The sequence below is a fragment of the Populus alba genome, chromosome 15 (assembly GCF_005239225.2).
Source record: "Populus alba chromosome 15, ASM523922v2, whole genome shotgun sequence".
NCBI classification, from domain to species: Eukaryota; Viridiplantae; Streptophyta; class Magnoliopsida; order Malpighiales; family Salicaceae; genus Populus; species Populus alba.
This window is the reverse complement of record NC_133298.1, coordinates 10,071,308-10,143,396: the sequence shown is the minus strand read 5'-3', so window position 1 is coordinate 10,143,396 and position 72,089 is coordinate 10,071,308. Positions and strand designations below refer to the sequence as shown.

General features: G+C 31.7%; 5 protein-coding genes across 17 annotated transcripts; 1 reads left to right on the top strand and 4 right to left on the bottom strand.

Annotated features, from left to right (window-relative positions):
* The first annotated feature begins 22,981 nt into the window (after positions 1-22,981).
* LOC118037320 (uncharacterized) lies at positions 22,982-27,799 on the top strand. 3 transcript variants are annotated; one of them, XR_004685587.1, is made up of 5 exons: positions 22,983-23,384; positions 23,656-25,421; positions 25,564-25,756; positions 27,183-27,553; positions 27,642-27,799. XR_004685587.1 is itself a non-coding variant. In XM_035043262.2 (4 exons), exons 2-4 carry the CDS (start codon positions 23,812-23,814, stop codon positions 27,158-27,160), a joined length of 1,827 nt encoding a protein of 608 aa, XP_034899153.1. In that variant the 5' UTR covers positions 22,982-23,384; positions 23,656-23,811; the 3' UTR covers positions 27,161-27,276. The 3 variants fall into 3 exon arrangements, 2 of the variants coding, with proteins under 2 accessions (XP_034899153.1, XP_034899152.1); XM_035043262.2 differs by lacking the exon at positions 27,642-27,799 and having other exon boundaries at positions 22,982-23,384; positions 27,137-27,276; XM_035043261.2 differs by having other exon boundaries at positions 27,183-27,799.
* Positions 27,800-33,149: 5,350 nt separating this feature from the next.
* LOC118037321 (small polypeptide DEVIL 3-like) lies at positions 33,150-34,031 on the bottom strand. Its single transcript, XM_035043265.2, has one exon. The coding sequence runs from the start codon at positions 33,377-33,379 to the stop codon at positions 33,236-33,238; it is 144 nt and encodes a 47-aa protein (XP_034899156.1). The 5' UTR covers positions 33,380-34,031; the 3' UTR covers positions 33,150-33,235.
* A 913-nt stretch (positions 34,032-34,944) lies between these two features.
* On the bottom strand, positions 34,945-42,043 carry LOC118037322 (uncharacterized). Of its 5 annotated transcripts, XM_035043267.2 has the most exons (7): positions 41,894-42,043; positions 41,611-41,773; positions 41,436-41,529; positions 39,685-39,881; positions 36,755-36,873; positions 35,575-35,693; positions 34,945-35,190 (listed from the first exon to the last, which is right to left on the bottom strand). In XM_035043267.2, exons 1-5 carry the CDS (start codon positions 41,951-41,953, stop codon positions 36,764-36,766), a joined length of 624 nt encoding a protein of 207 aa, XP_034899158.1. In that variant the 5' UTR covers positions 41,954-42,043; the 3' UTR covers positions 34,945-35,190; positions 35,575-35,693; positions 36,755-36,763. The 5 variants fall into 5 exon arrangements, with proteins under 5 accessions (XP_034899158.1, XP_034899157.1, XP_034899159.1 ...); XM_035043266.2 differs by having other exon boundaries at positions 41,436-41,773; XM_035043268.2 differs by lacking the exon at positions 36,755-36,873 and having other exon boundaries at positions 41,436-41,773.
* Positions 42,044-56,521: 14,478 nt separating this feature from the next.
* LOC118037323 (uncharacterized) lies at positions 56,522-58,656 on the bottom strand. 7 transcript variants are annotated; one of them, XM_035043273.2, is made up of 6 exons: positions 58,442-58,656; positions 58,277-58,345; positions 57,773-58,043; positions 57,518-57,698; positions 57,320-57,401; positions 56,522-57,231 (listed from the first exon to the last, which is right to left on the bottom strand). In XM_035043273.2, the coding sequence occupies exons 3-6, from the start codon at positions 57,990-57,992 to the stop codon at positions 57,040-57,042; spliced, it is 675 nt and encodes a 224-aa protein (XP_034899164.1). In that variant the 5' UTR covers positions 57,993-58,043; positions 58,277-58,345; positions 58,442-58,656; the 3' UTR covers positions 56,522-57,039. The 7 variants fall into 7 exon arrangements, with proteins under 7 accessions (XP_034899164.1, XP_034899163.1, XP_034899165.1 ...); XM_035043272.2 differs by having other exon boundaries at positions 57,773-58,054; positions 58,254-58,345; positions 58,442-58,655; XM_035043274.2 differs by having other exon boundaries at positions 57,773-58,054; positions 58,254-58,340; positions 58,442-58,655.
* Positions 58,657-67,415: 8,759 nt separating this feature from the next.
* LOC118037376 (uncharacterized) lies at positions 67,416-69,054 on the bottom strand. Its single transcript, XM_035043345.1, has one exon. It carries the CDS (start codon positions 69,052-69,054, stop codon positions 67,636-67,638), a length of 1,419 nt encoding a protein of 472 aa, XP_034899236.1. The 3' UTR covers positions 67,416-67,635.
* Positions 69,055-72,089: the final 3,035 nt, after the last annotated feature.

The window sequence follows — 72,089 nt, the reverse complement described above, 5'->3', positions numbered from 1 at the left end:
TAAATGGCTCGGCTGCTTTTCTTGCCTCTTACTTGACAATATCATACAATTTTGCACAATTGTTCTCCCTTCATTTAAATATGGTATACTCATAGAATTACATTAGCTAACTTTATTAGCTAAGTCCATAAAAAAACAAATTTATAAAACAAAATGTGTCATTTAGTGATTTCAAAATCCCGAAAGAAAAGATTTCAAATTTAAGAAGGGATTTCGTTTTCATTCTCAAACCTCATGTTATAAAAGATAAATGTGGAAAACATCTCCTATTGTGTATATATCCATCTTTATTCTATTACATGGTATTAGAGCCACAAAGCTCCAACAAGCAATCAAAATCCATGGCCTTATTTGTAAAACTGTATAGAAATAATATGTACAAAAAAGAAATATGAACCTGAGAGAAGAAAAAAAAAGTATTCTAATTGAAAAGAATTCTCTTTTCTTTATTATTTATTAGCCTTTTTCTACAAGATATTGTATATATATATACAGAATTTTTAATAAAAATTTACAACTGGTATAACCAACTTTAATCTTTTAGTAATGAACTCTAACTAACTCTAACTACTAACTACTCTCTAATTAGATACAAACTTTAACTCTAATTTATCGATCTCATTCTGCATATTTCAACATCCCCCCTCAAGATAAGAATGAATATTTATCATTCCCACCTTGCTACGATGATGATGAAAATTAAGACAACCGAGAGTTTTGGCGAGAATATCAACCAATTGAAACCTGGAAGGAAGATGGATGATTTTGATCAAACCCTTTTGCAATTTCTCCTTAACTAGATGACAATCTAGTTGTATATGTTTAGTTCTTTCATGGTGTATTGGATTGGAAGTAATTTCTGAAGCAGGTTTGATATTAGTATATAACAATGCAGCCTGAGAATCTGTTACTTTGAAATCAACCAACAAATAAACTAACAATTGAAGCTCACATGTGGTAGTTGATAAAGCTCTATATTCAGCTTCTATTGAGGGTCTACTGACAACAAGTTGCTTTTTTGATTTCCAAGATACTAGATAATTGACACGACCAAGATATTGATGTCTTCTTCTAAGTGCAGGAGTGTCGAAGTAATAAATAACCCAGCAAGACCGGAGTCGAACCGCAAGAAGGTGAACTATATAAATTATAAATAACAACAGCAACAACAACAACAACAATAATACTAGCAGTAGTAGTAGTAGTAGTAGTGGTAGTAGTAAAGAGGACTTTGAGATGTAAGATTAATGTGAGGATTAAACAATGATAAAAACAAATGTCAAGGTTAGAGGATCCACTGATGGTACTTCAAATAAGTGTAGTATAAACTCTTATTATTCAATTATAAACCACACACAAAGGAGGTTTCAATCAGATTATAAATTGTTAACATGATTACATTAATTATCTTATTCGAGTAATGCCAATACTTGTAAATATTATCAGGTATTCATGGTGTTAACTTATGTTAACAACAAATCAAGTTCTTTTTATAGCACAAGTGTCTGTCATACCACACAGTTGGGCTATGAAAGTGCCAAGTATTTATTATACTACGGGTTGTTCAACACAAATATAAATTAACCATTTAACAAGCAAGATATTAAGAGTAAGTAAAATAATAAATATAAAAAATGTTAGTATCAAACATTAAAGTCTATGTTGAGTTTATACTATACTTATTCTTACACCATTAGTGTAACCTTTTCATCTTGAGATAATAAATTTAGCTAAACATAATGAAAGAAAGAAACATAAATAAACAATATAAGAACATAATTATGGAAAGGAAATGAAAAACATAAACAAGAGATTAATATAACATAAAATAAAATTTAAACATTACAAAAATATAAAGAAAAAGAGTAAGAGCATGATCTTGATCTGAACACCAAGATGCCTAAATGCATGGTAAATGCCTCCTTTTATATGCTAAAATTTAGAATTATTGATTTGATGAATAATTGTTAAGTGAGTGACCACATCTTGACTTGGTGACAATCTTTATCTTCTTCTTTGAACAAAACGTCATTGTTAACATCAAAATTTGAACCACCTTTACTCATGAAAGTTCTAGAAAATTGTCTCAGCTTTCCAGGAAAAAACAAATTGAGGTCATTTGGACTTCTAGAACTTGAGATATGATCTGAACACTGAAAAATGTTTGGCTTGCAAGATAGATTCAGACTTCTTCATTATTGCTATAATTTGGACTTGAAAACAGCTTTTTTAAATCTTGGGCTCCACATAAAAGTTTTAGGCATATGTCTTATCTTTCCATCCATATAAAGTAAACCTAAATACGAGATCTACAACTCCAGATATGACCCAATTACCAAAAAGTGTTCCAGTTTGGACTACACCAACATCTATTTTCTAAGTTTAGCCCTCTCTTTATCCTTTCAATTTCAGTACTTAAACTCATCAATCAATCCTTTTATTTATGTGATAAGCATGCATTTAAGATGGACATTTACCATATATTAAGGTATTTTATACTATCAAACTTGTTATTATAAAACATGTTTTTTAGTTAAGGAGTTATTGATACTTTAAGTGCAAAATGATGATATAAAACCTTGATAAAAATGCACTTTTAAGTACTAATCAATAATCCCTAAGAAAAACTAAAAACCAGTGACACTCCTCCTAGTATCAATGCAACCACCCCAATCACTATCAGAATATACCTTTAAATGTAAATCAGAATCAACTTTGAGAAATAAGCCTCGACTAGGGGTTGCCTTAAGATATCAAAGGACTTTCTTTGCAGCTTGTAAATGCATTATATGAGGATTAAACATAAACTGGCTAAGACCTTAGACTGTATATGATAAATCCGGTCGTGTGATTGTGAGATAAAGAAGTATGTCAATAAATCTTCGATAGAATGCAGGATCAGATAATAAAGGACTAGGATCATTAGTAGTGAGTTTCAAATTTGATTTAATAGGAAAGCTAATGAGTTTAGAACTAGAAAAACCATTGTCTTCCAAGACATCCAAAGCATACTTTCTTTGGCAAAGAACAATACCTTTAGTAGATCTGGCTACTTTAATGCCTAAAAAGTATTTCAACTCACCCAAATCGTTTATAGTAAAAGATTCATGAAGAAACCTTTTCATAATAGTTATTTAAGTAAGATCATTTGAAGTTATGACAACATCATCAACATATATTAACAATGCTATAAAGCTGGTAGATGTTTGTCTGATGAAAAGACTGGAATCTGACTTTGCTTGACTGAAACCAAAATGTAGTAAATATAAAGACAACTTGGAGAACCATTGTCTAGAAGCCTGTTTCAGACCATATAAGCTCGTTTTGAGTTTACAAACTTAAGAGTCCTTTGAAATAGAAGAACTTAGTGGAGATTGCATATAAACCTCCTTATTTAAGTCTCTATGCAAGAATGCATTATGTTCAATGATGATGTTTGATTCAATTTTTCATGTGATATAGGAGATATAAAATCTTTATTTAATTATCAATTAATGCTTTTCTTAATTGATAATTAATAGGTCAGTATAATCTTAATATTGTAATAAAAATATTTCATACTAAATGAAGGTATATAGATATATAGTTAAACATAAAGTAGAGCATGCAATTAGCATATAATTAAATTGTTAACTAGGCTTAACAAGTTGCACATATCATATGTGTGTTTTTAAAGTCATCACAATACACTATAAACTAAAAGGAATAGATCTTTTCCTATTTATTTGAATAGTAAAATAAAAAATACCAAATTGAGGTTTTTTTGCATAAAAATTACATTTTAGTCCTTGGATTTTTAGAAATCTTCATGTTTAGTCCATATAGTTTGTAATCTTTATGTTTCGATCCTAAACTTCATTTTCCTTATGTTTGAATCCTTGATAGTTAGGAGAAAAGAGAGAAATTTTTCATAAAAGTTGAGGAGAGAGAATGTTTTGGTCAACCACTTTCTATTTGTAAAAACAAACATCTTGGTACTAATGAGTTCATCTTAAAGAAAGGAGTTTGATGGAGGTAGTTTGATCCTTTAATTATTTTGAGAAAAGCATATCAAAAACCGTAAAGTTTGTTTAAATTCGGTTTTATCTTGAGTTTTTAGAATGCTTATCGGGTGTTTTAGGGTTTCTAAATAAGGTTATTGAAGTTCATATGATGTATTCGAGGTGTTTATCTAAAAACAATGAGTTCAAGTTTGGATTTTAGAATCCAAAATACCCCTGTTTTGATTTTTCAACAAACAAAAATAGTTTTTAAAATCCAAAAATATTTTTAGCAATTGAGAGATTTTGTAAACACCCAAACAAAACCATAAGAACATGGGCTTGTAAACCCATTTATATCTTGTTCGACTTAATAATCCCAAATAAAACCCTAATATATTTTTTTTATCAAGATTTTCACTTTTAATTCCTAACACCTCTACAAATCTCTTTTTACTCAATTTTCTTCTTCTTCTTCTTCTTCTTCTTTGTTTTTGATCTTCCTTCATCTTTGAATATTTCAATCTACCTCTCTAATAAATCTTTGGTACTTGGCTTATCTTAGTTGAGTTGCTTAAAAAGCTTCCTTCTCTCTTGGCCAAGCCACTTCTTCGTATCTCCTTCATCTGTCTTATTCTTTCCTTTATCAACCTAAAAGTAAAAGGAAGATTAGCCCCTGACTCTTCTCTAAAAGTTTATTGAATTATATTGACAATAATGAAATTGTTACAGGTCAAAAACCTAGTTTTTTCTAAAGAAATCTATCAATAGTTTGGATCAAATTTGGACAAGGTTTCATAAGGTTGACCAGGTTGTGAGTCAACCTAGATTTTTGACCAGATCAAACCGAGTCTATTCCACCACCAATTTATTCTTTAACCTAGACTAGTCTAGGATCCAATTTAGCCAAGTCAATTCGGGTTTTGAAACTATACAACCAAGGTGACCCTAATTATTTATAGAGGACGACACAATGTTTGCTCTAACAAACGATATGTCATTTGCTTAGATTAAAAAAGAAGAAGAAAAAGAAGCCTGGATGTACAAGCCTAATCTTCTAGACCTAAACATACCTATACTTTTTTCAATAGGTTAGACACGTGGGCTTGATATTCTAAGCCCACAAGCACTTGGCTTTTTTTAATTGGCCAAGTATGCAGGTCTAGCTTCATTCTTTTGGTGCTTTTTTTTTTAATTTTTTTAATTATTTATTTATTATAGTAAAATACTCTTTAATTAAAATCATTAAGGTTATATTTGGGGAATTATCTGATTTTGCCATAAATTTGAATTAAGATAAGAGTTTTTATATTAATAATAACAATTAACTTTTTGTCATTTTCATTCAGTTTTCTCATATTAAATATTCTTTTAGTTATGCCATATGGTTGCAGTCAATTTATAAAAATATCTATTTTTATTCTTTTATTAAAAATTTATTTTCAAATCATAATGATTTTTTTTAAAAAAAAAACATGTTTCGAATAAAAAAATAAAATGTTTTTGTTGAAAAAAAGAAGAAGAAATGCAAGAATAAGGAATAAGAATTGAGATTAAAAAAAATGCATATTTTTTTTCTTAATTTAAAATTTCAAGATTCTTATGAATATTTATTTATTTTAATTGGCTTTATTTAGTTTTTCAGAAAAGAATCATGATGCTACTAATAAAGAAGATTTTTTTTCCAAAATGGAAAAGAAATGCATATATAAGAAATAATATATATTTTTTACTTCAAGGATACATTTTTTTTATATATATAGAATTATCATTTGTTTTATTACAAATATTTATTTTAGTTATGATAGAATTTTAAAAAATAAAAAATAAAAAAATTCCCATCCTTATTATATATGACTATTTAAAATTATTTTTAACTCACTTAAAAATTAAGCATCAATCGCATCACGCATAGTCACTTAGTGAATAAATTTAATGAATTTGTTTAAAATATACGTACATGAAGGAATTTCACACACACACAAACATATACTGAAGCCTTCTATTAACTCTATTTTACTTTCTAATATGAGCGCTTGTAATCTCTATTTTATTAATAATTATGTTTGTTATAATTGTCATTTGACAATAAATACAATTAAATATAGTCTTGTTGACGAGCCCTTCATTGTTGGCAAACCTTTCAAAATAGGTACAATGGGTTTTACCAATAATTTGTCCTTATATTCTTCATTTTTTTTTTTATTCTCTTTACCACTAATTGTAAAGGTGGTGAAGGTGGACTAATTGTGCTTGTGAATAAAGAAGGAAAAGGAGAGAAAAGAAATATGCTTAAAAGATGATAAAATATATTTATTTTATTCATATGAAAGAGGGCGCTGACGAGAACTTGATGAACAGGTGGAAACCATTGCTTCTAATTAGCTACAGAGATGAAATGAGAGACTTCCATTATGCTGCATGCATTTTGCTGTGATGGGGATGCATCCATTAAAGAGAAAAAGAAGAAAGAAGCTGACAAAATTGCATGTCACACGTACCATATATATAGTGTTCTCCACTTTTTTCATTTCCACGTGTTAGTGTGTTTGGTTGGTCTTAGCAATCAGTCCCCGTCCCGCCACCTAACCCCAATCACGTGATTCCAAATGTTAGTTCTGCCTAGTGTAGGCTTGCCAGTGAAGGGTCAAAACACTTGAATGCGAATACCAAGAACCAACAGCCATAAGGGATTCGAGGTGCTCCGCTGCTAAACTTCAAACCACAAAAGTAACGCGTGATGTTTTATTTTTTTAGATTTTTTTTAATATTCATATTAACTAATCAAAGAAATAGAAAGAGGAATAAGAAAGAAAAGGAAAGGAAGCGCAAATGAGAAGAGAAAGTAGAGAATAGGAGAAAGATAGAAAAGAAGATTAGTACAGTAACATCTCTAAGTCTCTCTATCTCTCCCAATCACAACGCCATCATCTACAGCCGCGTTCTGCCACTGCCACCACCAGTAGCACTGCCATGAGGCACCGCCCAGTCTGTTTTCCCCTGCCCCTCTCCTCTTCCCTTTTCTTCTTTTGCTCCTGTTTAGCAAAGTGAATAGTGAAAAGTAAATAAATTTACTCTCCACTGTATACTGGGCCAGGCAACATTGGCTTAGGCCGAAATGGATAAGCCGAGTCCGGCCCAAGGAAAAACAAAATCCAAAAAATTTTTTTTTGAAAAAATTTGTGATTTTTCCATGTGTTTTTTTATCAATTTTATTTAATATTAGTTTATATTTTTATATCATAAAGATATAATTTCAGCATTAAAATACTCGATTTTCGTCAAAACATTGCAAAACATTATAAACAAAAAAAATTTCTTGTTTTTATACATATAGCTAAGTCTCTCAAAGAAAAAAAAAATCGTATCGTATTTTCATACAACAAAAAATCAAAAAATATATGTTTTAGCATTCATTTTGGCTTTAATAACTAGTTTATTAAAACCATGAGAACTAAGCCAATATTTCAAAAAATACCAAAAAAATTTTTTGTTTTCTTTTCGTATCTAGGAATAGGAATTTATACATAAAACATATTCTCGATATTAAAAAGGTAGTTCTTTTTTTTTATTATTATTATTAACGTTGTTGTTACCCATTTTTGGGTTCCCACAAAAATAAATGAGAAAATACAAAAAAGATATATAAAAAAAGAAATCCAAAAAATAATAGGAGCGAGAAAAAGGATGCTGAAATGTAAAAAAAAAAAGCCAAAATTGGTTGAGGTTCAAAAAAATACAAAAGGTTGAAATTTAATAGTATATTTTTGACTGATGAGAGCCCTGTTGACAAAAAAAATTCAAGTTGAGGAAGAAAATTCCAAAATCAGATGTTTATAGACTCAATTAAATTTCATCTAAGGTTTAATTAAATTTATGGAGAGTTGGATTGCAAGAAAAATTGATTTTTAAGTCAATTTAGGTTTTTATTGGAAGAAATTAAAGTTATGAGGTCCAATTATAATTTTTAAGAGTTGATTTGTTCAAATCAAGGGCTTAATTGTATAATTATTGAAGTTTGATGGCCAATTAGGGATTTAATTGAAACAATCAGAAACCAAGGACCAAACCGTAAAAGGTGTTAAAATAAAGAGATCCAATTACAATATTTCTGGGGGGCTTGATTATAAAATTGCAAAAAATTCAATGACCAAATCAGAAGTATCTATTTGAATTTTGAAACGGCACCGTTTCGTGGACGCTATTCATTATCTCTTCCATGCAGCCATTTTTCAGCACTAAAGGCTGAGGCATTTTTTGCAGCATGGCGTTCGTTATGGAGCATGCTTTAAGGCTTGATCCCTCTACATGCAGATTACAAGTCGTCCATTACCAGTACAAGGTTGTCTCTGACCTATAAAAGCAGGAAAAGAAGACCGAAAAGGGGAGAGAAAAAACGAGGAGGAGGGAGTGAGAAAAAACACAGAGGAGAGGGAGGGCAGAAACACAACAAAAAAAAAGAACGAGACGGTGATGAGAACAAGAGAGGAGAAAGAAGAAGAGTAAGGGAGAGTAGGGGTAGAAAGAAAACAAGGAGAACAGAAAAGGGGAGAACGAGACAACAAAGAAAAAACAGAGAGGTGACATCGACGAGAGAGGAAAGAAAAAAAAGCATAAGGAAGAGAAAATAGAGGGAGGAAGAGCATAAGAAACTAAAAAAAAACAGAAGAGCAAAAGGAAGAGAGAAGGAGAGTCTGCACGGTGAAGCAGAGGACACAACACCACCGCCGTCTTCACCTCTCCATAACCAGGTATGTGCATTTCCCTTCTCAGTCCCTGCAACAAAAATGATGTGTGTTAGTAAGTAAGAAAAACATAAAGAAAATGTGAGGGAGCCAATACATGAAATCAACAGCTCCAGTTGCAACGCCCTGTTCTTGCCATCTACAAGGAGGATGAACAGTGAGAAGCTAATTTAATTACATTCGTAATATTTATGCATTTGTAAAATATTACGCGTGCATGGATGGATGTTAGGTCACTGGCTTGAGCGAGTGACCAAGCTGGGCTGGCCAGGTCCAGCCCAGCCACATGGGGTGGCTGTGTCCAGCCCAGCTATAAGAGCCGGGTTGGGCTCAGCCTAAAAAAAAGAAACAAAGAAAGAAAATTTTGTTCAAAAATTATTTCAAATAAATCCATAATTTTTCGTAAATTTGTTATTGCATTTTGATCAATATTGGTTTGTATTTTTATACTGTAAAGATACAAATACAGTATTAAAACACCCGATTTTTGTTAAAACATATAAAAATAAAAAAAATATTTTGTTTTCATGCACACAGCCAAGTCTCTCTAAAATAAAAAATGAAAAAAATAATCATATTGTATCTTCATAAAACGAAAAAGTTTTAGCATGTATTTTGGCTTTAATAACTAATTTATTAAAGTCACGAGAACTGGCCAATATTTCAAAAAAATTTTAAAAATTTATTTTGTTTTCTTTTAATATCTGGGGTTATAACCTTATATGTAAGACGTATTTCGGATATTAAATTCTTTTGTTGGCGTTAGAACGGTTATTTTTACTCGATAAGACAACAACCTCTTTACCGAGAAGAACATTTCTTAAACCATAGACGGACCGACAACTAGAAAACATGACAAGACCTTAGATTTTATCAAACAATAAAACAATGCAGCCTACCTTAGGTAGGGTGTATTTGAGGTGCTAATACCTTTACTTTACGCAACAAGTCCCCGTACCCGATTTGTGAGACCAGTTAGGGTTCCTAGTAACCAAAATACTAGGTGACGACTCCCATTCCAATTTTTTCACTAATAAAAGACAAGAATTCCTTGTCTCCCAACATTTGCCGCATTAGATACATTGATTTTGAGAGTGGATGTTTTCGTTGTGATGCCGCCCATGTGCGATAAACGTTAGAACGATTAGGTTTTACCCGATAAGATAAGGATCTCCTTACTAAGGAAGACTTTTCTTAAACCTTAAATAGATCAACAATTAGAAAACACGACCATACCTTAGCTTTTATCTAACAATCAAACAATGCATCTTACCTTATGTAGGGCGTATTTTGGGTGTTAATACCTTTTCTTTATACAACCAGTCTTCGTGCCCGATCTTTGAGACCAATTAGGCTTTCTAGTGACTAAAATACTAGGTGGTGACTTTTATTCTTACTTTTCACGGATAAAAGACAAGCATTTCTTGTCTTCCCTATTTTCCCGATTACCCACATGCGAGAGTGGACACAATCACCGCAACGCAACACACGTGAGACAGAATAACAACTTTACTGGGATCTTATGGACCAAACATTGTTTTTGTCTGATTTTTATGTTTTATTGTTTGGTTTTGTGTGTTTATTATTAACATCCATTTCCTTTTGTTATTTGCTTATACATTTTGAATTCTGTACATATTTGTTCATGCATTGTATAGACTTGTCTCACGTTGATTGGGGATTTGTATAGACTTGTTCATGCATTATTTTTCAAGCATACATAAGCTTCTAAGTTAGGTTGAAGATTAACGATTTACCTTATGACTATTGGTCAGGGTTCAGATACATGAAACACCCAATTCATAATTGAGTGTCTGCTTGGTAATGGTAGACATACATGCCTTAACCATTTCTCGCAATGCTCTTATATTGTCTTTACAAAGATTGTCACTAGGAAGATATGAGTCCCTTGAGACCAGGTAGAAAACCTACCTATGTTCACTTAATGAATAGAAGATGTCCTGAGGTTGTATGTGCTACCTTTATTTTGCATTAAGGCAAGCCTTTCTTGAAGCATCTTAAACTTAAAACTTGTGGGTGACACAATGGCCGTTATTCACGAAATTTTTGTTGTAGAGTTTGAACAAGAATTAAAATTATTATTTCATCATACAAGAGTTACGACCATAACCATATATCACCCTTTGAAGGGCAAGTTCATTGTATAGAAACATGCTGATACATTAAATATGTATTCTCGTAGTTTGAAATAAAGGTCCTCCAATTCTGTTTTCCTTTCCAAAGTAAAGAGTTACCGACATTTGACAATGTCAGGAAGGATTTGCTCAAGCCTCCAATCTAGAAACATAGCTTGTGGTAATAGGATTCTCCACTCTACCATGGACTTAGTTGTTGACCTATGCCAAGATGTCATCTATAAAGTTTTGACACGCTCATCAATGGAAACTATGAGGAAATGTAGGCTTCTTTTTAAGGAGTACAACAAATTAACTTATGAATGCCTTTTCACAAAGCTACATAGCCAGAGAACTAATATTGTCTCAAGTTTCCTTATCCAAAGCATGATCAAGAACGAATATTAGGTTTCCTTTGTTTTAATTGACGCTTTGAAGCTCCATACTAAAATACCCTTTTATTTTTTTCCCGGACACGTAGGGATTGTGTCATCAACAAATCAAGGAGTTCAACTTTGTCGTGCACATAATAAACCTTGTTATTATGTGTGTAACCCTTCTATCTAGCAATGACAAAAGATCTCGAATCCAAAAACACGATATAATACTATAGAATTTAGCTTAATGATTGAAAGGTCAAAGCCTTTACGATAAAAGATTGTCGCGAAGCCCAAGTTTCGCTCACATAAAGAATTCTATATGTACCACTGCATTAGAGTTGAGTTGTTTGAATTAGCAACTTGGAAATGGAAGTTTTTAGATGAAGTGAAGTTACCTCATAAAGAGTTCCTTCCTCTTATGACAAAAGTATCCGTGAATGGCTCACTTCATGGGCTCACTTGGAAAAAAGTTTATTTGCATTTAATGTGAAAAGGGAGAGTCAATGTTTGTTTCCACTTCCCCTATTAGCCTCTAAGGATAGTGATAACAAAGATATGAACCTTGTTAAATACAAAGGAAAGCTTGCCATGACCTACATAGACAGGGAGAGCAATTTCATAGAACTATGGATCATGAAGGATCATAATAGAAAACAATGGAGCAAGAGGCATTTCATAAACATAGGGGTTTTAACAAGGAAAGAACCCCACGTAAGTCATTTGGCATTTTACAATGCTGATGTTGTGCTGATAAAAGAATATTTTTCTGACATGACATTCTTCAACTTTAAGAATGGAAACATTGATATGTTATGATTAGTGAAGGGTTTGCTCTATGGATGCTTCCTATTCCAACTTACCTTTGGCACTAAGAAAAAAGTACAGTTGGACCTAACATTGGAATTTTCATCGCCCCAAAGCACCATTCTCTAGATGATATAATCCGAATGAGATGTAAAGAATTGCAAGAACTTCGAAGGTCAAGTTTAAAAGTCAGTGAGCAAGAGGCAGGTGGATTTTTATGAAGGATGATACCTATAATCATATTGTCAATAGGTCATCATCAACAAGGGATAACCAGATATGGATGATTGTTGAAGAGGTTGATTAGAAATGTTGTTTTGTCAATTTTATCGTTCACCATTTTTGTTTTGGGACCATATCTCACCTTTTAATGGATTATGCTTTTGTCCCTTGTCTTATTATTGTCTTGAAATAAATAGATGTTTCTTTCAAATTTTATTTTGACAAAATATTTTGATCGAACCCCAACATGTAAAATTAAGGCTTATCAATCCTAAAAGCTTTAAAAGTCTTTTGATTACAAAAATGATTTAATGTTCGTTAAAATGACATGAGGTGACCAAACAAATTTGGAGCTCACACATAAAATTAAACTACACACCATATAGCTAAGTTTTAGTAGTATGCATAATGACAGGTAGGGGATTCAGTAGTTATGGACTCACGAATCATGAATCTTTACCAATCCAAATCATTACACTAGACGATGTCAAAATTTACCAGTTCTGACTAACATTGCTTGAAATGACAAAAGGTCATTTTTGTTCACTCTTTTCACAATACTTAAAATATATCACTTGGAATTCCATTTTAAGCCTGATAGAATATTTCTTAAAAAAAAAGAACTCTGACATGGATCACACCCCAAACTAGGGGCAAATGAGGATTTTTGGTTGAAAATATAAATATAATTTTAGAATCAATGCAGAATGCTAAGAATGGAAGACCAATGATTGTGAAAGGGCCATAGACTAGGGGGCAAGTAAGAAAAATTTGAGAAAGGCTATGTGAAAGCCAAAAAAATGGAAATTGCCTACACTTAAAGGCAAGTCAAAGATAAAGGAAAAAGAATGCCTATTAAGTCTAGGAAAGGCAAAAGAAGTTTCAATCAAGGAAAGACACAACAAATGTCAAAAATCAACACCAAGAAAAAAAATACTAAGCTACAAACATGACTTTTGGTATCTATAATAAAGCCTCTAATATCATTAAATGATTTAGACTAATTATTCATCAAAGGAAAAGTTGGATTTGTATTATGACCCATGTTAAGAGAATTCTTCAAAGTTAATATGATTATATGTCATTTCCTCTACAAATACAACAAGAGAAAGAGAATTAATAAATAGTTGATGTTGATCATAGGTCTTTAAAACCCTTAAACATCTTTTTTAGCTTATGAATTTTCCTTTCTTTCATAGCCATAAACTGTAGCCTGCATTACATGTTTTAAAAAGCTCTTTTTGATCAAGTAAGCAATCTAAATTGATAAATAATACTCTCAAAACTTGAAGGGTTTTTCCATAAGGATCGTGATTTCATGAATTAAGTTATTGTTCATTATGTATGCTGATAAAATAGGTGCTCAAGAGAAACAACATTTCTTGATAAAGCCTCGAATTTTGACTTGAACATTTTGTTTCCCTTAAAATTCACAGAAAGTCACCTCATCATGTACCATCAAATATTATACCCAAGATTAGAGATTAAAATTTACACAAAGAACTATAGAAAAAGCTATTTTAATCTTACAAAGGGTCAATTTTTGTTTTTCAAAATACAAGACAATCAAAGGACTACATGTATTGAATGGTATGTTAGATCCTTAACTAAACAAGCTTGATTTTAAAAAATGCCTTTAAAAACTGACATCTCTCTTATTTTATTTCAACAATTAAACTTAAACAGACATGATCTTTGAAATGTGAGAGTTTATTCTAGAACAATAAACATTATCAAACAAGAAGAACATTGATTGAATTTGCAAAAATCCTTGACAGAAATGACATTGACACTTCTTGACACTCTATGAAAAGTTGAGCAGCTAGGGGTAATACAGTGGACCCTAAAGAGAAATAACATTCAAATCAGCTGGGGGGCAAAGAAAGAATCAAACAATAAGTTGACAAAGTCTATCAAAGTTATGTTTAACATCTAGTGATGATAAAAGCCTCTTGATTATAGATAAAAGAACGAGCCCGTTCAGATCATACTAGGGGTAATGTTGTTCAAAGACAGTTCATGATCTAAGTAAACTCCAGCAGCAAATGAGAGTGGCACTGCACTTTAAGGATATTTTCATTTGGGTTTTACCTTCAAAACATGATTATGAATCCTGATAGACCTTATCACACAATTGCATTTGAATGAATGTCGGAAAGATGCACACCACCAAGACTAACTATGGGACAATGCTGTACTTGAAGGATAGTTTCATGTCCTCACTTGGGTTACCCTATAAAACATGGTTATAACTCCCAATAGATGTTATTGTGTAGTTGTATTGAATGAATATCAAAATTATGCACACACCTAAGATTGACTACATAATAATATGTTTTGAAGCCTAAATACGCACTCCAGCACATGAATATATGTGATTGATTAAATATCATTGATGATGCCAATATATCTCTTTTCACAATCTGATTAAATGAGCGTTAAGCTTATAACAAAGAGCCTTTTACTGCAATCTATGAGATATATGTCTGGACAACTAGATAGTTTCCAATAAGGCTAATGACAACATATACTTGAAGAGTATTGTTTCAACTAGAGGCAAGTCTGTGGCTGATTAACAATCTAAGATGAGGACGACACTAAAAAAACCTCTTAATGGGTGTTGGTAAGATGCACACAACCAATCAGAGAATAATTCTCGAGAGAATCCATGATATGAATGATTGGTTAAACTCTTTCATGATGAATCAAACAACACCACACTTGGGGGCATGGTTATGCTTGATAAACAACGAAAGGAGAAATCATTATGGACAGCCTATGATGCATTTGAGTGGAATGCTAATACATGAATGAGCTGGTACACAAAAGAATAAGGAATACTTTGAATAGCAAACAAAGACACCTTATGATGATAGGACATCAAAAAGAGAGGAGTTACATTTCAAACAAGGTAAGGATGCATGCATGCTAATTAACCTCAAAGTATTGCAAATATTTTTGAATTGTTACAGGAAAAATTCTCAATGAAATCCAACAAGATTGTGGACAAAGAAAGAATTATTGAGTTAATGATAAATAAAGAATCACAGTTTAACCTTGAAACAAGAAAAAGATGAGAAGAACCCAACTATTAGAAAATTCTTAAAGAAAAAAAAAGTTCAAGCCCTATCATTAGGAAGAACAAGAAAGGCCTACCATAAAAAAAGATGAGATAAACCATACCATTATGAAAATCACAAATAAATGAGAAGATCAAGATCAACCTTCATAGTAAGAAGAGTCTTAAGATCAACCCTCATAGTAAGAAGAGTCTTAAGATCAACCCTACAATTAGAAAGCACTAAATTTTCAAAACCTTGCAATCGGGAATTATCAAGTCAACACTGCAATCATGAAGCACCAAGTTTTCCAACCCTGTCATCAGGAAAATCCAATTAATTTTAGTCATCAGGAAGGATAGATGTCAACCCTACAATAAGGAAGGATTGAGGTCAATCTTGCAAAATCATGAAAGTAAAAAAAAAAAAGAAAAAAAATCATCATCAAGTAAAAAACTTGCTCAAACCTTATCATCAAGAAGAAAAGAGAGAAGAATCCTACCAGTAGGAAATTCTCAAAAAAAAAATAAAAATTCAAACCCTACCATTAGGAAGAACACACAAAGAATTTAGCTTTTGTTAAAGGGAGTCACTAAATGGGATTTCAGGTTGATTGAGCTATACACAATGAATCTTGCTTCTAGTTAAAGGAGGTCGCTAGAAGGGATCTTAAGGTTAGCTCAACTACACATTTTACTATTAGTTTTGGTTAAAGGAGGTCGTCAAATGGGATCTTAAGTTAGCCCAACCATATATAGACTTTGGTTTTGGTTAAAAAAGGTCACTAGATGGGATCTCAGGTTAACCCAACCACACATAGAATTTAGCTTTAGTTAAAGGGAATCGCCAAATGGAATTTCAAGTTGATTAAGCTACACATAAATAGACTTTGGTTCTGGTTAATGGGGATCAACAAAAGGGATCTCAGGTAAGCCCAACAATACACAGGATTTTGGTTTTAGTTAAAGAAGGTTGCTAGAAGGGATCTCAAGTTAGCCCAACCACGCATTTACAATTGGTTCTAGTTAAAGGAGGTCGCCCGATGAGATCTCTGGTTAACTCAACCACATACAGATTTTGGTTCTGATTAAAGGGGTTCACCATATAGGATCTCAGGTTAACCCAACCATACATAGAATTCAGCTTAGGTTAAAGAGAGTCGCCTGATGATATTTCTGGTTAACCAAGCTATACATGAACAGACTTTGGTTTAGGTTAAAAGGGATTGTCAAAAGGGATTTTATGTTAGCCCAACCACACATAGAATTTAGTTTTGGTTTAAGAGAGTCGATATATGAGATTTCAAGTTGACCGAGCTACATAGATTTTTTTGTTATAGTTACAAAAGATTGGCAGATGGGATCTCAGGTTGACTGAGCCACCAACATTATCTTAGCATTGGAAGAAAAGTGAGAAGAACCCTACCATTAAAAAATTCTAAAAAGAAAAAAGAAAGTCCAGACCCTACCATCAGGAAGAACATTTTTTGGTTCTAGTTAAAGGGAATCACCAGATGGGATTTCAAGTTAACCTAACAAAAGATAGAATTTATAGGATCGTCAGATCGAGATCTCAGAATAAACAAGATACATACAGTTTTGATCGCTAGTTTCTGGTTAAAAATGATTGTTGTAAAAAAAGACAGAGTTTTAGATCAACCAAGCTTTGAGAAGATTAGTTTCAAAAGTTCAAGTTTTGTTTATCTTTACAAAACTTACTATGTAAATCACTCAACTAGTCTTTCCTCCATAATTATTGTAAAGAGGGGGCATGTGTTGTTACATATTTTTGGGTTTCCATGCAAAAAAAGAGAAAATGCAAAAAAATATATTCAAAAAAAAACCAAAAAATAATAGTAATGAAAAGAGGATGTTGTAGAGTTCAAAAAATGACAAAAACTTTGTTGAGGATGTTCAAAAATAGTATATTTTATTTATGAAAAGATTGAAATTTAACAGTATATTTTTTACTTAATGAGAGCCTGTTGATAAAGAAATTTTAATTTGAGAAAGAAAAGTCCAAAATCAGATGTTTATGAACTTGATTAAATTTTATTGAAGGTTTAATTGAATTTATAAAGGGTTTAATTGCAAGAAAAAATGATTTATAAGTCACTTTAATCTTTAATTGGAAGAAATTAAAGTTTAGGGGTCACTTTAAGCTTTAATTGGAAGAAATTAAAGTTTAGGGGTCAATTTATAATTTTTAAAAGTTGATTTGGTCAAATCAGGGGCTTAATTGCATAAATATTGAAGTTTGATGGTCAATTAGGGACTTGATTGAAGAAATATGAAACCATAAACTAAACTGGAAAAAAAACATGTAAATAGAGGAGCTAGAATTGTCCGAATTAGAGGTCAAATTAAAGAAATGGAAGGTTTTTTGATCAATTGAGAGTTAAATTACATAAATCCAAGACCAAGGATCGAAGTGAAATAGGCGGCCAACTTTAGGGTTGACATTCGATTTTGGAAAGAACGTAATTGAACTAATTCTCAAAATCAAAATTGCAATTGAGGATTTGATTGAACAAATAAAAAATTAAAGATTGATTTGGAAATTAACACATTTTGGTGCCATTTTATTTGAAATGAAACATGTTTTGTCCATAATAATGTCATTTCAAGCATTGTTCATTTTTTTTTTAAAAAAAAGCCCAAAACGGTGTTGTTTTAAACGACGCTCTGCGTCTACTTCTTCCTTGATGCGTAACACGACTAAAAAAATTGATGTCTTCTCCCAATTATAGGAGTGTCAAATTAATAAATAACCTGGCAAGACCGGCATTGAACCACAGAGAGGTGAACTATATAAATTATAAATAATAATAATAATAATAATAAGTTAAAGAGAATTTTGAGATGTGAGATTAATGTGAGCATTAAACAATGATAAAAATAAATGTCAAGGTTAGAGGGTCTACTAATGATATTTCAAATAAGTAATAAACTCTTTTTATTACTCAACTAGAAACCACACATAAAAAAGGTTCTAATTGGATGATTGTCATTAATAGCTCATTATAAATTATTAATATGATCATATTAATTATCTTATTTAAGTAACACCAAACTTTTAAATATTGTTAGGAATTCATGATGCTAACTTATGTTAACAACAAATCAAGTTTCTTTCATAGCACAAGTGTAGGTTATACCATACGGTTGTCTATGAAAGTGTCAAACATTTGTTTTACCAAGTTTTATACAACACAAATCTAGATTAACCATTTAAAAAGCAAGGTATTAAGAATTAATAAGATAAAAATGATAAAACATGTTAATAGCAAGTTGTTTAGAATATAAGCATTGAAGTTCATGTTTAGTTTATATTATACTTATCCTAACACCATTAGTGAAACATTTTCACCTTGACATGGTAAACTTAGCTAAACATAATGAAGAAGAGAAACGTAAATAAACAGCATAAGAACATAAGTATAGTAAAGGAAATGAAAAGCATAAACAAGAGATTAATGAAATAAAACTTAAAACATTAAAAAAATATAAAGAAAGAAATAAAGAGCATGATCTTGATCTGAAAACCAAGATGCCTAAATGCATGTCAAATGCCTCATTTTATAAGCCAAAATTTAAACTATTGATTTGATGACTAATTGTTGAGTGAGTGGCCACATCTTGACTTGGTGACAATCCTTATCTCCTTCTCTGAACAAAACGTCATTGCTAACATTAGAATTTAAACAGATTTTTATCATGAAAGTTCTAGAAAATTATCCCAGCTTTTCAAATAAAAAAAATCGGTGCGTTTGGACTTCTAGAACTCGAGATATGGGTTGAAAACTGAACAATGTATAGGTTGCAGGACATATTTGGACTTCTCCGTTGTTGCTACAATTTGAACTTGAAAACGAATCCTTTTTTAAATCTTCCAAGTTCTACAACTCTAGTTATGATCAATAACTGAATGGTGTTCCAGTTTGGACGAAACTAGCATCTTATATCTTACCTTTCCATCCAATTTATGTGATAGACATTTAAGATCTTTAAATCCAAGTTCTACAAGCTCTAGTTATGATCCAATAACCGAATGGTGTTCCAGTTTGGACGAACTAGCATCTCTCAGCTTTTAAGCTTAGCCCTCTCTTTTGTCTTCTCAATTTCAATAGTTAAACTCATCAATCCAATCCATTTGATTTATTGTGATAGACCTACATTTAAGATCAACATTTACCATAAATTAAATGTAATCTTATATTAACAGACTTGTTATTATAAAACATGCTTAAGTTAGGAGATTTAATGATACTTTAAGTGCAATATGATGATATAAAACCTTGATAAAAATGCACTTTTAAGTACTAATCAACACGCAAAGGTAGGGGAAGAAGGTTTTTCTTCCCCTCCTTTGCAGTGTCGATTTGTCTCGCTCCCTCTATGATGAAAAAAGCAGGATGTTGCCCCAGCTACCTTACCCCTTTGCCATGACTAGACAGGGCTAGTAGCTCTCTCTCCTCCTTTCCCCCTTAAAAATACAAGGGGGGAGAGAGAAGCGAGGGAGGAAGAAAAACATTAGAATCGGTGCATTTGGACTTCTAGAATTTGAACAGATTTTAGTCATGAAAGTTCTAGGAAATTATCTCAGTTTTCCAAATAAAAAGAATCAGGCATACAACCAAGTCTCTCAAAGATTAAAAAAAAAATGATATCATATTTTCATACAATAAAAATTCAAAAAATATATGTTTTAGCATGCGTTTTGACTTTAATAACCAGTTTATTAAAGCCATGAGAACTAGGCCAACATTTCAAAAAATACCTAAAAAATACTTTGTTTTCTTTTAGTATCTAGGATTACACATTTATACGTAAAACATATTCTAGATATTAAAAAGGTAATTGTTTTTTTATTATTATTATTATTATTGATGTTAGAACGGTTAGGTTTTACCCGATAAGATAAGGATCTCCTTACTGAGAAATTTTTTTTTTAAACCTTAGACAGACCAACAACTAGAGAACACCACCATACCTTAGCTTTTATCAGACAATCAAACAATGTAGCTTACCTTAGATAGAGTGTATTTTGGGTGCTAATACATTCTCTTTATGCAAACAATCCATGTGCTCGATCTCTAAGACCAGTTAGGGTTTATAATGACCAAAATACTAGGTAGCAACTCTTATTCCCACTTTTCATGGATAAAAGACAAGAATTCATTGTCTTCCTTATTTTCCTGATTACTCACATACGAGAGTGTAGGCAATTGTCGTGGCGTCGTACATGTGCGACAAGTATAATGGAATCAATCGTATTGGAAGAGTCTTAATCGACTAAGAGATTTGAAGAAGTAATCCATCAAGTGACCAGGAGTCATGATCAACTACAAGAGTTTGAATGCAAGTGAATAACCAAAAAGTTTAGTTATATTTAGAGCAGGAGTTCTCAACAAAATAACTAATTAGAAGTCATAAGATTAGCTGAGGATTCATGTGATATCTAAGAGAAGGAGTTTAATTTGTATTAGGATGCAATAAAGTGTTCTTACCTAATACCAACATCTATATAGTATTACATGTTTAGTTAAGATTAAAACTTTCTACCAATATATAAAGGGTTATATTGTCATTATGAATGATGACCAGCTCTATATATCCAATTTTAATTATTATTTTTTACCAATTTCAGTATTGTTTATCGTTTTGCATTTTATTTACTTATTTTCTTTATTTTTTCTACACTTTATAATCCCCACAATTCCTTTCTTTCTCCTTCTACCATAAACTTGTCATTTTCTTTGTATAGTGTTAAACTAAAATTTATCACTTTTTCTTGGGGTTTAAGGTCCTTGCTTGATTTTATGAGGTTACTACCTACTTTCTCTCTGGATTAAATTCTTATGGAGTAGCTTCTTCTTTTTGGAATGTATAATTGATTACCTATTTATTAAAAGATTATTAGAGTGAATGATAGATTGGCACGCCTCGTTGGACAATTTTAGTATCAATTCTAAAAGCCAATAAATTTATATCCAAAGGAAAAACACAAGCAAACCAATCACTGGATAATTGATGTGTGAGGGGTAAATTAAGCTTCTTGGAAATCACACCATCCATCCAACTTGTGTAGTCTTCAGAAACCAAATTTAAAAAGCTTTATAATTTGAATGCATCCACAACTTGGATCATATATGATCTTTTACCTCCCATCATCTAGCAAATAATACTTGCAATTGAAAATCCTCTAGAAAGAAAGACATATGATATAAGAATGAGTACAAATAAAATATCACTAATGATACTCACATGGAATGTCATTCATTGAGTAATGTTTAAATGCTCAAAGAGGTTTTTAGGAAATTATAAAATAATGTATACCTAATATCGCGAAGCGCGGGGCGTCAATTGACGACGGTCTGCCTACTGTAAGTGGTGATTTTATTATAAATTTACACCTTTTATTTCAATCAATTAACTTGTTAAAAATTAAATTTGGTCTTCTAAAATTTCAATCTTCTCAATTAAGCCCATATTAGGCCCCCAAACTTAATTTTTCACCAACTAAGCCCCTAAAAAAAATTAATTTGACCTATTTAAAGTATAACTAAGTCCTTGCACCTAATTAAATCCTTTAACTGGACCCAAATTAATTTTTAAACATAATTAAACCTTAAATTTGATCCATGATTATATTAAATTGGCCTATTAAGAATCTAATTATGTCCTTGAAATTAATTTTTATGCAAATTTATTCAATGATAATTTAATTTGACCTTGAACCTATATTATCTCTCTAGTTTTGAGTATAATAGAGTATAATTAGGCTTCTGATTCCATCGAAAATTACAGCTTGATTTTTCGACATATAAATCCTTCCTCAGCTATATTTTTTCAAAATACCAGTATTCTTGCTATTATTTTTTTTTCATGGGAAAGAAAAAAAAAGAAGAAAATAGCCCAAAAATAAAATAGGACACCAAACATCTCTACTCTAGTTTCTCAAAGTTTCAAAGTGTTATCCCTTAACCATATCATCATAGCATCTCTCTCTTTTCTAGTCTATATAATGTTAGAGGGAGTCGCTTATCCTAATAATTGATAGTGTTGGAACCAACATTTTCTAGTGTTGGTATCGAGAACTAAAACCAACCTTTTCTATATGAAAAGCTTATAGAGTGTCAACCATAGGAGTCTTAACCAACGAAGAGACTACCGCTTAGAACATGAAGCCTTAGGTGCCAGTCTCCTTTTACGTGTAGTTGGCCACCCTAACACTAAAAGCACCCATATTTCTTTCCACCAAGGACTCTTCAAGACACATGACTTCGCCACTCTCTATAAGGACCAGACTGTAAGATGGGATCGGTGTTTTTAACAACGATCCATTTTCCTCTTTTTTATATATATACATAAAATCTATTTTTTCCTTGCAAACCTCTCTCAAAAACTTTGATATCAATCTCATTTTTTCCAATTTATTTATTATTTTTCTTTTTTTATATTATTAATTTAACTAATAATCGAGTCTCAATTTTTTTCTATGTATTTTTATATATAAAACAAAAAATTTAGCTGGCCACGGAGAAGCTTCAGACACAAATCTAGTTTAGCACTGTTTCATTTACTTCCGTGGCTTTACATTTTTATTTTTTATTTTTTTTTTAACGGAATACACCCATGAAAGGGGTAAAAAATGAATAGAAAAATGCTAATCTGAACCATGCGATGTGAAAACTAGATGGACTGAACCGGAGAGGACAAAAGAAAATAATAATTACCAGATATTGGTGCTTTCCCAATTCAAGCAAACATATATGCTCCAAGTGCTTGAATTGAAGAGATCTTCTTAACAAATAATTGTTTTGCCATTTATATTTCTCTGACAAATCTACAGCCTTACCAACAACGTTTGATTGTAGTTACTTCCAAACTGCACTCACAAACTCTCTGCAACTCATACAGCTACACAGGCAAGTCCAAGAAGATCTCAAACTTTTCTGGTTCTTAAAAGAGACCCATTTGTTTTTGGCCAATTGGGTGTCCTTTTGGTTGTTCTGGATTGATTCTTGCAGGAACTGAATCTTGGTTTTCCAGTTCAGGTAAGCCAAGTGGCTCTTTTATACCCATTTTCTTGGATCTTCTTTTAAATTTAGATGTTTGAAATTGCGTTTTTTTTTATTGCTTGCCAGTCTTTGGTTGTTTGGATTCAGTTCATTGATTTCTGTTAAATTTCAAGCGTATACAATTTTAATTACTTATCTTTTTAATGGATTCTCTTGGTTGCCAAACAAATCGTTGCCATTAAAGTTTGTTTTAAAGTGACTTCTTTTGATCTGTAAATTAAAACATGCTTCTTGGTTTTCTTTGTAGGCTTTGATTTTGTTGCCACGATTGTTTAATAGCCGAAAATCCCCGAAGATTTTGGGCTGGAAAAGTAGCTCAAGTTTGATTCTCGTAGATGATTAGAATTGGCTTTTTTTATTAATTTTTTTTTATGGATGAAAAGGGCTGCTGATTATCTAGGAAATGAGTCGATCACCTTCATTTGCTGTTAAACAGGAGCTTAGTCTAAAGACTGATTTGGAATCTTTGCAGCAATGGGTTGTTGCCTTTTGCATTATTAGATTTGATCTTGAACAAGGCCAGCTTATTGAAGAGTGTTATCCACCTGGTTCTCTTTCAAATGAAGAGGAACTTGATGTTGCTTTTAGTTCATTTCCGGATTCTGTTTCCCAGAACCAGAACCGTTCAAGCATTCATGATTGCATATTCTTTTTCCGCATCCAAAGGCGGAAGAGTTCTGAACAAAGAAATGTGAATTCGTCGGAGATAGTAGAAATTGATGATAAAGAAGTATCTTCAAATTCCATGAAAGACAAGGTGATTAATAGAAGAAAAATTAGAAATGATACCAAACAATTGAAATACTTGTATGGCTATGTATTTAACAGGCAACGGCATGATGAGAGGCTAAGAAGAGGTGGAGAACAAAAATCTGTGGTGATATTATCACACAATCCTTACTCCAGTGTGTTTAGGCCTTTGTTACAAATCATGGGTCCTTTATATTTTGATTTAGGAAAGAAAGCTCTTGAGCATATTGCTGCTTATGTTTCAATGTGGCCTGCTCCTGTACCTGGTAAACACATGGAGCTTCCTATTGGGAATGCCTTGCTTAAAGTTAGCTTGCCACCTGCTCATAGTCTGTCATTTGAAATTGGGATGTTTGAAGAATCTGCTTCTGCCATGGCACCTTTTCTTCCAAATAATCAGTCAATTCCACAGGGTCTGTTTCATGATTCAGATATATTTGGTACATTCCGGAGCATTTTGTTGCAGCTCTGGTTGTTATGGGAACTGTTACTTATTGGTGAACCCATTCTAATCATAGGACCAACACCTCCCCAGTGTTGTGAGGCAGTTGCTAGTCTAGTCAGTTTGGTTGCTCCATTGCCATGCAGTATTGATTTTAGGCCGTACTTCACCATCCATGACCCTGATTTTAAGCATTTGAATTCACTTCGAGAAGGAGACACTTTCCCTCCTATGATATTGGGTGTGACGAATCTATTTTTCCTTAAAGCTCTTCGTAATATTCCCCACATTGTTTCGGTCGGCAGCCCTGCTCTTAATTCAAATCAGGTTCCCTTTGCAAGTAGGTCTGCTGGCAGAATTCATGGAAGACCAGAAGGATTCGGTCTTCAGCAGCTTTCCTTGAAGAAGTTTTCTCCTTCAAGTTTGTTGAGTGCTGTTAAGTTAAGGAGAGATGGTCCTCTTTGCCTCATGACAGAACATAAGGAAGCTGTTTGGAGCACCTATGTCGCAACGACTAAGCCTGACACATCTATCTTGAATAGGCTTATTGATGCTGGGATGTTACCAAGGGTTGAGGAGTCAATGTCAGTTGTTAACAATGAAATATTGCGCCGTCATTTCTTAGAGCTCACCACCAACTTTTTGGCTCCTTTTGGCCCATATTTTAGGGCCACCACTCCTTCTGAAGGATCACTTCCATTCATTGACCCTCCCCCTCTTCCTCCATTTGATGCTGATGAATTTCTGGCAAACTTATCAGCAAGAGGTGTGGGGAAGTTTTTGTCGAAGCGGATGAAGTCTAATTGGCTGGATTTATACAAGTAATAATTGTTAAACTGCTATTAATATTATTTATGACTTTCTTTTTTCAGTTTGTTTTGTTGCTGCTGAGTCCTTCATTCAAATTTGGTCATGTTTTCAATGCTTGTTGCTGACATAAGGATGGTTTACGTTGCTGTTCAGGAGGTTCCTGAAAGGGCCAAACTTCATGCCATGGTTTCAAAGAAGGCTCACAGTTGCTGAACAAGAACAACATAGACTCTGGAGGCAGGCAAGAATGAAAGCTGACATAAAGCTGCTCATATCCAAAATGCCAGAATTGGAAGTTGTTGATTATTTCAATGCTATTGAAAGACATCTCCTTGGAGAAATTCAGGTAAATTATTCTGTTTCTTCTGTTTTCTTTATTTCCTGGGGCAATATGTCCAGACTGTATGCCTTTGTCCTTTTGAATCTGTCACAATTTTGTAATAACACATTCTATGCCTGCAAATATCTAAGCTTTGGTTTTGTAGTTTATAAATAAGAACAACAATACAGAAATAGAAGCGAGTTACGTGGTTTATCCTTTTTTTTGGGAAAAAAGCATGAGATTTTTTTTTTTTTTTTTTGTAATTGGAGTTAAATCTGCACTCATCCATGGAAAAAAGTACAAGAACTGTAATACACACACATAGATGTACGAAAAGGACACAAGACTGCCTTGCAAGTGCCCTGGATCACTCAATTACTTAAATACATGCATGCAACTGCAGCTGCAGAAACAGCACACGCATGCATTCAAGCACACATGCTGCATATCCCATGCAGCTGCAGAACCAGCACACGCTTGCGTTTGAGCACACATGTTACATATATGCGTGCAGCTGCTGAACTTAGCATGACATTTTAGGGAAAAATGCTACAAATTTACACACAACCGGCAGAAATGTTGGTTTTGAAGTGATTCTCAGGAGACAGACATGTAATATAATTATATAGTGGTTTAACCCCTCCCCCCAGGCTTTGCTGGTTTTACATTGTAGAGGGGTATGGAATCCTTTGTGGAAGGATTTCATTGCCTAGGCCTCTTTATGCTCAACTATAATGTGGTGAGTTTCAGAATTGGTTTTGTTCTAAAAATATTCGAAGATCTACACATTATGTCACAAGTCTGTCCAGAAGATGAAATAACAGAAAGAAATGGGAATTAGGGCAAGATTGATTTGAAAGAAGTGACCATTTCAATTCTGTAGCTGCTGGATGAAACACAGTGTTTACTTAAATGTTTTTGTTCTTTTAACTATGTTACGAGGCATGCCAAAATGTTTGCCATCATGAGATAATTTTTTTCTTTCCTCGATCGAAAATTAGATACTAGCATTTGGAAGTAGTTACCACTTTGATGATACAACTTAACATGGCAGTTTGAAAACCTAGTTTCCATTTTACTGTAGTTAAATGTCTCTGTAACACGTGCATAAATAGTGAGTTCTAGATTGTCAGAGAAAGAAGAAATTATGTCTTGGTTTAAAGGCTGCTATGCGGTATAATTAGTTCGCACTGCTGCTTTTTCACAGCTTTTTTACAGCCTTTTGAGCAAAACAATTTGGAATTTCTATTTTCAGGACAAGCAAATATTTATTCGCACTGCTGCTCTTTATTGAACTCTGATCTCATATTTATATGTATATACACATTCCATGGTCTAATTTGCCATGTTTCTGTCACGTTCAAAATAAAAATAAAAAATCCTGTATCTTTGTTCATGTGTTAGGTTATAGCAGAGAAATATTTTTGATTTTTCATTATGCAATCATCAGATGGAGAAGTTAGGAAGGGCTGCTGTTGACTTTACAGAAACTTGCCAGAAACTGAAGAAAGATCTGCAGGCAGTGTTCAATGTCCTTCCCAAAGACATGCAGCAGCTTTTGCTTATGAACCCTGAAAGAGCAGCTCTTTTACAATTAAGTTCGGAGCCAACAAAACTTCCTGGCCGCCCATCCTTACAAATTGGAGTTGTATCTTCCACGTCATCCAGATAAATTGAAAAGCATGGATCAGGATTTGGGGCTTTGTTATATGTTGTCTTCTCACACTGCTGAAGACCAACACAGCATGTAAATATGCTGTAGTGTCCTCGAGTCACTGGAAGGGGTATTTTCACCCACTTAGGACATATTTCTTCTTCTTGGTGAGAATACTACATCCTCAACATATTTCTGTCTTATTACAGTAATCTGATTTACTTATCATTTCCCTTGTTTTGAATTTTGTTCCAGATGTGTGTCACAGCTGTCGTCCCCTCCCCATTTTAACTCGATTCTTTTGCAATCCTACATATTTGATTGTTATCAGTCTTTGAAGTGTATATATATTGAATCTAATAGGTGGCTAGACGTGATAATGATTTTGTTAATATAAATATATTTAATTTATTTATTTATTTATCTTTTATATTCATTAAATATTTTATTAATAAATCTTGATGTGGATTTCTTGATGACGTGGTCATATAATTTCCAATAAAGTAGATAATATCTTATAAAGCTGAAAATCAGGTTTGATTGATGTAGAGATAACCTTATATCTAAGAATTTTAAGTATACAAATAATGCTACGAAATCAATTAATTTTTGACAAGTCAGTGTATGATATTTGTCTATGTAAAGAAAGGTTATGTTGCTACAAACAAATAAAAAAAAAGGTCATGTTTATTCTTCAACTTGCTGCTTAAATTTACAGCTAAGAAAAAACATAATATAGTCTCATTTAATTAACCCTAATAGATTTTTTAATGAGTTTAAACTAATAATCAATTAACATAAATTTAATAATGAAATAAATTCTTAAACAATATTTAATGGTCTAGAACAAACTCAAATTCTTATTCAATATTAAATAAATAAAACAGGAAAATAAAAACAAAGATTTCATGATCGTCTGGTGGACCCGATAAAAATTGGGAGTACAGACTCTCCAACTCTACGACCAATAACTTGTGGACGGCCTGTAGTGTTTCAATCATTAGGAGCTCCCAATCAATATCAAGCACCTAGTTTGAGGAGATCGTGGCCTTGAAACAACATACGACTGATCTCACCTAGCAATATAAGCAATTTTCGACGGATTATGAACAACTCCGTCAGATCATCACGAACATAAGATCACATATAAATGATATGAGTGTGCCTCTTTTTTATTTGTATGGTCCCCGGAACGACCAGCCTCCTCCTTCTCCGTCATTGTTCTAGTTCTTTTTTTTTTTTTGGAAACACTCTAAAATTGTAATGAATATTTGAATGAATGTTATGTAATTTTATTTTTAATATTTATACAATTTTATTTGCTTAATTGGTTTTTTTACTGTTATTCTACACAATTTTATTTTTTAAAAAATATTTTTAAGATGTCACTGACGAAGATGGAATTATATCGTCGGTATTTTATAGAGAGTTGTAAAATATTTATTGTATATGCCACAATCACCAATGTTTATATAAAAGAAATAAGTCCATCAGTATTTCACAAAGAGTTATAAAATATTTACTGCATATGGCACAATCACCAACATCGTTACTCCATCAATGATTTTACTAATGGAACCATAGACAGAATAAATCTATTGGTATATTTCCAGTGGGAATGTTTTTTTTTTTTTCTTGCATGTATTTTTTGTCTATAAAACGATCTATTTTTATATTTTTGTTACCGACAGAATTAGAAACAGAACATGAAATCACCAACAAACGATATTTCATCGGTGATTTAGTTGGTAAAAATTTTTATCAATGGAATGACAAGCTTATACCAATAGATAATGTCCATGGTAAAACTATTAAATGTTATAGTGATAAATGTTAAAAAAATACTACAAATATTAAAATAAAAAAGTAAAATAAAAGATATATATATAGATGAAAACTCAAGCACAAGGAACAATGATGAAATTGGAGTGTTTTAATCAAAATTCTTTTTCTTATTGGTAGCTTGGTCCAGAATTTGTGTTTTGTTATAAAGAGTATTTTAGTTCAGCTTGCACACATCAAATTAAATTTTTATATACTTATGAAATATGATTTACACTTTTGGCCATCTGTATTATTAGTGTAGAGGAATTGATCCCATGTTTTGTTAATCCCTTGCTCATGAAATTTTATACGGGAAGCATTTAATGTGTCGTATTCACAACATCTAAAACAATTCAAGGTCTCCACAGTGATCATGTATTTGTAGATTTGCTTGTTGTCCTCATTTGCACGTTGTTTTATATACAAAAATTATATATAATTTAAAACGAGATACAAATAAATGCAAACAAAAGAACCCTAGTTTTGGTCCAACAGTTGATCCCAGAAGATCAGAATCAGTTCAGTGAAGTCACGATGGTTCTACGAGGAAAAAACAAAGGGAATAGAATTGTTGATTAATAGCAGGGAAACTAGGGCTCATCTTTGATGGATGAAAGAATCAGACAAACAATGTAGGGTTAGGGAATAGATTGCCACGTGAGGTGGTGATGATCAATCTCATTTGTCGGGTTCAATTTTGCTTTTATATATATATATATATATATATATATATATATATATATATATATATATATATGATTGGTTCAATGGAAGGACACTACTTTGGGGATTTTTTTCTCACTATTTTGGATAAAAAGGGTTACAGAAATTGGAGTCTGACAGTATAAATATCACGATTTTTTTTTTTTTAACAAAGAAGAATAATTATCACAAGATCTCAGCAGGAGGATTAAGATCTCTGGAATAATATCAACCTACCTGTTTTTTTTTTTTTTTAAATGTGAATGCAATATTTGAGCAAGTTTAGCATTTGAGAGTAAAAGCAAAGTGCGAAAAGGCACATTAGCCTGTAACCGGACAAATTTCTAACGATACATGTGGATCATGTATAAATGAAATGACCAATTGGGTGCCACTCATGACCGCAAGAAGTCACCAGCTAATCTGTGGCAGTGACATGGTGGATGTGCATAATGATCCAATATAAACAAAAGAATATCAAAACCTGAAAAAAAAATCACAACAAAAAACATGATGAAACAAAGATTTTTGTCAATTAAATGAAAAAAAAAAAAAAACTTAGCCAATTGAAATGAACATGTCAAATATACAAGTCAATTAATGATATTTAAATAAGCCAACAAAAAGCAAATAGAAAAAATCAAACTCTAATTCCAAACAAATCAAACTAAGATTGATGAAATTAAATAAATAAATAAATAACAACTAGCAAAATAAGCAAGTCAACCAAACACTATGACCTAGATCATGCGAATGAGATAACTTAATAAAAGACAAACTAGAAAAGATTATGAAACTAAATTCTAAAACAGCTCAATATTGAAGGAAAAAACATAAAAAATATTAAATTAACCAAACAAAAATAATAATAAAAAAAAAAAATGAATTAACTAAGGATAACCCTTCTAACAAGATTTGTTGAGAGCGGAATAAACAAATTGAATGTAAGGAAATAGAAGAAAATGACGAAACCCAATACAAAAAAACTCCAACTTGAAAGATGAAACTGAAAAAGAAAATTAATTTTTAACCAATCTAATGTTATAGGATTAAATAAAAAAAATTGCCAAAATAAATTCAACAAATAAAAAAAACCGAGATAATTCAAGTTATTTTTAGATTTTGTGAAAAAAAATCTATACAATGAAAATAAATAAAAAACATAGCCCAATCTCTAATTGAATAAATGTTGAATAATGAAACTAAGAAAACATGATTATTTAAAAAAAAAAAAAACAAGCAAACATGAACAAAGCTCTTGAACTTGGTTTAATTTCTAAAACTTGCAACATAAGAAATCTTATACCTAAGCTCAATAAAGAACCTCAATTCCTAACTAATTTATATTAAAGGATGAAATAAAAAAAATTAATTTAAAAAAATTATCAAAGTGAAAATAAATAGCAATAAGAAGAATGAAGATTAAATTTGATAGGAAAGAAAAAACTTAAGAAGGATGAGATTGTCAAAGAAATCAATTTTAAAAATTATCTCAAATAAAAACAAATAGCAATCAAAAGAATAGGGATCAAATTTAAAAAATAAAAAATATAAAGGGGGATGAAATTGAAAAGAACCAATTTTATAAATTATTTCAAAAAAAATAAATATTAATAAAAAAAATAGAAATCAAATATGAAGGAATAAAAAATTAAAAGGTTGATTTGAAGTTTTGAAGAGTTATGTATGGAAATCAAGAAGAGCGAGAAAAAGAAAAAGAAGAAAGATCATCGATGCCAAACTAGAGAGACGTTAGCCACACACATCGTTCCATCATGGAGGACAAGCACCGTCATGAAAGGAAAAGTTTGATCACTAAACAGGCCCACACACACCACTCATTTGTTGACGTATGTGCTACACTCGTTAACAAGTTTTGTTTTTTTATTAATATTTAATATTTCAAAAATACACTTGGGTGAACTTGATATTAACAAAAAAAAAAAAAAACATGATGAATAAAAGAAGCCCATAGAAGATAGTTTAGTGTTTTTTTTTCCTTTAAAGGTAATTAAGTAATTTTATTGTGCTAAAAAATTAAAAAGACTAAAAAGTCCTTGGATGACAATTTTATTTTTTTTTATTTTAGGGGTGGCTAAGTAATTTTATCTTGCAAAAAAAAGCTAAGAGACTATTCTGGCCCCATACAATTTGAAAATAACAATTGAATGATGGTGAAAATATCATATTGTCATGGATGGCTAATTCAAAGATTTTAGGGTTAAAGAACAAATTCTTCATTTCACTATTACAATGAATAGTGTTATGTAGGTAGTTCCACAATAATTTTCTTAAGAAATTCTTTTTTTTTAAATAAAAGCATTCATTCTCGTTAAACTAAGACAGATCAATGTTTTTAACATAAAAATAAATTGATATAAACTATAAAGCTTAATCTTAAGAAAATCTAATATTGAAAAAAAATTAAAAAAAAAAGTTAAATTAAAAGAAAACAAATTGTGAATAGATGAATAGATTCACCTTTTATTAATAATTCTTCTCAATTATATATATATATATGTGTGTGTGTATGGATCTTCTTTTTCCAATCTGTTCGATTTGATGGTTCTTTTATTTTAACTATACTGCATTAGCGCAGGCATATCACAGAAATAGAAAAAACTTTAGAAATATGCTTTTAGAAATAGTTAATTATTTTAAAGTTCAACCAATCGGATTATTTGATTTATAATTGACGAGGTATCATAGATGTTCAAATACTATCATGGGAAGAAAATGAAATAAAAATAAAACCATCGATAAAAGAAACTCACTTCCATCAACGGCACAAACATGAAGTCTGGTTAATCGAGAGTGTTTTGTTTTTTAAAAAAGGAAAATCGAACGAAAGTTATTAGACAAAACAGCGTTTAATTCAAAGAAAAAAGGGTTTTTGGAAGTCTTGTGGAGCCAATTTAGACCTTGTACCTTTGGTGTAAAACCTAGGTTTTGCTTAGGTAGAAAGAGAAATGATCCATTTGTAGTTGTTTTTAAGCACTGCTATCCTATAATAATAATAATACAAGGGTTAAGACCTCGAATGACCACATAATTACAGTACTGACTACCAGTACTAGTTTCGGAGAAAGCAAACCACGTAAATCTAGAGATCCCTGTTTCTGCTGATTCAACAAAAAAATCACCCATACAACTGTTTGCTGCATGCAATGGCCAAAAACAATGCTCTCTTAAACCCTAGAAATGGGAAAATTTGAAAAACGAAAAAGAGGGGAAAAAAAGAAAAGAAAGAGACAAAATTGAGATGAAGGAAAGAAGAAAACGTCTGATGATGAAGTTCTCTGTACACCATTGATCACGCAATCTTAGTCACTCCAGCAGACAAGCATAACAACACATCTTCTAATGATGTACAGCCTGCCTCTACCTTCTCTGAGGAACCCACCAAATCCTTTATCACATGACATCCTTTTCTTAGAATCTCTAATTGTAGCACTTACAATCTTCATCTTCCTTTCAAACACGGGCCTTTTAATTCTCTATTTAGAAAGACTTCCTGCTCTCTGCCTTTCAAGCTTTGAGGATCACAATTTCTAGCTCTGAAGTTAGAAAGGCAGACTTCTTTTATAGGAAACATGGGGTCGAGGTCTAAGCTCACCAGGGTCCACTCGAGAATCATATGTGGTAAATCAAGGTGGTATCTAATATTCCCTTATCATCAGCCACTGCACTTTAGGGCAGGAACTTCCAATAACAACCAATTCTCTTTCTCTCTCTAAATCTCATCCACTTCGTTATCCATTAAGAGTTCCACTGGAAAATCAGGATGATTTCAACATGGTAAAAAATGGCAGCTAATTATGCATAAATGGGAGCCAAACCTAATTGTCAAAGGCTATATAGGGAGAGGCTTTATTAGACTTCAAGCGTTCACGATTGTGGTCGAAAACAAAAATTTAGACTGCCTAACTAGTAGTGGTAAAGCTAATAAATAATTAACCTACCTTAAAATTATTCAAGTAGGACTTGTAAATGTTCACATGTCCCAAACGACGTAAAGTAGAAGTGCCAATCTATCTGTATACTATGGCTTTGTTAGGTGGATAACATAACTCGTGTTATGTAAAAAAGTTATCTCTCTCAAATTAGTTTCTTAACGAAACCAAAATCAGTAAAAGATAAAAGAATCAACATGTATGAGAATTAAATTGATGTGCAATATTGCATAATATCTACTTAGAAATCATGATAATCACAAGCCTGTATTTGAAAATGTAATGGCAATTGTTTTTCAAAACATTTTTCATTTTAAAACACAATAAAATAATATTTTTTTATTTTTTTAAAAATTATTTTTAACATCAATATATCAAAAAAATTGAAAACATTAAAAAAAATATTAATTTAAAGTAAAAAAATAAAATAAAATATAAATTTTTTTCAAAAACACTTTTAAAATGCAAAAATATTGCTGGCAGCTTTTTCCTCTTATTTTTAGTAAATTTTCTCATTGTTCATTACCAACTCTGAGTCAATTGTAGGGTTTTACATGAGAGAACATCAGAAAGCATGGGGGTCCAAAGTGAGTGGTTTTCATTTGGCCCACAAAGAGGTCCCGAAGTTGAGCAAAGATTCTGCATGGTACCGACAAGATCACGGGTGCACGTGAAGTTCACGAGACAGACATGGTCTCTGTCCGTGACATGGACAACCTAGTTTATGATATCTTTTGGAACCACATTCTTTTATTTCTTATACCGTAACCTCTGCTTATGTCTGGGTTTCTTTACGATCACTGGACCTTCCGATCGCTTTCCCTTTTTTGGTAGAACAGACCTCTTCAACTTTTTAAACTCTAATGAACAATGAAAGATATTGGTCTCTACGCTACAGAATCTAACAGTTTAATTGAGGTTAAAATGATCAAATTACCAATCTATTGCACTAAACGTCCACTGTTCCAAATAATCCCTTCTTAATTAATTGGTAGTTTGCATAGAAGAGTTTGAGAGGTCTTGCTACCAAATAAGCTTCATATTTGTTCCCGAGAGATCAGCATCTAAGGGAAAAAACAAGTCTAATTGTTTCCAACCTTTTTATATTATACCGATCAGCAGGTTCAGCATACTTATTTATGTCTTCTAGTTGGCTTAAGCAATGATGCCAGTTACAGTAGAAGAGGCCTAGGCTAAGTCCTTTTCTTGAATATCAACTTTATATTACAAATCCAGAACTGCGCAAATCAACTTCTGTGTGTACCTGAATTTGTTCTCCATCGGTGAAGTAAGCACCCAAACTTTAACCAAGTCAGAACCCCTACCTGAAAGTGACCAAACAAAGATACAGTTGGTGAGAATGTACGTAAACTTCCAGTGAGGACCGAGACGGACCCCTACCCAGAACTGACAATTAAAAAAGAAAGTTCATAGTACAAAAACTATATCTGCAACAACCCTTGTAAATCAAAAATTTGACTAGGCTTCTCTTCACATGTGACAAAATGCCAACTGTCTACAAATTCTGTATCACTGCAAAAGCTTGTTAATTTGATAGCTCCTCTCCCCTGAGGTTCTAACCAGCAAACAAAGTTCGAGCAGAAACAGTCCAACTTTAATGAAGCACATTACAGCATTGTCAAGCCTTTGGTCACAGTTTATAAGGCTACTTTTATCAATTAGCTCAGAAAATGTGTGCGTAGCATTACCTGATGTATCACAGTGCAGCCCTGGTACATCTTGCAAGACAGTCCATTCTGAGTAAAAAACACTGGATGATAACCATGCCTCTAGTTATCAGACAACCATTTTTGTGCTCACAAAAATTCTGAAAATCAGCATTCAAGGTGAGGATCACGGTGCATTATTTCAAAATCTCAACATAATTACAAAAATAGATGTAATTAAGGGATTGAATGATAAAAACTATCAATCTTTGTAGGATGCACCTGCCATGATTTATTAAAAACACAGAACAGCACACGTACTAGCTCTCAGGCCTCTGAACTTTTTTAAAAGCTAGAACTAATCTCATAAATTAGGTCATCATGCCTTTTGCTACCAGAGCTCTTCCTAATACTACTTTATATATTCACTTTTCTTTACTTTTCTTTCTTGCTTAGATATATATTATGGACTGTGCTTTCTGGTAGTATGCTGCTAAGATCTAAAGAAAATTACTTGATATTGTTTTTGGATAAAAATGGTAGAATAACAGCATCACACCACGATCTTTCTACCTGTAGTTTATTGGGACAACTAGACACAAGAACATTGCGAAAATCTTTTTAATTTTGTAAAAGCAGTAAGGATGTTACAAGCTTTCATATGGTTTTTGTGATAAAATACACATTGACAGAAAATCGATTGAAACCAAAAGAGGTTGATCTTGAACATTCTCTTATTTTTTTTCATTTTCAATTGTTATCTTATCCTAGATTGCAAAGCAGTGTAGATTAAATTGCTATAATCAGGTCTTCATGTTATTAATATGGCTAAAATGAATTTGAATGCTTTGTCAGAGAAAATTGCCTGAAATGAATCGCAATACAAGGTGCGACTGTAAAGTACAAAAGCTAGATGATCAATTCAGAGAATTTTGACAAAATTTTTATTACACAATACAAGTACAAGATGTCTTCTTGCAAATGCCCAAAATCATATGGATATGCAAATATGATTTCAGTTCATCAAAAAATATCATTGCAGTTTTACCTTGACATACCATGTTGCATTTCTCTAAACTTTTAAATTTACTTCTCCATCATTAGCAGAAAGGCAAATAAAAATTAGTAAAATTTTCAGATTATATTTTCCCTAAGATCAAACACAGCCATATAATAGAAAAGACAAAAACTACAAAGTAGTTAAAATTCAGAGTAAACTTACTGTTGATGACTAACAATTATAATGATTGATACTTGAATGCAACATGCTCTTCATAACATCAATATCCTTGAGCAGTTTCTCATTCTCATGATTCCTACTCTGTGTCTCAACATCTAAAGCTGCAATAACAACTCGCAGCAAATCACTAAAATAACTCAAGAATGATCCACTGGATTTGAAGTTAAAATAATTGTTTTCAATTCCTATAACTACCCCTCAATAAATGGCTTAAGAAATAAAAGAAGAAAAACAAAAGGAAAAAGAAATCCACCATCACAACTTCAGGAACACACATCAAGCAACAAAACCAAAAAATGAGGAACTGCTTAAAATTTTACTGCATGATTAAGAAAATGACAAAAAGATTAATCTAAAGACAATCTCACAGCGCACCCAAAGGGAGACATGACGTTTACAAACAGTAACATTGTTTGTATTCTGCATCTTTTTAAATGCAGAGCTGGAGGTTGGCATGTTACAAGGACATGATAAGTACACCATTACGCATGCATATGTTATGAAGCTAAGCCTCATTAAATGATGATGCTGTACAACATTGTGATATCTTCTCTCTCTCACTATTCAAGAACCATTTTTTGACAGATGTTGAATTACACTTGTCAATTTTCACTGAGAAAATGTTAATAGGTAATTCCAAGTCCATACAGACTTAATTCAAATATAAGACTAATGGAGCTCCCAAAATATCCTAAGCATATGATCTCCTTTTTCTAAAACCATTGGGAGATATTTGATCGAAATTCAAAAACACTAGGAAGGAAAGCCTATGCGAGAAGCACAAACTCCAAAAATAAAAAATAAAATAAAAAAGAAAGAAAGAATGGTCAATACTAGCACTCTAATGTTCCACTTCCTCTTCCCAGCATGGTGGCAGCAAGATGGATATAATCCAAACTCTTCCACAACAGTCAATGACAGAAGCTAAATATATTTAGCCATCATTATGGTGAGCTAAATACTGGTTGAGTCTTTTTTCCATTTATATGATTAAATATGCAAGAAGCAAAAAAGCAGCCACAAATACATATTTATTCCTCAAGTCTGTATTCAATGAAGGCAAGACTTATATTGTTTCAGGGCTTCAATCCTTAGGTTGGGGTAAACTCATTTTTGAAATTCAGATTTGGCATTTTTTTTTCTTTCTAAATTTTGAATCATAAGTAGATTTTGGCATTTAAAGGCAACTTTAGAACTGCAAGAAGTTTCTAAGAGAGGCATTATGATTTATGAGTTTTGATCCATTGTTCTACCATCAAACTACAAGATAATCAATCCAAAAAAGAGTTGTGAAATTCCTTAATCTTCAACCTGTTATAAGAAGATTACAATGATATGGGCCTACTATTGTCAAAGGTGAAAGGCGCTAAAAAGCACCAAGCCTGAAAAATGCCCTAGGCGCTTCGTCCAAATGAACTAAGGCGCTCAACCAGTATGATACAAAAAATTACATGTATAATATTATATTATGATATATCAATCTAAAATATATACCACTTATGATTAGATCATTAGAAAATCAAAAGAAAATATAAAATACCATAATATAGTCATATAAAGTTACATTTTTCACCTTTAAAACAAAATAAAAGAATTTAAAGAATTTTTATATGATATACTTAGTAGAGTTTTTATATGAGAAATTAAGAAACAAAAAGATGAGATGACATGAAAAAAAGTTGAAGAAATACCTTTGTTGTTCTTAGTCTTCATTCTTGACTCTTATGTTTTTTACAAAACTACCCTTAATTTCTTTCTTGTATAAGACTAGATAAAGAGACAAACAAGACAAAACATAAGTTTTTTTTTTTAAGAAAAAAAAAACAGAAATCAAAGAGATGCCTCTTCAAACTAATCCTCAGTGTCAGTGTCAGTTAATTTTCATCAAGCGATGCCTTTATCACCTACCTCCCATGCACAGGCGTTTGCCTAGGCAACGCCTCTTCAAACTCCATCGCCTTAGGCTAAGAAAGGCACCTCACCTCCGGCGCTTAAGTGAGCGCCTAGGCGCCTTGTGACAACATTGTATGGGCCTTTCTAAAGAGTTTCATAGCAGTACCGAAAAGGCATCATTTTGTTGGTAGTTGGCACAGGGCATGGGGTATATTTTCAGAAAGAGCCAAGTAACTTGGTCAAAAGGTTCACACTAAAGGCCTGTCAAAATGGAGAGGAGGCCGATCACACACAAAGATCAATTTATAGGTCCCTATCTAATCCAACCAAAGATTAGCAGACACTTATGAGAATGGAAAATGTATGTTTAGTCAACAAATAAATAGAAAATCAACAATAAAACTCAAGGCTAGAGGACGTTACAGATATTACAACAATGATGAAAAAAAAAAAAAGTCAAAATATCCAAAGTTGAACTCTCATCATGTTAAAGCCTTCAATAAATAAGGGAAGAAAATAACCAATGAGTTTCTCATGACAGGTTTTGGTCCAAGTGCAGTAATGGAAGTTGAAGAACTATTAGATCAACTCCTGTATTCATCTAAAAGATATTCTCACACTAGAGCTTGATACTAGAATTTAAGTTTGCTTTATTTATATTATATAACTATTTATCCAAAAACTACCCATACATGTACTCCAAGAATGATCTTGGCGTAAATCATCTATGCAATGAATCTCTTAATAAAGAACTCATTAAATAAAAAAACAAAAAATGGTCTAACAGATCAGCTTAAAAACGTGCAACTGCAAATTATGCAAGTGTATATGTTGGCATGCCATATCAAATAAGTAATCTATTGATAAAGTAGCATAAACTTAAAAATAGAAACGGATGTTGAGTAACCATTGATGCAAGGAAAGAAGATAAGCAACTTAAGCACAACAAAAACAAGATTTTAATGAAAAAATGACTTCAACTAGAAGAAGCAAAAGACACGGGCAAGTTGAAAATGTACCAGAGTTGCAATCAAGAAGATCTTGAACAATTTCATCCGTGAAAGCCAACATCAAATTCTTTAAAGCATTATTTTTCTCATCCAAGAGATGGATTTCATTTTCAAGAAACTCCTTTTCTGACAACAAATTCACCACTTCATTTTCACCTTTGTCGATGTCCCTTTGAAATTCTAGGCATTGCATGACAAACTGTTCTCTGTACAGAATCAATTAACATTTAGTAATGTTAAATATTAAATGAGGATAAATAATATCTACCAAAAGAGGAGCAATCATATCTTGCAAAAGTAGGCAAAAGTCATGAGAAACTTTATTCCAAGTTATGATTCTGCAAATTTGAAAAAAAAAAAAAAAAAGTGGCAATATCCAAATAACCAAAACATGAATTTTTTCATACTAATATGGTAATTCTTTTTGGAGAAAGTGAAACCACCTCAAACAAGATATAAACTCCATGACTTAAAAATATAGGATAAAATAAATGCTGAACTACTGCAAGTGAATTGTTATGGCCTAGAGAAATTCAATCTTTCCAGAGCAATCATTCCATCCTATTCTGATCCAATGCTGCAATCAGGAGTTTTCTCAGGTGTTTTGGGTGTATCAGATGGTGATGGGTCTTCAACGAAATTCTAGCTAGATAGCTAGTTAGATGATAAACCTTTGTGTTACTCATTCACATAATGTTTCAACAAATATGAGGATAGAAATGAAACTGTTTCAAACATGAGATATTGTTACAGAACAACTTGGCTCTGGATTATAAGATGGGACAGTTTGTGCATGGAATATAAGATGGGACAGTTTGTGCAAGGGATGTGGATCTTGGAAATCAGCTACGGTCCTCACTCTCTGATATTTCTTTATGTCATGAACCTGACAGAATAATATAAAGATACACGATACATGGAGGATGCAAGGTGAACTCATGCTGTAGAATAACAGATGATGTTCTATTTTCTAACAATGCTCCATCATTCACTAGTGTTTGGATGTCTATTGCCCCACCTAAATGGCTGGCATCTATAAACAAGCTAAGCACCATAGAGCAGTTGTTTCGCAGGAGCATCATAAGGAACTGCTTTCCCCTCTTTGCAACAGCTTTGAAGAAACAACAGTACATCTTCCTTTACACGGCAGCAAAGTTTGGGAAATTTGGAGCCCCTAGCTCAATATTTACTCTATATGAACATTGGCCTTTAAAGGATAAATGCAGCGAAAGGTTTTGTTTTCTATGATGTTTTCAGATACTTCAGTCCATCTGGTAAGCAGAAAACAATCTAGCTTCAATAACTCGGTTCTAGATTGGGATGATGTTTTTGGCTTGATTACACGGAGCCCTTGGTTGTGATTCATTTGCAAGAAAGTATAATCTATCAGGTTCTGTTGCCCATGCCTTGTTATTTTTTATATTTACTGCTACTTTTTTATCACTCATTCGGTTGGATTTGGTTAAGACCATCCCCTACATGTTGTTTCCGCTTAGCCACTGGTTAATAATAAACACTTTTCTCAATTCTCATTAAAAAAAAAAAACCCTAATGGAACTACATCAGAAAATACGTAACTTCAAGTTCATGAAGAAGATAAAACAAATTACCATTTCATAAATTCTCAAATAAAACAACAACAACAACAACAACAAGGCATAATTAATTGATGTGTACATTGAAAACCTGATGGTCTACCAAAAAAAAAATAGATTGAATCCAAATCTAATAAATAAATAAATAAAGATTTGAGTGAATACCGCTTGTCGTCCATGCTTTCAAGCATCTCCATCTTCCTTTTTCTTAGACCACAAATCTCCTCCTCTAAGAATTTAACAGACTTCTTCGACTCATCTGCGCATTTTTTAAAATCATAAACAAAGATAAAATAAAATTGAAGCAAAACAAATGAAAAATAATAATAAAATGAATTACAGGCAACAGAGAGTAATCCATTGATTTCAAATTGCGAGAAATAAAGCGTCTTGGTGAGGTCCGATTCTCTGGCAGCCAAATCGGCCTCGAACTCGGTGCATTTGACTATCTCTGACTCGATCTCTCGAGTTATCTGAATGTTAGCTTCGATTTCCTCATTTACCTAAGCATTGAATTTTTTATTAAGAAAAAATACCAAATTCTTGTTGTAGTCATTAGAATTAAGAACCCGTCGGCCTAGGGTAATAAAACAACTGCGTCAAAGAGAAAAGAACACAAATACTTGATCGAGCATGTCTTTTAGAGAAGTGATTTGACAGAGAATCGCTCCTGAATCGTCCATTGCGTTTCGGTTGAGGACTCAGAGTCTTGCTCTTCTAATTTCCCGCTTTTTCTACTGCATTGTTATATGCTGTTAAGTGACTGTCCGGGAATCAGGCGTCCTACGTTTTGTTGTTGAAGGTGATTTCAAAGTGTTTTTTATTTTAAAATATATTAAAATAATATTTTATTTTATTTTTTAAAATTTATTTTTAATATTAATATATTATAATAATTTTTTAAAAAATAATAATTTATAACATTAAAAATCAAAATTTCATAAAAAACCAATACAATTACAACTCTAAATAGATAGTCTCTGTTTATTTTTATATTTCAAGAGAGTTTTAAAAAAATAATTGTTTAAAAATTTAAAAAAATATATATATTATTTTTTTATATTTATAAGTGAAAAATACTTTAAAAAAAAAACCAAAATTATATTTCTAAATAAAATAAAATACCATTGAACAATTTTTCTTTGACACCTGAAAATATTGTTACAAAAAAATTAGAAGCAATTATTAGTTATTTTTAAGTTGCTTGTTAAAAAAAATATATATAAAAATAAAAGAAAAAAATATAAATGTAGATGTTTTATTATTTTAATGGATTATAAATTTTATTTTCTCTATTGTTTTTGTGTCGATCTCTTCTCTTATAGATGTACAACTAATAGAAAATAATTAATTATTCTCTTTATTACTATAAAATTTCCTGAAATTAATAAATTTTAGGTGTATTTTACATTTTAAAAACCAATGACAATAGTTATAATTTTGTTTTTTAAATTTTTGGTTTGAAATCAAAAGATATCTAAAATTAGTTAATTTGTGCCTCAAGACAAAATATCTAAAGTCACTGATAATTTATTCTTTACAACTTGTCTGGAACTAAATCAAATGTAAAATTGAATACAATTCATAAGTAAATTTAAATTTAAGTGATAATCTATTACAATTTTTATATTTAGAATAAAATATTAAACCACATAATTTAATTCAATTATATTGTTTACAATTCTGATGTAAATGAATTAAATTGATAGTTTTAACTATTTTATTATTAATTCAAAAATTATTTCTTTTTGTTACAATGTTCCTTATATTTATTTAAAATGACATAAAACATAGATATCATAAAGAAGATATAAATAGATTTATCTCTTATTAAGTTTTTATTAAATATTTGTTGAAAGAAATTCAAAATATATATATTTAATAAAATAAATCAATCAAATTTAATATTTTCATTGGAATGTTGAGATAAAAAAAGTCTAGAAACATTACAATAAAAATTCTAACATTTTACTCAAATCAAACTTAAATAAAATAAATATCAAACCAACACAAATAACATTATAAAATAGATAAGTCAATAACTAATATAATTTTGACAATGTTAATAATTCATAAAAATAAAACAATACTTAGTTTTAATCAATTCAAATGATATCATCATATAAATCATACAATAAAAAAATGTCAACTCCAAAATAAATTTTTTTTTACAATTGCATAAATAATTTATGAAAATTACATAAATATTAGTTATAACTTTACTTCTGAATCTACCTAGCCTTTCCCATATCAGCTCGTAAAGCAAAGCTGAGTTTAACAATTCCATCTTTAATTCTTCAAACTACATTGTGTAACAGCTCACAAAATTCAGTTGATTTCGATATAATATTTATTCGTAATAAGTAGAAAATAACGGTATTTGTTTTAATCACAATCCATCAGGACAATATCTAATGCAATAATTTTTAATTTTTACTTTTCTTGAACTGTATATTTCATGATACCATTTATGATGTTGATATATAATCATCTTTAAACATTCATGTAGACTATATTCACATAAGATACAATAGTATTATAGCAAAGAAAAGCACCATGTGCAAAATATAAAATTCACCAAGACACCATAATTTACATATCTTAAATTTTAATATTAACATTATATAGTTTTACAAAAGAGGTCTATTTTTATTATTACATATATTATTACAAAATCACAACATTTCACAATTTCTATTCTTATAACTCTCTATTGACTATTGAGTCTCTCTTTGATATGTTATTTCACATCTTTATACAACAATATTTCACATTATTTTATTTAAGCTATATTCTACAAACAATTGATGACATATATTATAGTCTAAAAATTCTTATACATATAGAATTCTTCAGTGCATAAATAATTCATCCCTAACTATTACCAATTTATATAGTTCCTTAAACATATTTCCAATAGGAAATAACACCTTATAATTTTTCTGTTATCATATTGATAAATGCTTTCAACCTAGGCTATTCGTAACACTCATTTTTGATTAGTCAAGTATGGATCCTATTAACTAGAGTTAATCACATCCTTTACTCTTGGCTATCCAATATGAACACCATTAAACAATTAATCTTGTCATTTATTATCGGCTATCCAACATGGATACCATTAATCGAGACTAATCTTGAACATTTTTCCTAACCATCCGACATGGATGTCATTAGCCAAAACTATTCTTTAACATCTATTCCTGACTATTCGGCATGGATGTCATTGTCAAAGCTAATATCATTTGTTCCTAACTATCCAACATGGATATCATGAGCCAAAACTAATTATTAACGTCTATTCTTAACTATCCAATATAGATGCCATTAGCTTAAGCCAATCTTATCATTTATTCTTAACTATCCAACATGGATACTATTAACCAAGGCTAATCTTAATATTCTTTATAATTCATGATTAATCAAATAACAAAATTCGGATAACAATACTTTATAAAAGTACCTCAAGAATTTAACAGAATTAGATATAAGAGTGAATCACCTACCTATTCCCCCTGTAATATGTCTTCGCCCGATTAAAGATACGATTCATGTTGCACCTCCAAATATATAGAGATATCATTATTCAATATATTTTATCTATAAGCATTGTCAAAGATTACTCTGTCATCAGGAAACCTCTTCATTTTTTTTTTTTTTTATCTCTTTTACACGGTACTTTTGGAACTATTCTCTTCTAAATACGCTTTCAAACCCTCACCTACTGGTTAATATGTTTTCTAACCCTATCTTTTTTCTTTCTAAGTATGCTTTCTAGCCCCCACCTACTAGATAGTGTGCTTTCTAGCCCTATCATTTTCCTTTCGAGTGTGATTTATAGCCCCCATCCATCAGATAATACTCTTTCAGACCCTATATTTTTCCTTTCAAGTGTGCTTTTAGGCCCTCATCCATCAAATAGTGCACTTTCAGGTTCTATCTCTTTCCTTTTGAATGCACTTTCTAGCCCTCATGCAACTGATAATGTTATTTCATGCCCTTTCTTTTCATTTTGAGTGCGTTTTTTAGCTCTTATATATTAGATAATGCGCTTTTAGACCCTATCTCTTTCATTTTGAATGTGATTTCTAGCCCTCATCATTTAGATAATACACTTTCAGGCCTTATATTTTTCCTTTTGAGTGTGCTTTTGAGCCCTCATTCATTAGATAATGCATTTTTAAACCTATCTCTTTTCTTTTGAGTGTGTTTTTTAGCCCTTATCCATTAGATAGGGTTTTCATGCCCTATTTCTTTCCTTCTGAGTGTGCTTTATATCCCTCATCATTCAAATCGCACGCTTTCATGCCCTATCTCTTTTCTTTTGAGTGTGCTTTCAAGCCCTCATCATTTAGATAGTGCTCTTTTAGGCCTTATATTTTTCCTTTTGAGTTCGTTTTTAAGCCCTCATCCATCAGATAGTATGCTTTCAGACCTTATCATTTTCCTTTCGAGTTCACTTTCTAACCTTCATCCATCAGACAGTGCACTTTGATGCCTTATCTCTTTCCTTTAGAGTGTGCTTTATAGCCTTCATCCATCAGTTAGGGCCTAAAAGCATGTTGTTTAAATGATGAGGGCTAGAAAGGGCACTCGAAAGGAAATAAATATTTTTTCCTTTTGAGTTTGCTTTCTAGCCCTCATCATTCAAATAATGCTTTTTCAGGTCCTATCTCTTTCCTTTTGAATGCGCTTTCTAGCCCTCACATATTAAATAATGTGCTTTTTAGCCCTATTATTTTTCTTTTAAGTGCACTTTCTAGCTCTATCCATTTTCTTATGAGTGGATTTTCAGCTCCTTATCCATCAGATAGTGTTCTTTATAGGCCTATCTATTTTCTTCCTGAGTGCGCTTTCAAGCTATCAATTCTAACCATTTTGGAACGATCAACCATATCTTAATCAGGTGAATCCACAATCTCTCATCCTTTCTACTTTACAAGCTTAATATCAAAGTCTCTAACAAGACTTTGTCGTAAGCATTGTAAAGAGAGGGCATAATTGTCATAACCCAATTTTGAGTTTTCCCCTAAAATTAGCATTTTCTTTTAAAATGAAAAGAAAAAAAAAAAAAAACAAAAAAAAAAAAAACAGAAAAGTAGTAACATTGCAAGAGTAGACAGAGAACGGTTTCAAATGCATGTAAGAAACAAACTGGAGTTTTGAAAAAAATTGAAATATCAATTGTATCCTATTATACCTAAGACTAAAGGACAATATAGATTAAAGGATAATACAGATTAAAGCTCAAATTAAATTATTATTAGATGAATCTGCATAAAAATTAAGTATGAAGACTTAATTAGACCTTTAATAGGGCAATTTGATTTAATCATAGGCCTGGTTAAAGATTTGATTAAGTTCAAGAATTAAATTGGGTTAAATTAAAATATTTAATTAAGTGCAAGGACTTAATTCGACTTTTAATAAGTCAAATTATTTTATTAGGGACTTAATTGGTAAAAAATAAGTTTGGAACCTTAATTTTGGCATAATTTAGATGACATGAATTTTAGAGGACCAGATTTAATTTTTCCAAACTCAATTGGGTGAAATCAAGGATAAAATCGTAAAAAATCAAAGTTTATAGGTCAATTAATGACCAAATTGAAGAGATTCAAAACGAAGGACCAACTTGGAAAACACACGAGGCTTCAATGATTGAAATTGGCGATATCAGGGGCTAAATTAAAAAAAATATGAAAAGTTAAATGATCAATTAGGGATCAATTTGCATAAATAAAAAACTAAGAATCAAAATGAAAAAGACATTGAACTTCAGGGTTGGTGTTTAAGTTTGACAATGATGAAATTGCATGAAATTGATAATTATAAGGTAATTATAGTTGCAATTAAAATAAGTTAAGAGATCAGAGACTAATTTGACTTTTGGTCAAACTCCAATTCTAGAACCCAAAGGGTTATCAAACAAATGTCATTTTCATTGAAATGAAATAGTGCATTTTCGCCAAAATATGTGGTTTTGGTTCAAAAAACACTATTTTGATCAATCTAAAATAATAATAATAATAATAAATAAAAGAGGGCTAGATGACTTGTCGTTTGACCATTGCAGATCTTCTTTTTCCTTAAAGACTTTGAGAAGGTTGGTTCTATTACCACCTTCCAAGCCCAAAATCACCCTTATCTCTTTCTCAAATAGGAAAATGAATGTACCTCTTAAACCCTGCTTGTTGTACTCCAACCTAGACAAAATAAAAGCTTGTTTGTAACCCTGAAGGCATTGCTACAAGAAGCTAAAACATATGCCTCAACTAACTATGCATGCTAGTGTACCCCCTTTTGTCAGCTCTAAAACACTTAAAAGTCTTACCTCTAGCCTCAATGAATGGCTTGGATTAATTCTTCTATATGAATAAGAGAGAATTGTCTAGTTCATGGTTCTAAAAAGATCCCAATAGCCTTTTAAAAATCTCATGTAAAGACCATAGAGGGGGGAAGAAAGGATGAGAAAAGAAACAAAATGGTAAAAATAAAGATTACCCTTTGAACCACCCATCCCCATCATTGTTACCAAGCTCTCTACCCACTCCCAGACACAACTATATTGCCACACACACCATCACAACTCGAGGAAAGATACCAATGAGGCAACATCTTTAGATAAGGTAAGCTTTCAACTTTGACAGGGGGGTGTAGCTTAATAAGCACACCCCTTCCTTTTCATTTTGTTTTCAATGTTATCTTCTGTATTGAGTGTCCATTATGCATTCTCTTAAAGCCTTTTGTTAGTTTAAATGCAATAGGTGTTTGCTTTTTATGTTTAACCATACCATTTTTTAATATGCATATATGTGTTTAAGTGTTGTTCAAGGTTTAGTTTGGATATCTATTTTTTTTTTTTGAGTTGATAAATGCTAGTTTAAGATATTTGTTAGCATGTTTCGATGTTCAAAATAGTCATTGGAGTCCTTATAGTAGTTTTTTTTAAGCTTGGTTGTTGTTTGGTTTCTGTTGTTATTAGATTGTTGTTAGTGTTTTGATGGGCTTGCCTAGGCCAAAACCATGTTGTAAGAATGTGAAAAATAATCAATGTAAAGGAATTAAGAAATAAGAAGGTTTCTTTAGTGAAAATATTATATAGGAGTTCCTTAAATGAAGAAGAAACTTAAGAAAGAGAGTCTGAAATAAGTTACAAGTATCTAGAATCATTTTCACATATTAATGTAAATTTCGAGGATGAAATTTTTTTAAGGAGGGTATAATGTATACTTCTAGATAGAAAATACATAAATGGCAAGAACCTAATATGTTAAATGAATAAAAGAAAATTTATTGTGTGGGGAATATGATATCTTTAGGAAACTGTAATAAAGTTAAATGAATAGAAGAAAATTTATTACGTAGGGAAGATGATATCTTTAGGAAACTGGAATAAAATGTTTTTATGAGAAAAAGTTACTAGAATATATTGAATGAAAATTCGTAATAGCTCAGCTTAAATTAAGAATAAATCAATGATAGATCTGGAGATTATTTAACCTGGAAATAAATGATTAAATCCAAAAAAAGACTTTAATTAAAAGAAAAGGATAAACAAGAATGAGGAAAGAGATGGTGTAGCATTAAATTACTAGAAAGGAAGAGTTAGTGGGCCAACATAAAAATAAAGAAAATATTGGGGTCAATGTGAAAAGGAGGGGAAAATTTAGGGTTAATGTGTAAATAACAAAAAGATGTGGGGCTAATGTGCAAATAAATAAACTATGAGGGCCAAATATGCAAATAAAAAATTTATGGGGTATAAATAAGAGACTTGGCTTCCTTTGGAAGCCACATCCAGCTTACCATTGATGAGAGGAAGAGAGGAGGAATCCTTAAAAATTTCTTGGTAAATATTAAGAGAAATATAGATTTAAGGGATTTGGGAGATAAAAAACACCAAACAAACTCAAGGGATTTGTCATAACCCAATTCTAGGTTATTCTCCAAAATTTACTTTTTTTTAAAAAAAAATTAAAAAAGCTGGCAATATGGAGAAAGCATGCCGAGGAATACAACTGCAATTTTAGAGGAAATTCAAGACCTAATTGTACCCTATTATACCCAAAAATAGAGAAACAATGCAAATTCAATGTCAGATTAAATGATAATTAGGCAAATTTACATAAAAATTAAATCAAAGGACATAATTAAATTTTTAATAGGCCAATTTGATTTAATCATGAGCCAAATTGAATTTTAATTATGTTTAAGAATTATTTTGGGTCCAATTAAATGATTTAATTAAGTGCAAAGACTTAATTTCACTTTAAATGGATCAAATTAATTTTATTATGGACTTAATTGGTGAAAAATTAAGTTTAGGAGCCTAATTTGAGTTTAATTGAGAAGATTGAAATTTAAAGAGATCAATTTTGATTTTTTCCAAGTTAATTGATTGAAATCAAAGGTAAAATTATAAGAAAATTAAAGTTATGGGGTCAATTAGAGGTCAAATTGAATATTTTCGCAGTCACTAATCATTTTGTAAGAGGCGTCAAACTATGGAGGCTCAATTGATTGAAACTAGGGATGAAATTGAAGAAATTAAAAGTTTGATGATTAATTAGGGGTCAAATCACATAAATCCAAGACTAAGGACTAAATCAAAAAAGGTGTGCAAATACGGAGGTTCTGTTGAAGTTTTTCCAAGGGCAAAATTGCACAGAATGTAAAGATTGAAGCCAATCAGGAGTGTAGATGAGATAAAACAAACATTGAATGACCAAAAAGAAAAATGTCAAAACGACGCTTTTAATGTTATTGTTCATCTTCTTCAGGTTTTTCCACCGAAAAGCTACTTTGGTTACCTACTTTGCAACTGCATTTAATACCTCTAAACTCCATCAAATTTGACAAAACTTGCACGAAAATGATCATCTAACATCCCTCTATCTCTAGATATGGTTCGCTAAGACTGATTGACAACATAGTGGCCTAGAGCCAGCCTAAAAAAGCCAACTCAGGCAGCCTTCAACTACCAGATTTGACAGTTCACCATGCCTACTATGAACTAATGGTTGTGATCATTTCCAACTGAATCAAGAGTTGAAATTTTTCCCCTGTGTCGACAAAATCACCCTCTTCCAACCCCTATAAATAGGCCCAACTTAACCTTTTCTTGGGCTGAGACTGGCCTCGTCATTTGGGATGGCCCAGCCTACGTAAATATTTAATATACATTCAATTATAATATATATATATATATATATAATTCAAAAATCCTCTGGAAAAATTTGTTATTTTTTCGCATGTTTTTTCTACTAATTTTTGTATAATATCAGGTTGTATATTTATATTGTAAAATATAAATTCGATATTAAAATACCCACTTTTCTCTGAAATATTTTCAAAAAAAAATCAAAACTTTTAAATTAATTCTCTTTTCAAAAATAAAAAAATATTTTATTTTCATGCATACGACCAAATCCTTAAATGTTTCTAATCATATCTTCATAAAAACAAAAATTACATCTTTCTCATTTTTTAAAATGCAAAATGAATGTTGTAGCTAGTTTATGATTATACATTAGGGTTTGGTCAAAATATTAAAAATCCTTTTACAATATATTTTTTAGGATCCAGATGTAAACTTTAATATCCATAGGGTGTAAAATTACATGATAAAGTACACCCTCAGGTATTAAAGATACAAGATACAAAATAAATGTGATGCTAAAATTTTTACTTTAAAATGATTAAGATTTAATCCGTTAAGGTAGCGACTCTCTCATGAAGAGAGATCTGTCTTGAACCTTAGAAAAGACCAACAAATAGAAACCTCGCCTAGAAAAACAATCCAACAACAACGCAGCTTCTTTTAGGTATGGTGCATTGGGGGTGATGTGTCTTCCCCCTGCACAACTTGTCACTTACCCAGACTCTCGTAGACCATAGGTTTCTAGTGACCATAATATTAGGTGGCGAATCCTGAACATCAATTATAATTTTATGATTAAATCTAAAAATCTTTCCAACACAACACCTCATTAAGAGGCACGATAAAAGCCTCTGCCGTTGCCAACAATGTCGTAGCGTGCCCCGAGATAGGATTGGAGAGAGTATAGGTTGTAAGTGAGGGCTTTAGAGGAAGTAAAGGGGGAAAAGAGAAAGTGAAGACAACTTAGTTTATCCTTGTATTTGTCTCTTGATTTATCATCCATCAAGGGTAAGAACTTCATCCAAGTTGCTTAGATTGAATAAAGATGTGATATGAGGTATGTTGAGATTGTTAGTGTACGTTAAATTGAGATTATGAACCTCAATTGTGTGTTTTGATGTTGTTATGTGACATGACCAAAAGATTGATGTCTTATCCCAAGTGCAGGAGTGTCGAAGTAATAAATAACCCAATAAGACCGGGCTCGAACCACAGGGAGGTTAACTATATAATAATAATAATAAGTTAAAGATGACTTTGAGATGTAAGATTAATGTGAGGATTAATCTAAGATTAAAGAAATTGTCAAGGTTAGAAGATCCACTAATAATATTAGAAATAAATATAGGATAAACTTTTTTTTATTAATCAACTGGAAACCACACATAAAGGAGGTTACAATCGGATAATTTATCCTTAATAGTTCATTATAAATTTTTAACATCATCATATTAATTATCTTATTTTACTAACACCATACTTTTAAATATTGTCAGGAATTTATGATGTTTACTTATGTTAACAACAAATCAAGTTCCTTGCATAGCACATGTGTAAGTTATACCATACGGTTGGCTATGAAAGTGCCAAGTATTTGTTGTGCCAAGTGTTATACAACACAAATCTATGTTAACTATTTAACAAGTAAGGTATTAAGAATTAATAAAAAAGATAAGACATGTTAATAACAAACTTTCTTGGATATAAACATTGAAGTCCATGTTGAGTTTATATTATACATATTCTAATACTGTTAGTGAAATATTTTCACCTTGATATAATTAACTTAGCTAAACATAATGAAGAAGATAAACATAAATAAACACCATAAGAACATAAGTATAGCAAAGGAAATGAAAAATATAAACAAGAGATTAAGAAAAATATAACATGAAATAAAACTTAAACATTACAAAAATATAAAGAAAAAAATAAAGAGCATAATCTTGATCTAAATAATGAAGATGCCTAAATGCATGGAAAATGCTTCCTTTTATAGGCCAAAATTTGGAACTATTGATTTGATGACTAATTGTTGAGTGGGTAGCCACATCTTGACTTGGTGATAATTCTTATCTTCTTGTCTGAACAAAACGTCATTGATAACGTCAGAATTTGAACCAATTTTACGTATGAAATTTTTAGGAAATTGTATCATCTTTTTATAAAAAAAATTAAGGTCATTTAGACTTCTAGAACTCAAGATATGGGTTGAACACTGAACGGTGTCCAGGCTGCAGGATAGCTTCAGACTTCTTTATTGTTGCTAAAATTTAGACTTGAAAAATACCTTTTAAAATCTTGGACTCACATGAAAGTTTTAGGCCTATGTCTTAGCTTTCCATCCATATAAAAAAGACCTAAATCTGAGATCTACAACTCCAGATATGACCTAATTACCGAATAGTGTTCCAGTTTGGACTGAACCAATATCTCTTTTCTAAGTTTGGCCCTCTCTTGTCTTTTCAATTTCAGTACTTAAACTCATCAATCAATCTTTTCATTTATGTGATACGCCTACATTTAAGATGGATATTCACCATAAATTAAAGGTATTTTATATTATTAGATATGTTATTATAAAACATGTTTTAGTTAAGGAGTTATTGATACTTCAAATGTAAAATGATGATATAAAACCTTGATAAAAATACACTTTTAAGTACTAATCATTATGGTGGAATGATGTTGTTTACTATGTGTAGTCATTGAATAATAGTTTGATTAAGAGAGTTTTCTCTATAGAGGGTAGATTTTATTAGTTTTATTTATGTAAGATTCATGTTTAGTGGTATTAAAAAGAATATTGGATGGAAATTGGTGTAACAATCTCAAAAAAATTCAATCAATATATATCTATATAACTCCTACATAAGGGGTAAATGGAGTAATTTTTTTTTTAAATTCACCGAAATTTCTAATGAAATTTCGGCAAAGTCTCCCCTATACCGGGAAATCCCAAGTTATCGATAATTTATCCTGCACACAATTATAATCACATCCCACCCATTATCACATCCATGATTGGTACATTCAATCATTTTATTCATTTGAGAATATATTTAGGACAATTCTTCATTCTCAATCTCCATCTCATATCACATGCATACATTAGTAATTAAGAGGACCATCCAAGCACTAAAATTTAATATATAATCACAACACAGTTTAGCGTTCTGAACATAAGCTATTACGCTATAATTTTTTTTTTCTCCAAGTATAGATTAATACATTAATATTCCAAAAACAAAATAATATAAGGAGCATACTATTCTATTCAGGTTACATGTTTGCTGCATAACAAAATTACATGAAAGATCCTTAAGTTCCTAACTTGTACAAAAAGGATAAGTAACCTAAATTCTACTCCTGACGTGAATGGGAGGGACCTGCAAAACACAAATTTTCCATAAAATTAAAAATAACTAAAATACAAACAATTCACGGAAGAAAAATTATATAGCACATCTACCTACTTAAGTCATATGCAATTTCAATACACCACCACCATCCCTTTTGAGGATTATCTAGTTTATTTCGTATAACTACTTCTCCCCACCTTAGGAAGACTATACCGACACTAACGACCTCCATTAGTGTCTTTAGTTGTCCATCCTGGGGTCAACTAATCAGACTCATGAAAATGCCGACACTAACATGACTGTTGGTGTCATTAAATATTTTTTTGGACCAAAATAATTAATCATTGTTCTTTGCTACCTAAGAAGGTCATCGGGTATGCCGATGTCAAGGATTCTTGACATCATTAGCTTTCACCTCGGAAAGCTAATCAAGTTTATAAGTTTTGCCGATATCGACGGCACCCGCCGATATCATTAACTATTCTGAATCCGAATAGTTAATCAAGTCTATAAATTTTGCCGATATCGACGTCACCCGCTGATATCATTAACTATTCTGAACCTGAATAGTTAATCAAGTCTATAAATTTTGCCGATATCGACGTCACCCGCCGATATCATTAACTATTCTGAACCTGAATAGTTAATCAAGTTTCATATTTCTCCCCCCACGTACCGGTAATGTCGATGTTAACCAGCTTGGCTAACATCATTAGCCTCCCATATCAGGGACAGGCTAATCAATTTCGAGAAACAATCATTATTGAAATTCGTTGTCACGGTTCATTTCCTCCAAAAGGAACCATAATTTAAATTTAGTCCTCCATTTCTATTTTCCCGTCATTTAACTTTTTCTTTCCCCCCTTTTTCTTTTCCTCATCAATATGCACCAAGTCTTCTTTTATATATATATATATATATATATTTCAATAATTAGCTACAACAATTATTAACAAGAGGAGATATAGGTACCGAGTACCTACCTGCTGTAGACGCTCGACTTGCGTTTCCCTGTTGTTGTTGTACTACTCCCGCGGTTCCTCCTGAAACCACAAACACCCATCATTATTCCATATTAGTCCACATATCACAACACAGCAGCAAAAATGGCAATAATATTCATTTCTCTTTTATCAATCTTTTCTTTCTCACTTTCATTCCTCATTATTATCCTTTTACATTTTCGACCCATCTGTGTGGACATCATAAATTCAATTTTGATTACAGTTTTATTCTTCTTCTTCTTTTCTTTTTTCTTTTCTTTTTTTTTTGAAGATCAAGACACACTTTATGAAGGGAGAGAAAACAAATTTTACCCTTAATACAGCTAAATTTCACCATTTTATCAACTTGGCCGAAACTGCCAACCAGGGTGGCAGCTTGACCTCTCCTCAGATTTTCATTTGTATCCGGAGTTCCAAGACTCCAAATTAGGCGGGGTCGGACTCGTTGGAAAGCTAACATTCCCAGCTACAACTTCTATGATGGACCCTCCCTAAATTCTATCATCTTCAGGTCCAGATTCCCTCAAGAACCAGGAAAATGAACCTGCCATGTTCTGTCAATAAAGAAGGTGCCTACAATTTTTATCTCCAATCCTACTTCCCATTAATTTCAGCCATGTTTTCCTTACCTAGAACGTAGGTTCCTCTCCCTTATAAGTTACAATTTGTAACTACAACATCAACACACTTAATTAATTAACAGGGGGGTCATACGTTCACCTCCTCTATTTTGTTTTTCCTTCCCCTCCAGTGACCGGTCCTTAAATCAATTCCTTCTCTTTTTTTTTTTTTTTTTACACACACACACTCAATCACCACATTAAAAATGGATGTTACACACGCAACCAAATGCCTTTCTTGCATCACTCAAAATCTTACATCAAATTCACTTTTTTAGATATCAAGAATATTCTCAATATTCTTTTAACAATTTAAATATATTTTACTCATGAATACACTTTTTTATTATCAAACATTAAACTTAAGATTTCCAACTCTTAACACTTTAATATAAGTAATATTATCATATAAGTTTATTTCATGCTTATACACATTATATTTTTTCTTTTTTATAAAATAATCATCCATTTTCTTTAATAAACTAAGAAAAAACTAAAACACAAAATAGAACTACAACAAAACAATAGCTAAAAGGTCTAACCATTTCTAGAAACGGTCAAGTCATTTCTTAAAATACCTAGCCCTTTTTGGTAATGAAAATTTTTTCTTATTTTCTCTTGCCAAAAACTTCACCATTGCAACAAATTTGTTTTTTTACCTTTAAGATAAATCCATACAAGTTACATAACAAAAGATTTGTTCTTATTCCTATTCTGTTATGCAGCAGCTTTTCCTTGTTTTCTCAATTCCTCTTGTAACAGAAAATTTTAAATGTTCATTACAAACACACAGTGGAAAATAAATGGAATATAATTTTAGACCAAACAAAGATAAACTGGTCTATTTGCAGCTTGGAGTGATCAAGGATTTAGATTTCCTGGAGCTTCCAAGGGGGCCAAGGGCCCTCCCTGGAGCACCATCCTCTCTACAACCGGGCTTTTGATACCCCGACTACAGTTTGTTTTTGGAAGCCTCTGAGAAGCTGAGTTTCCCCCCGCAACGGACGAGTAGAAGCAAAACTTGAATTCCTTTCAGTTGGTTATATAGCGCAGACTATTTTTTCTGTATTGTTTTGATTTAAATCGCAACTACAGCCTTGTTTTTTCTTCCGATCTCTTGAGCTTAACGAAAATGTTCTTCATAACCCACACCAAAACTTGTCTTCTTAATATACTTTCCTGCAATCTCTTTCGTTAATCTGAATCCTCTGCAGCTATAATACATAAAAGAGGAAAATTTATACCATGAACAGTTTTATTCAATATCTCTCACACCATTAAGAGTCTGACATCCGGATATGTGGGTGTGAAGGAAATTCCAAATCCCGCTGGCTAAAGCTGATTAAATTACGTGTTTGATGATCGCTGAGGTGTGATGAATCTCGCATCCATAGAAATAAGAAAAGTGAGGTGCTTATATATTATATGAATCAATCGTATACGTTTTTGTGCTTGGGAGGCCAGAAAGACTTGCCTGTGCGAAACCCAACAGCGCTCAGACCAGTGATTAGAGTCATTTACACAAGTAATTCATTGGTAGCTGTAATAAATGGTTACACACGTGTCAAGTTTATAAAATACTGTACATGCTTAGAATAACTTTGAAGTTCTTTGCAACATTCAGCAGCAGAAACACCTCGAAGGACTCCTTCCCTTGGAACGCATGTGCTTTGCCTTCTCTTTAACCTCAAGCTCTTCATTTCTTCTTTTCTCCTCCAACTGTCCTCTTGCTCCTCCAGAAATCAAATCAATTCTCGCTATCTTGTTCTGGTAATGTTGCATGTTTCTTGCCCTTCTTAGCTCCAGTTCGCTCTACAGGTCCAGATGTCAGGATAATGGCTAGCTTAATCATTAGCATTCACAAAGCTGATTAGATAAATATCAAATATCAAAGTGAAACCTTCTTCTTTTCCCCATGGAGTTTGGCTCGCATCTTTTTTGCCTTCTCCCAATCAAGAATCTTGGATTTCATTTTCTCATACCTGAAATTTAGTTTCGACTTATTATAACCCAGACTAGGAAGTAATAATAGTACATGGTTGAGTTTGAACTACTTTTTCAAGTAGATTTGGAACTGTTCAAATGAACTAAGGGTCACCTTCTATTAATCTTTCTTAGCTGATCTTTCTCCCAAGAATCTGCTTTGGTTTCCACAACTTGGCTGAAAGGTTGTCGGTTCATTGGTCTCACAGAGGAGGAACGACTTGGTTTTCTGGTAGGGAAAGCATTTTCTTGTTGCCTTCTGTCCTCTTCTGCTGGTTTTCTAGCTGAAGTTTCACCTGCAAATTATTCCTTTGTTACAGTCTAGCAGTAAACTCTTGTTTGGAATTTTCTTTTGACCGTTGACAATTACCTGCAACTGTCACTTCCCTACTAGAGAAATGTCTTGTTACTACAGAACCAGCTGAAGAATCTTGTTTCGTAGTCTTGATTTTTTCCTTTGACTTACCAAAATCCCCTCTCAGCTTTCTTCTGTGGTCTGCTTCAGCTTCTTCAAGTGAGTGAATGACAAATGCAGCAGCAGCAACAGCAGTCGCAAACTCACCATCTCGGAAATCGTAATCCTGACTCATTGGCCTAGAGAAGTGCCTCCGGAAGGAACCAGTTCTGCCCCTTGTTATCTACTACAAAATAGCTAGTAATTACACTTGTTTGTTAGAATATGAGTCATTTAAATTTACCTTTCTCTCATGAATGAATTCTTAACATCAAATTCAGTCTTTTAAATCCGGAATCATATAAATAATCCATGTAGAAGAGCATAGAATGTTAATATAGCACAGGAAAACAGGACTCCAGCATATGTAGTAGAACTAGAACTTTTGTAAACATACAGTTGTAGGAACACCACGAGTACCTGTTCTGAAGGATTCTGTTCGCCGAGGCGGTATTGCTCTCTCCGTGACACTGCTAGATTCTTGCTGCTCTGGACCGGAAAATGTCATCAAGAAAAATGATAAACAGAAACCATCATACAAATTAACTTTATTTCTCATACTCGTATGAGAAAGTTTGAAGGTACCTCCTTTGCCTTGTTAAAATCTTCATCCACCACGCCAAAATACTTGCATTGTTTGCCTTTTCTAGGAGGTAGTGGTGTTTAATGATATGATTATGTGATAAGAAACAGCCTGGAAAGGAAGTCTTGCAAGATTTGTAAAGATTCAACTTTTAGATCATGAACAGAAGATTGGTGCAAGCAAGATATATGAACTATGCTTTGCATGCAAGCTACCGCTGTAGCATATTTTTGCTTTTACGGGAAGCCAAGGATCTGTTTCCGCTTTTCATCCCGCCACTTGTGCTCCATTTCTAATTAACTACTTTCTATCTTACTTTCTACAGCTAGTTGCTAAATATACATCTTTGCACGAAGAAAAAAGGAAATGGCTCGTTTAATACTTCATTTTTTCTGTAAAATTGAAGCTATAGAAAGAAAAATAAAAAATCCTCGTTAAAATTCTCCAAACTATTTTTTTATTTTTCAAATATATATATATATATATATATAATTTGAAAGACTCAGTTTAAAAGTTTTTCACCTGAGTTTCTTTATAATTTTTTTTTATTGTTTTCTAAAATTAAAAAAAAAAAACACAAATAATATAATATTTTAAATTTATATGCAGAAACTATTTATCAATGTAAAATATTAAAATTATTTTTTCTAACAATTTTCAAATTTAGTTAGTGTCATAGATTTATTTTTAATTATAAATATTATATAAAGTTTCCCCTTGTTAGTTGATAAGTATAACTTTTTCATGATAATTATTAATTTGAATAAAATAAAATAAATATTTTATAATTATATTATTACAAATACAAAATTATTATTATGTTTTTTTTATGAACACTAATTACAATTGTGATGTATTTCTTATTCTTTCGGTGAAAAGATTTATTTTTGTTTTCAAGAAATGAACATGATTTTTAATTTTTTATTGGAAAAAAATCTTAAAAAGAATAAGAAAAATGTGTTCTTTTAATTTCACTTAAAATCTATGATTTATTTTAATGAAACCGTATTTTTCATATTTATTCTACGTTACATTTTAGTTCATGTCAATTTCAATTTCATCCTTGAAGTTAATAGAATATCTTAATATAATCAAAAGCTGAGAATGAACATTTAAAATTAAAAAAAATCATTAAAGAAAGATATTTTCTCAATAAAATAAATATGATGAAAAACCACTAAGCTAAAAATAAATATGAAAAAATATAACATCAACTACGTCAATTATTGTCATTGCCTCTCCTGTCCTCTCTCACTAACATATCATATCCACATATGTTTTATCAAATTCTATATCAAAATTTATTATAAAATGTTGAACAGGATTTTTGAAAAAAATCAAAATCAAAATTTCTGAAATTGAGATTGAGATAGGGGATTTATCTATAAGTATTTGTAGAAGGTTGGGCCAAAATTTAAAAAGGAAAATAGTTTATTGTCTTTATCGTAGTATATAGAAGAAATACAAGGTGAATAATGAGTAGTGCATGCTCTAATGCCGTGTAGTAGTGCAGTTGGAAAAGAAGATGATGTTGATGACACTTTTAAGGAAGTAAAGGTGTGTTGATAGAATTTGCAAATTTAATGTCGAAAAGTTGCCCCAAAGCTTGCCTTCCATAAGAGATATACGATTTGATTTGGTTTTAGTGCTTAGTCTACCAAACAAGTTAACATGTAGGCCTAGCTCTATGAAAGCTAAAGAGATGCAAAGAAAGGTGGTCGAGTTGTTGGAAAAGTATATTCAAAAATAACATGAGTATGTGCTCTCTTTCCCTTTTTGGTCTTTAAAAATAATGGTTCATGATGGATATGCGTTGAAAACCGAGTTATTAACCAAATTACAATGATGTACACGTATATGATGCCACGACTAGATGACATGCTGGATTAATTAGCAAGTTTTAGGATATTTTTCAAGATTAACCTTAAAAGTAGCTACTATAATATCAAAATCAATATCAAAATCAAGTCGAATGATAAGTGGAAGACAACCTTTAAAATGCATCATGTGTTATATGTGTTAGAACCAAATTTTGACTTTTTTTTATGTATTTCAAATAAAAACATAAAAGCCAAAAACATTGTCTTTTTGGTAAATTTAATCGATTTTAATCATTTTTTTTGTTTTGATAATTTTTACTTGGTTAGAAATAATCATGAAAATAGAAGAAAAATACAAAAATGCAAAAAATTGGACCAATAATTGAGAATCATAGGTAAAATTGAGTTTTAAGAAATTCTATGTCATAATTGAAGCTTGAATTAAAGAAGAAATTGAGAAAGGAGCTTAATTTGATTTAATTAAAAGTGAAATAAATTAGAAGTTCAATGATAAGTTATAATTAAACAGCCAAAAAGTTCAATGATGAGGGCTCAATTAAGAAAGAAAAGTTAAATTGGGACTTAATTTGGCTTAAAAATGAAAAATTGAATAACCAAGTACTAAAATGAAAGCAATGGGAAAATTAGAGGATATATGTTAATTTGCTCAGGGTTATTATTGAAATAAATTAAGGAAAAATAGGTTAAATTAACCCAAATTAGAAAAATTTAAAGACCAAGAACTGAAGCACAAATGGAACTAAAATGGGAGGACAAATATGAAATTTAGCATGATTTTAATTAGCCAAAAACCTTATGTTGATTAAATAAAAAAAGATGTTTCAAATTAAGTGAAACAATGTGTTTGGCTTAAGTTAGTGAAGAACAACTTGTAAAGATTCACATCATTTTGGTTTCTAATTTTGTAGATTTCTAGGTATTAAAGGAAAATAGTAGAGACAATTTACTCTTAGGCAATCTTAGAGCTTAATTTTCATCCTAATTGATTCTTTTGGCATTGCAATAATAAAAGGAAAGTGTTCTCCAACATGTCGGCTACAATCTTGGTACAAAGAATCATGATTTAACTCCTTAAATCCAATCCAAATTTTGAGCCAAACATACTCTTCTAATTAGTCTCTTTTTGATACCATAAACTCAGCCTTTCCATTCTTGTTCAAGATCCAACCTTCAACATTTGATTCTATTTTCGACGAGGGGTTGGTGGCCAACACCTAAATTGATTTCCAATCCAGATTCATCAGGACAATCTTTAAGGATTCTATTTTCATGAAGTTAGTGAATATTTCCTTATTAGTTTAATATGGCTTGTAGTCAATCAATTGATTACATGTAGCATCAAGGTTGTTAAAATCACGATTTTAACACGGCACGGAAAGCCTTACACAAACTCGGATCGTAAAATCGAATTGTAAAATCGTAAGATTCTAACACGGCACGGAAAGCCTTACACAAACTCGGATCGTAAAATCGAATCGTAAAATCGTAAAATCGTAAGGAATTTTAAAATATATTAAAAAAAATTCATGTTTCAAATAAAAAATTCATACATAGTTCAAGCACCTTAAAAAACATGCTTCAAATAAAAATTCATACATATTTCAAGCCTTCAAATAAAAATTTAGATTATTTTAATTAATGAAATCAAGAGTTTAATTGAAGAATTAATGAGTTTGAGGACTAAATTAAACTTTGATTTAATTAATTAAAGAAATCAGGGGTGTAATTGAAAAAATACCAAAGTTGGAGCTGATTCAAGGAAAAATTGCTTGAAAATTAAAATTCAATGACCAAATTGAATAGTCCAAAAACCCAAGACTATTGTGTAAATAGCGCTATAACTCAAGGATTCAATTGAATTTAATCCAAGGGCACAATTAGAAATCAATTATTTCTGATTAGGGTCCCAATTGTTAAGTTTAAACTGTCTAGGGACTAAAGTGAAAAATAGTCATGCCCAAGGACACAACGGCGCCGTTTTGGAAGCATTGTTCATCGTCTCCTACACTTGCGCCATCGTCATCGTCTTCGTAACAAAGGAGCAAGGGGAAGGAACAGGGAAGAACAACCCAGAACACAGAAGAAACAAAACCAGGGAGGAAACAGAGATGAAAAACCAGAAGAATACAGGGGAAAAAGAACAAACAGCAGTAAAAAAAACAAAAACAAAAGGGAGCATGCAGCAGAGACAACAACAGAGAAGGAGAGAAGTTAGCTTTGGCCAATCAACACATCTCCGCCATTGTCTTCGTCATCAAGCTCCAGCACCAGGCAAAAGCAGAGAGGAGACGAACGAACAGGAGGAGGAAGGAGAGACTGGAGTCACTGGACAAAGGAGAAGAGAACAACCCGCCACATTAAGTTAATTGCCTTCGATCTGTTAGAGCCAATAGGAGGGAGACACGTGGCAGCAACATTGAATTAAAATTTCCTGCGGGCAAACTCGTTCAATCGGTGGTGAAATCGCGGTTTTACGCGATTTCACCTGATTTTAACGATTTTACCCGATTTTACTCATTTCCGAGTTTTATGTACGATTTAGCACGTAAAGCCTATATTAACTCGTAAAAACGTACGATTTTACGAGTTGAATCGCGATTTTAACAACCTTATGTAGCATTATTATATTCATATAAATATATTTTTTATATTAATAAAGGCTTAATTTATCTTTAATACTCATATAATATTATATTAATGAATCTAATATTTGATTTGGCTTCCAAATTGAGCATAAACAAATTTTTATACTCTTTTTAATTTGTACATCAATAATCACTTAATTGTGTGCCATAAAACCTATGGTTTTATTTTTGTTAAACGTAAAAAATTGGTAGAATAACACTGTTTGAAAAAGAGTTGGTGAAATAGCACACTTTTCTTTGTTGTGCTTTAGAATAGCAACATTTACTAAATGTCATGCTTCAAGGTGAATGTTCAATTATTGGCTTAATTGATTGACTGTTTCACATATAAACCATAATTTTATGAACTTTTTCTTCCAAACATGTTTTATGAGTCAAAATATAAATCTTTGTCCAACTAGTAGACTAAAAAATAGACTCCAATTAAAATCTCAAAAAGTTATTATTCACACAGTAATTATTCTTTGTTTTTCAATGTCAACGATGTGGTCAGACTTGTGATAATAGGTGATTCTGAGCAGCTAGGTGTAGGTCAACCATAACTAAATGAGGATATGTCATAAACAGATTGTATGGATGACGTAGCATGTGTATTTATAGGTCATTAAGGCAAGTCTATGTCCAAAAGAAGGTTTGGTTATACTAGACCAAAATAATAAATCAAAAAGGTCTATTACTTTTGATTCGACAATTACATTACGCTTAAACTTTTACAAGAGTTTTCAGATGTCATTTTTCCTATAGTAGCAATTATGTCACTATGCATACTATTGAATCTTTAGATATCAAAAATCTTGTTGAGGCCCCTCTATTTTGGTAGTTTTGAGATTTTCCTTGTTATTTTCAAAACCAGTTGACCAATTAAGACAAATGATAGCACACTTTCACCTTGTCGTGCTTTAAAAATGTGGCATTTAGTAAATGTTGTGCTTCTGAAGTGCGACAAGGTAAAAGTGTGTTATTTCTCTAAATCATTTTCAGACAATATTATTTCGTTGAATTTTTACGTTTATTGTGCTAAGTGCCAAATTTATCCTAAACCTTTATCTAATTTCCAAAACAAAGAAAAACAAACATTATGTAGCATCTATGAACAAAGTAGTAATTATGGTTAGAATGTTCTTCTCGATGAATGTCTTTTATTCATTACACAATTTCTTTATTTTGTAATAAAGCTCTCCCTTTGAGTTTTTTTAAAAAAAGAAATAGATAATTCATACGTTTTATGTTATGGGTCGGTTAAATTTTTTTTTAATATAAAAAATTATTCAGATATTGCTAATATTATTTTTTTTCTAACAAAAAAGTTATTTAAAATTATATAAGTGTTGACTCGTTATAACCCGGTTGACTTTGTAGATAAAGCAACCCATACAACCTATAAAAATATAGTTTGACTAAAAATAAATTCAAGATGAAATTTTTTTATATATTAAGATAACAACATATTGGATTGACTTCGATCACCTAGGTAAATATGTCAAATCTATAACTTAGGTTATGAGACTATAATAAACCTATAAAAAGCAAATCAAAATAAATTATGAAGTCTAATTCTTAATTACTCAAATGTTGAAGGATAAAATTGAAAAAAAAAATAAAAAAAAATGACCTAAAAAGATGACCCTAGTTCATCTTTCAAACTCACGACATTGGTCATAAGACCAAGATAACCTCATGAAAAGCAAATCGAAAAAAATTTAAAAATTCAATCTCAGCACCTTAATATTAAAGGATGATATTAAAAAAAATAAATTAAATAAAAACATAAAAAAATAACCTGAGTCATTTAGACCAAGATAACTCATAGAAAAAAAAATTTTAAACGACATAAATAACCTCGGATTAACCTGCTAAATGTACAACTTTCGTTATGAAACTAAGATAAACCTCATAGACAGTAAATCAAAATAAATTATAAAAAGTCAATTCTTAACTACCCTTTTTAAACCCAATGTTAATGATAAAATTTTTAAAACTTTAATTAAAAAAAATGAATAAAAATAAGATAAATCAACTTAGTTTAACCTATTAAACACTACTCTTGGGTTATAAAATTGGAATAACCTAATAAAAAAAAACCAAAAACAAAATTATGAAGCCTAATTCCTAATCAAACACAACATTAAATGATGAAATTGAAGGGAAAACAATGACTCAATTGGATTAATTCGTCAAAAGCCACAACCTAGGTCATAAGATGAGAACAACTCATTAAAAAAGAAAATTCATTGTTAAAGGACTCGTGACCTTGGTCATGAGACCGAGATAACTTCTTAGAAAGAAAATAAAAAAAAAATAACTCAATTTAACCAAGGTAAAAATACAAAAACTCATGACCTTGATCATGAGACCAAGATATCCTCATAGAAAGTAAATCAAGACAGATTATGAAGCTCAATTCTCAACTAACTAAGTGTTGAATGATAAAATTGAAAAAAAAAAATCAATTAGAAAAAGAACACAAAAAACAACTTGAGTCAACTTAGGTTAACTTGTTAAGTATTATTCCCGGATCATGATTCTGAAATAACGTGATAGAAGTAAACAAATTATAAAATCTAATTCTCAATCAATCCAATATTAAATTATAAAAATTGGCAAAAAAATAAAAAGTTAATTCAAAAAAAGAAAAAAAATAAATCAACCCACAATATATGCCATAAGAGTGTGATAACTCAATAAATAAATAAATTTAATATTGAAAGATGAAATTAAAAAAAAAATAACATTGATTGAAAAAAAAAAATCAAAGAAAAAAGAAAAAGCATAACACTATTATAATAAAGAGTGTTGTGTGAGGAGAGGTATAGTAAAATCCCCTCCTCTTTTAGTTTATAGTTAACTAGATTTGTGGGCCCGCGCTACATCCTGGACTCGAACTAACTCAATTTAACTTGTTAAACTCATAGTCTAAGTAATGAAACCAAGATAAATAAATAGAAAATAAATTGAAAAAAAAATCAAGAAGCTCAATATAAAAAATATAAAAAAAAAATAAAAAAATAAAAAAAAACTCTAATCTTGAAGGATGGAAACTGAAAAAAAAAAAAATCTTAATCAATATAATATTAAAGGATAAATTAAAAAAAAATCTTAATTTAAAAAAAAAGTTCAAAGTAAATTCAACAAATAACAAAAAATAAATTAGAACCAAGATAACTCAAGCCATTTTTAAAATTAGTAAGAAATTCCATGTAATGTAATTAAGTAAATGCTAAAATCTGAAACTTAAAAAAAAAAAAAAAAAAAACAAACAACAACAACTAAATCAAGAAGCTCAATTTCCAACCAATTTAATGTTTAAGAATGAAATAAAAAAATATAATTTAAATAAATTGCCAAAGGGAAAAAAATAGCAATCAAAATAATGGAGATCAAATTTGATAGGGAAAAAAAAACCGAAGGAGGGATGCAATTGTAAAAAAAACAATCAATTTAAAAAACTATTTTAAATAAAATAAATAGCAATAAAAAAATAAGAATCAAATTTGAGAGATGAAAAAATTAAAGGGGGATGAGATTGAATAAGAATTCTAATTTTATAAAATTATTCCAAATAAAATAAAATAATAATATAAAAAATAGAGACTAAATGCAAAAAAATTACAAATTAAATGGTTGCTTTAAATTTTTGAAGGAACATGAGTGTAAATTAAGGAGGACAGAGAAAATAAAAGGAAAGAGAGGTTGTTTATGTCAAACATAATGGCCATTGGCCACACAGGATGCTGAGACAATTCTAACACCAACATGAAAGGAGGGGTTTTGGTTGTCGGATGACATCGTATGTGCTGCCCAATAGGCGAGGGGATCACCCATGTGCTAACATGTGTCATTTTTTAATAATATTTATATTTATTAAGTTTAAAATTACCCCTAAACTAACATGATAATAATAAATAAATAAAAATCATGTGAGAAACATAAAAATTCCCCTAAACATAAGCAAAAAAAAAAAAAAAAAAAACTCTATGGGCATTCAAGTCATTTTATTGTTATTATAAAAAAACATAAAAACGCTCCTAGAGTTAAGATTAATACTTTTTTATTTTTAAAAGTAATTAGGTAGTTAAACTATGGGAAAAAATTAAATGACTAAAATGTCTCCAATCAAATAAAAAATGATAAATGAATCATATAAGATGCAATCCTAATACATAGCTTATATTTAAAAAAAAAAAAAAAGTAAAATGGTTATTCTACTATTACAATAAGCTAATGGAAGAAGTATGTGCATGTTTTAGGTTTTTCTATTTTTAATGGCTGCTGGACCATGGAATTTTTGGAAACATTTTCTATTTTTCTAAGTAAACTAAAGCACGTAGTTATGCTAACAGTCAGCTATGTATTGGGTTCTTCATTCCAAGCAAGCCATGGATTCAGAAGCATATTAGATAGAACTCTTTTTTTCTGAAGAAAAAACAGCACCCCACAATCAATGCTCTTATGCTAACAATAAATATAAATAAAAGTAAAAATTGCCCCATTCGCAAAGCAATGAAAACATTAACAAGAGAATTAATTCATTGCATCAGCGTTCGCTCTACTCAATGGATAATTTTGCCTTTCTTTGCTTCACACAAGTTTGCGAGTTCACTCACTCTCATGTCACCTCAATTATTTGTATCTCTATCGTGTTTTTCATGAATAAGATTATTATATACAAACACAGTTATATGTTCAAATATATAAACAGATATTGGAAACTTAAGCTCCAACTGTTGACGAGGTTTTGGAATCCTGAAGAGAGATCACAGTTTCGAAAGCACCAATCAGAGCTTTCACCTTACTCTTCCTGCTCTCGACAAGCTTAACTGCAGTCTCCTCAATCATGTTATTTAACAAACTCTGCACAATTTTCTTTTCCTGCATATCTTGGTGTTCTAAAACAACTTTCTCCGATTCCATTTTTGCGCTATGAGCTTCATTTTCACAAACTTCTTTGCTCTTGAGGTTGTCCTTGCTGGTACCAGCAGTTTCACCAATTTGGCCTTCGCCAAGGTATCTTCGCCTAAATATGAGTCTCCTTGAAGTTCTATTTTCAGGCTGGAGTTCAACCACCATTCCTGACCTAAAATTTACCTTTCTGGCTGCGGAATCTTTACATGTAGTGTAAACTACTCCATCCTTCCTAGGCCTAGTCTTAGATGGTAGTTTGTTTGCAGCAGTGTTCTTAAGATCAGTTACATAGCATTCACTGTAGGCACTGCTACGGGAAGACTTGGATGATGCCAAAGAAGATATGGGTGTTCGACTAATGCGAGTTGTTCCATCTTTAATATGTCTAACGCACTTCTTCTCAGAGGATGGAGGCAGATGAGTGGAGTGAATTCCTTTCTTAGTGCGCCTCATGATCTTCTTAGCAGGAGGTGCAGACAATCCAGCTGTGAGAGTTCCATTTTGAGAAAGTTTCATAGCTTTGTTCTCATCGGTATCTAATTTACTGATAGGCAAAGTCTTCTTTGAAACATCCTGACATCCAGGTTGCTTGTATTCAGCCTTTACGACTTCATTTTGACCCTTCAGTTGAGAAACTCCTTTAACATAATGTTGGGAAAACACAGAAACAGCTGGTCGCATCAAGACTCTCTTGACTGATGAAGAAAGAGCTGGTGGTGCCACCAACTTCTTCTCACCAGCACCAGATCTTACCTCGAGAGGTAATAAAAGCTGTTTTGAAAGTACAATTTCTTTCTTGGTCGATGATGAAACTTTTCGCCCTGTGACGATAGGAACGCTGGAGTTTTGTCTTTTTGAGCCAGGAGATGGAAATGCTCCCTGTCTTTCTGCTAAAATTACAGTCTTCTTCATATTCATGCCTTGCTTTTCTTTGATGCTCTTTAATATGGGATTCCTTGTCTTCATTTCTGAATCATGTTTTGTTCCATATTTGCAGTAATCATGGCAGGAACCAGTTGACGATGCGAGATAGCGTGAAAGAATATTTACTCTAGTGTAGGGGATAGTTATATCCCCAGTGGAGTACCTCCTTATACGGCCACCTTCAGGCTCGGTATTCTCTGGGATCAGAGATTCATTTTCAAGAATCGGAAAGATAGAACCATTTTCTGGAATCGTTGACATACAACTCCTCTCTCTGATCACATCGTTAGTTTTTTCAATCATTGCTGCTGAAACGAAAAGGGAAATTCCCCAACCCTGCAGCAGAAGAGAGGAGAGGGACTTTTTCAATCGAAACAGCAAGAGAGAGGACAAAATAAATCAAAACAAAAGATAGACAATAAAAGTACGGCATATTGAAGATAATATGAATCACTAAGCTTAACAAGAATCACAAATCATGAGCAATGAAGATCTCGAGTTCTTAAAGTTAACTTCATGAGGAAGATGAAAACAAAGATCTTCCTGAGGGCACTGGTGATTTTTTGAAGGAAGCTTGTCAAAATAATAGCTTAGAGAACTAGACCTTCAAAAAACAGCAAAAACTTCATGCCCACAAACATAGAAGAGCCTCTCGCATACCAGCTCAAACTTGTCTTGGCACCTGCTAAAGATTTAAGATATGAACATGCATGATTGTAACATTAGGTGCATAAAAGAAATGTAATAGATGCAGAGATCTGAAAAATGAATTCAAGGCACCTAGACTGGAGACAGAGAAGGAGAGGAAGATATTTAAGCAATTGATGTTGTGAATTTCATTGTTTTCTCCATAAACAAATTGAGACAGTGACAAAGACTCATATTTTCTTACTGTTATGAAGATGGCTTCCACGTAATTATTAATGTTTTATAGGAACATACAGGCCTTCAAATTATTGAGACCAGAGATATTGCATGCATTCTTGGCTCTAATTAATTAATTAAAAAGCATCAATGATTTCCATCAACACAAAGAAGATGAAATGAAAACAAGGCAAGTACCTTTTGTCCTCGAAGTTTCTCTGCTCTGTATTTGCCTTGGCAAAAAGAACATTGGTAAATAGGAAAAAAGAGGTTAACGATAATTCAGTGCTTGATTTTGGGGGTTGCATTACGAGCTTACCAGCCAAAACTGGAGACGAGAGGGAGGGTTTAACAACCTCCTCGTAAAACGGAAAGAGGAGTTGTCGTCGTCGTCATCTAATTACATAAGAAGATATAAACCTGGAAATCCCAAACTTATCCTTACATCATCGATTGAATCTCGTACCAACATTGGACATTGCTGCCATCCAAGGACATCAAAATAGTAAATCTTTCTTATATTTTCCCGCTTCATAAAAGAGAATTTTACTAAAATTAATTATTACGACATATTTGAGGGAAACACGTGTAAACTGAGCAGAAGATGGTTCCAGGAATGACATTGTTGAGAATGGAAACAAAAAGATTGATAAGCCTGTCCAGCTCCAATAATTACCATGTCCTTCTCCAAATTTAGCTAATATATATATATATATATATATATATATAGGGAAATCTCACTCCATCACGCCAACCGCCTCTGGTTGCTTGGTTTGGTTTTGCCGTCGGAGGGAAGCTATCTTGTGTAAGAAGATTTTGTTCAAACTCACAGTTTTGCATTAATTTGTATAATTCTCGATCCAATCAACTGCAATATTCCACACGTCCTCTTTTCCTTGAAATTAAGTCTTGAACCATATAACTTCAGTAAATTATACCCAAAAATTAATGTAAAACTAAGTGATTTAGTATCATTTTTTCTGTTATATATATCCACATTTCTTTTGCATTATTTAAGCACAACTGTGATATTGAGAATTCAGAGAATTTTTCTAAAATTGTGTGCAACTAGGATTTCTGAAGTCTTTTTATTATTATTATTTTGTTACAGCTCTTTTTTTGTTCATTTTCATCTTAATTTGATGTTGTTTACTTCTGTGTTAATTTATATCAAAACCCAATAATTCCCGATAGGTAATTTATCATTTGTTAACAAATAACTATGGTTAAAAAAAAGATTTATATCAAAACCCAATACTTCTGTGTTAGTTTACTTCTGATGTAGTTGAGAAATAATTAGGAGGCTTAACCTAATAGGTTAGCCAACCCTTTCTATATATATGAGTAGGGCAATATACAATAGTAAAGGTGGAGATTACCACATAAGAATATGACTACAATATTTCCTATATAATTACATTCTATAATACGCCCCCTCAAGCTGAGGGTGGAGGATCAACCCGAAGCTTGAATTTAAAAGCAGTAAATGAAGCAGCAGGAAGTGGCTTAGTGAAGACATCGGCAAGTTGATCCTGAGAGGAAATAAAACGAATCCGAATCTCCTTCTTCGCAACTCTATCTCGGACAAAATGATAATCAATCTCAATATGTTTTGTGCGAGCATGAAATATAGGGTTTGCGGAAAAATACGTGGCACCAAGGTTGTCACACCAGATAATAGGAGCAGAATGAGTCGGAATCTGAAGATTCGTTAACAAGTACTGAAGCCAGATAACTTCAGCCGTGCCATCGGCTAAGGCTTTGTACTCAGCTTCCGTCGAAGAACGAGCAACAGTGCGTTGCTTACTCGATTTCCATGAAATTGGCGTTTGACCAAAGAACACAAGATAACCACCTGTAGACTTTCTATCCTCAATACTACCTGCCCAATCTGCATCTGTAAAACCGTGTAAAGCAAAGGAAGAGCTGCGAGTAATATGTAAACCATGTGATGCCGTACCACGGAGATAACGCAAGATGCGTTTCACGGCAGCCCAATGGGATTCTGTAGGAGCATGCATAAATTGACAGACCCGGTTAACAGCAAAGCAAATATCCGGGCGTGTGAAAGTGAGATATTGGAGAGCACCAACAAGTTGCCGAAAACGAGTAGCATCAGAAAACAATGGATCCGGCATAATGGTGGCTTTGGATGCCGAAATAGGAGTATCAACTGGTTTACAGGATAACATACCAGCTCGTGTGAGGATATCAAGTGTATATTTATGTTGACAAAGCATAAGTCCCAGACTAGTACACTGCACTTCAATACCCAAGAAATAATGAACATCACCCAAATCCCGAAGTTTAAATTCGGAGCTCAGTAGCTGAATGAGTCGTTGTAGCAGAGTTCCATTATTACCCGTAAGCAGAATATCATCAACATAAACCAAAAGATAACAAATGTCACTACCAACCGAGAAGATAAACAATGAGGTATCCACTTTAGAAGCACGGAAACCAATGGATAATAG

Excerpts from the sequence above, each read along its gene's own strand:
- LOC118037320 (XM_035043261.2), top strand. The coding sequence starts at position 23,812 with ATGAGTCGATCACCTTCATTTGCTGTTAAACAGGAGCTTAGTCTAAAG. Across the intron at positions 25,422-25,563 it reads AATTGGCTGGATTTATACAA|GAGGTTCCTGAAAGGGCCAA; the intron begins GTAATAATTGTT and ends GTTGCTGTTCAG. Across the intron at positions 25,757-27,182 it reads ATCTCCTTGGAGAAATTCAG|ATGGAGAAGTTAGGAAGGGC; the intron begins GTAAATTATTCT and ends TGCAATCATCAG.
- LOC118037321 (XM_035043265.2), bottom strand. The coding sequence starts at position 33,379 with ATGAAGATTGTAAGTGCTACAATTAGAGATTCTAAGAAAAGGATGTCA.
- LOC118037322 (XM_035043266.2), bottom strand. The coding sequence starts at position 41,953 with ATGGACGATTCAGGAGCGATTCTCTGTCAAATCACTTCTCTAAAAGAC. Across the intron at positions 41,774-41,893 it reads TAAAAGACATGCTCGATCAA|GTAAATGAGGAAATCGAAGC; the intron begins GTATTTGTGTTC and ends TTCAATGCTTAG. Across the intron at positions 36,874-39,684 it reads TCTTCTTGATTGCAACTCTG|CTTTAGATGTTGAGACACAG; the intron begins GTACATTTTCAA and ends TTGTTATTGCAG.
- LOC118037323 (XM_035043273.2), bottom strand. The coding sequence starts at position 57,992 with ATGAGTCAGGATTACGATTTCCGAGATGGTGAGTTTGCGACTGCTGTT. Across the intron at positions 57,699-57,772 it reads TAGGGAAGTGACAGTTGCAG|GTGAAACTTCAGCTAGAAAA; the intron begins GTAATTGTCAAC and ends AATAATTTGCAG. Across the intron at positions 57,232-57,319 it reads TCCATGGGGAAAAGAAGAAG|AGCGAACTGGAGCTAAGAAG; the intron begins GTTTCACTTTGA and ends CTGGACCTGTAG.
- LOC118037376 (XM_035043345.1), bottom strand. The coding sequence starts at position 69,054 with ATGATTGAAAAAACTAACGATGTGATCAGAGAGAGGAGTTGTATGTCA.